Source organism: Aegilops tauschii, chromosome 7 (assembly GCF_002575655.3).
Source record: "Aegilops tauschii subsp. strangulata cultivar AL8/78 chromosome 7, Aet v6.0, whole genome shotgun sequence".
NCBI lineage: Eukaryota > Viridiplantae > Streptophyta > Magnoliopsida > Poales > Poaceae > Aegilops > Aegilops tauschii.
In genome coordinates this window covers 62,362,072-62,434,160 of record NC_053041.3, presented here as the reverse complement: position 1 = coordinate 62,434,160, position 72,089 = coordinate 62,362,072, and the positions used below count along the sequence as shown (strand labels likewise).

Below are 72,089 nucleotides of genomic sequence, written 5' to 3'. Positions count from 1 at the left end.
TGAATTGGTGATGGAGAAATCTGGAGTGAAAACAAGGTCTTCAGAGCAGACAATGCTACCTGCTGAAGCAGATATCTTGCTGGTTACAGATAGCTCTTCAGAGGAGGATTCAGTGGCAGATGACCAGTCCTATTATCCCCCTGAGGTGTATGCTCAAACTTGGCAGGGTTATATTACTCATATAATGCATATGTTGTATTGCAATGCTTAGTTTTTACATCATATACACAATATTGAATGCCATCTCCTTAGTTGACACATCATATATGCGATTGCCCTCTGCTCGCTTCCTTAGTATATAAATCATATATTTGAATTATGTCATGCCATGATGTTTACATAGACAGCATGTATCTGAATTATGGCATGCCAACCCATTTTCTAAAGACATAATATAGTTATATCATCTCATCATGTTTACATAGTCATCATATTTTAAATTATGTCATTCTATCCGTGAATTATATCATGCCATCATGTTTCCATCGACGGCATGTTTGTGATTTATGGCATGCCAACCACTTTAATAGACACATCGTATAGTTATATCATGTCGTCCTGTTTACATAGTCATCATATTTTGAAGTATGTCATTCTATCCTGTTTAGTTAGCCATCATACCTGTGAAATTGTGTCATGCTATCCTGTTTAATTAGCCATCATATATGTGAAATTATGTCCTGCTATTCTGTTTGCTTAGACAACATAAATGTGAATTATTTCATGCCATGTTTTCTTCCCTACTATCCATTGCACCTGTCTATCTTACAATGTATGTACATTCAATTACTTTTCTTGTTTATCAGCCATTTCAATTGGAGGGAGTGATGGCAGTATCTGTGGGAGTAAAAACACGGTCTTCAGAAAAGATCGTGCTACCTATCGATGCAGATAGAACCACGGTTGTACTTGCCCAAGAACCAGCCCCACCACACATAACCCACACTCATGCAGATTGTACCCCTACCCAGTTGGACAGAGAACCAGCTACACCCCTTCTAACCCCAACCCCAGCAGATAGACACCCAGTTCCCGTTGACACAGCACCGTCTCCACCACAGAGCACCCAAACACGAGCAGTTAGTAAGGCAATTGCAGTGCCCAAATCACGAGGACCACCACTCCGAACCCGAAGTCAACGCTTAAAGCAGAAGAAGAATTGTTCTCAGGTCAGGTTCCGTAGCTATGGTTCATACTACTTTGCTCTTGCATCACTGTATTTACTGATACCAACTAATTTCAAATTTGAAGGATGCAATTGAAACTCCAATGGCACAACAGGTATGTTTTAAACCTGTTTCTTCAACGTGTTTGGCTGTTTGCTGTTGTAACTTGCTCTATGTTGATTTCAGTTTCAATTGAATAAACAGTTATGTTCTCATGACATGCACATTACAAGTGTTGCTATTGCTGTGTAGTTTCCCACACTTATATTCTGTCTATGCTGCTTTGTCTTAAATAGATATGATTCGAACTATATCTATCTTGATTTGGCAACATAAACAAGAATGATATAGACCATACAGTGACCATACTACATAGATATATATTTGTTTCATGCTGTTATCCTGTCCACCTTACTACTGAACTGGTTTACCAAAATGAGTTTCATATACTACATTGTAAACCTGAGATGTGTTTGTTTGTTTCTCTTTTAGAACGCAGATAAAATATTGGAGAAGAGTACCCTGTTATGCAATGGTAAAGGAAGTAATGCAGATAAGGTTCAAGATAGTGAGACATCCCTGTTGGTCTCCAAGAAAGCTGATAAAAACTATATTGAAGACACTGAGACAACCCCAAAGTCATGTCTTGATGTAGTGTTCGAGTTACTGGCTACCACTGTTGGCACCAGCTCTTCGAACTCGTTGCCTGAATCAGTTCGGCTTCTTGAGTCTCAACTTCAAGTTGAAAGACATCGATTAGATGTTATGCGACAGGAAGCCGAAGGACTGAGGAAGTCCTTGCAGAATTCAGATGCATACTTTCTAGTGCAACAGCAAGCGCTGGAGGACTTAAGCGCCAAACAAGAGAAAGTTAATAAGCTTGCTAAGCATCTTGCCAGCATTATGGGTACCCAGGATATTGTTTCTTGAGCTCTTCTGAAGTGGTTTCAGTTCTGGACTTGTTTTGCTGCGGCGTTTATATGCTGTTGTGTTCCCTATATTTGCACTGGTGGCGAACTTTGATGCCCAGTGGATGTAATATGTGTAATAGTCGTGATAGCCTAGTGTAAGTTGCTTGCTTATTTATTTCCTTGTTGTCTTGTTTATTTGTTTGCTTGTAGTCAGTGCAGTTCTTTTTCTGCGGTTTGCTAGTGGCTGCAATAACCTATTTTTTAAAACTAGGCCACAATAACCATGGGCTAATATTTACTGTAGTGACACTGGGCCTCCTACGGGCCGTAGAAACAGTGGGCCTTCTACGGGCCGTAGAAACAATGGGCCTTCTACGGGCCGTAGAAACAATGGGCCTTCTACGGGCCGTATCATCAATGGGCCTTATACGGGCCGTATGATCGATTGGCCAAACATGGGCCAATAACAGGCCGCATTATGGCCGTAAACGGGCTAGAGTTGGAATCGTCCGTTCATGGGCCGACCATAATGGGCCATCGTTAATAGGCCGTATTTGATGAAGCTATGAAAACGGCCCAACGTATTAACGGACCACAAACGGGCCGACTGTAACCACGGGCTAAATTTGGCCCACAAGCAGAAAATGACAGTAACGGGTTGTAAGTAAACGAATGCTGGAAATGAGCCCAAGAATAAATGGGCTCTCAGAAGGCCGAAAGATAACATGGGCTGGAAACGGCCCAACGGAATAACGGGCCATTAATGGGTATAAAGTGATACACTGTTCATTACGGGCCAGTTTCACCACGGGCCGTTAATGGGTGTAAAGTGATACACTGTTCATTATGGGCCAGTTTCACCACGGGCCGTTAATAGGCCAAGAGTTACATAGGGCCTCATATGGGCCGAAAGACGTCATGGGCCATACATGGGCCAGAAGTGAAAACGGGCTGGAATCATATTGGGTGGCCCAGATGATGCTACTGGGCCTAATTCAGATAGGGCGTAACGGGCCTTGGGTTAGCGGGCTGTAAATGGGCTATATGCGAACAGGCCGTTAACAGGCTTTACATGGGCCGGCCCGCCACCTTTTGACCAAGTCAAACGGGCCGGCCTTTTCACAGGAATGGGCCTCTGTTGGGCCGTGCCACGTGTCGCCGTATCATAGGCGAATTCGGTCCAATGAGCGGATGACATCTGTCCCAACGGTGAGCCGACACGTGTTTCCTCCAGCCAATGATGATTTTACACGTGGAAAATCCCCATTGGTCGGGGCTGTTAACGGGTTATCGGATCCAAAACCCGACCCGATAGCTTAACGGCGTTCCGCTACGGTGGATGCCATGTGTCGATCACCCTTGACGAAAGCACTTCTGTGACGCGTGATTTATCGTCATGGAAGTGGACACTTCCGTGATGATAATTTTGGTAATGTCATGGAACACTTCTACGACAGCACAGGTATGACTATCTTGACTCTGTCATAAATTTGTCATGGATGTACATGCATGACAAAAAACGCGACCTACTGTGACAAACACGTATCATCACGGAAGTGTATTATTTTTTGTAGTGCTTCCCTTTACCCTTTTCTTGAAACTGGTGGTCTTGTTGACCATCAACACTTGATGCTTCTTCTTGATTTCTACCTCCGCAGCCTTTAGCATTGCAAAGAGCTCGGGAATTGTCTTATCCATCCCTTGCATGTTATAGTTCATCACGAAGCTCTTGTAGCTTGGTGGCAGTGATTGAAGAATTCTGTCAATGACACTATTCATCAGGAAGATTAACTCCCAGTTGAATCAAGTGATTGTTATACCTAGACATTTTGAGTATATGCTCACTGACAGAACTATTCTCCTCCATCTTGCAGCTATAGAACTTATTGGAGACTTCATATCTCTCAATCCGGGCATTTTCTTGAAATATTAACTTCAACTCCTGGAACATCTCATATGCTCCATGACGTTCGAAACGTCGCTGAAGTCCTGGTTCTAAGCCGTAAAGCATGGCACATTGAACTATCGAGTAGTCATCAGCTTTGCTCTGCCAGACGTTCATAACATCTGGTGTTGCTCCTGCTGCGGGTTTGGCACCTAGCGGTGCTTCCAGGACGTAATTCCTCTATGCAGCAATGAGGATAATCCTCAAGTTATAGACCCAGTCCGTGTAGTTGCTACCATCATCTTGCAACTTAGCTTTCTCTAGGAACACATTAAAATTCAATGGAACAACAACACAGGCCATCTATCTACAACAACATAGACATGCAAAATACTATCAGGTACTAAGTTCATGATAAATTAAAGTTCAGTTAATCATATTACTAAAGAACTCCCACTTAGATAGATATCCCTCTAATCATCTAAGTGATCACATGATCCATATCAACTAAACCATGTCTGATCATCACATGAGATGGAGTAGTTTTCAATGGTGAACATCACTATGTTTATCATATCTACTATATGATTCACGCTCGACCTTTCGGTCTCAGTGTTCAGAGGCCATATCTGCATATGCTAGGCTCGTCAAGTTTAAACCGAGTATTCTGCGTGTGCAAAACTGGCTTGCACCCGTTGTATGTGAACGTAGAGCTTATCACACCCGATCATCACGTGGTGTCTCGGCACGACGAACTTTTGCAACGGTGCATACTCAGGGAGAACACTTGTACCTTGAAATTTAGTGAGAGATCATCTTATAATGCTACCGTCGAACTAAGCAAAATAAGATGCATAAAGGATAAACCTCACATGCAATCAATATAAGTGATATGATATGGGCATCATCATCTTGTGCCTTTGATCTCCATCTCCAAAGCACCGTCATGATCACCATCGTCACCGGCTTGACACCTTGATCTCCATCAAAGCATCATTGTCGTCTCGCCAACTATTGCTTCTACGACTAGCGCTACCGCTTGGTGATAAAGTAAAACAATTACATGGCGATTGCATTTCATACAATAAAGTGACAACCATATGGCTCCTGCCAGTTGCTCATAACTTCGTTACAAAACATGACCATCTCATACAATAAATTTAGCATCATGTCTTGACCATATCACATCACAACATGCCCTGCAAAAACAAGTTAGACATCCTCTACATTGTTGTTGCAAGTTTTACGTGGCTGCTACGGGCTGAGCAAGAACCGTTCTTACCTACACATCAAAACCACAACGATTTTTCATCAAGTATGTGTTGTTTTAACCTTCAACAAGGACCGAGCGTAGCCATACTAGATTCAACTAAAGTTGGAGAAACTGACACCCGCCAGCCACCTGTGTGCGAAGCACGTCGGTAGAACCAGTCTCGCGTAAGCGTACGCGTAATGTCGGTCCGGGCCGCTTCATCCAACAATACCGCCGAATCAAAGTATGACATGCTGGTAAGCAGTATGACTATTATCGCCCACAACTCATTTGTGTTCTACTCGTGCATATTACATCTACGCATAAACCTGGCTTGGATGCCACTGTTGGGGAACGTAGTAATTTCAAAAAAATTCCTACGCACACGCAAGATCATTGTGATGCATAGCAACGAGAGGGGAGAGTGTTGTCTACGTACCCTCATAGACCGTAAGCGGAAACGTTATGACAACGCGGTTGATGTAGTCGTACGTTTTCACGATCGACCGATCCTAGCACCGAAAGTACGGCACCTCCGCGATCTGCACACGTTCGGCTCGGTGACGTCCCATGAACTCACGATCCAGCAGAGTGTCGAGGGAGAGCTTCATCAGCACGACGGCATGATGATGGTGATGATGAAGCTACCGGCGCAGGGCTTCGCCTAAGCACCGCAACGATATGACCGAGGTGGATTATGGTGGAGGGGGGCACCGCACACGGCTAAGAGATCAATGATCAAATTGTGTGTCTATGGGGTGCCCCCTCCCCCGTATATAAAGGAGTGGAGGAGTGGGAGAGGGCCGGCCTCCTAGGCGCGCCCAAGGGGGGAGTCCTACTCCCGGTGGGAGTAGGATTCCCCTTCCCTAGTTGGAGTAGGAGAGGGAAGGAAGGGGAGACGAAGAGAAGGAAAAGGGGGGCCGGCCCCCCTCCCAATTCGGATTGGGCTTGGGGTGGCCGCACCCCCACCTTGGCCGCCTCCTCCTCCTTTCCACTATGTCCCATTAAGGCCCATTGACTCCCCGCGGGGTTCCGGTAACCTCCCGGTACTCCGGTAAATGCCCGACTCATCCGGAACCATTCCGATATCCAAACATAGCCATCCAATATATCGATCTTTATGTCTCGACCATTTCGAGACTCCTCGTCATGTCCGTGATCATAGCCGGGACTCCGAACTACCTAAGGTACATCAAAACACATAAACTCATAATACCGATCGTCACCGAACGTTAAGCGTGCGGACCCTACGGGTTCGAGACTTATGTAGACATGACCGAGACACGTCTGGGCAATAACCAATAGCGGAACCTGGATGCTCATATTGGCTCCCACATATTCTACGAAGATCTTTATCGGTCAAACCGCATAACAACATACGTTGTTCGCTTTGTCATCGGTATGTTACTTGCCCGAGATTCGATCGTCGGTATCTCAATACCTAGTTCAATCTCGTTACCGGCAAGTTTCTTTACTCGTTCCGTAATGCATCATCCCGCAACTAACTCATTAGTCACATTGCTTGCAAGGCTTATAGTGATGTGCATTACCAAGAGGGCCCAGAGATACCTCTCCGACAATCGGAGTGACAAATCCTAGTCTTGATCTATGCCAACTCAACAAGTACCATCGGAGACACCTGAAGAGCACCTTTATAATCACCCAGTTACGTTGTGACGTTTGGTAGCACACAAAGTGTTCCTCCGGTATTCGGGAGTTGCATAATCTCATAGTCATAGGAACATGTATAAGTCATGAAGAAAGCAATAGCAATATACTAAACGATCAAGTGCTAAGCTAACAGAATTGGTCAAGTCAATCACATCATTCTCTAATGATGTGATCCCATTAATCAAATGACAACTCATGTCTATGGCTAGGAAACTTAACCATCTTTGATTTAACGAGCTAGTCAAGTAGAGGCATACTAGTGACATTCTGTTTGTCTATGTATTCACACATGTACTAAGTTTCCGGTTAGTACAATTCTAGCATGAATAATAAACATTTATCATGATATAAGGAAATATAAATAACAACTTTATTATTGCCTCTAGGGCATATTTCCTTCAGTCTTCCACTTGCACTAGAGTCAATAACCTAGATTACACAGTAATGATTCTAACACCCATGGAGTCTTGGTGCTGATCATGTTTTGCTCATGAGAGAGGCTTAGTCAACGGGTCTGCAACATTCAGATCCGTATGTATCTCGCAAATCTCTATGTCTCCCTCCTTGACTTGATCGCGGATGGAATTTAAGCGTCTCTTGATGTGCTTGGTTCTCTTGTGAAATCTGGATTCCTTTGCCAAGGCAATTGCACCAGTATTGTAACAAAAGATTTTCATTAGACCCGATGCACTAGGTATGACACCTAGATCGGATATGAACTCCTTCATCCAGACTCCTTCATTTGCTGCTTCCGAAGCAGCTATGTACTCCGCTTCACACGTAGATCCCGCCACGATGCTTTGCTTAGAACTGCACCAACTGACAGCTCCACCGTTCAATATAAACACGTATCCGGTTTGTGACTTAGAGTCATCCGGATCAGTGTCAAAGCTTGCATCGACGTAACCATTTACAACGGCTCTTTATCACCTCCATAAACGAGAAACATATCCTTAGTCCTTTTCAGGTATTTCAGGATGTTCTTGACCGTTGTCCAGTGATCCACTCCTAGATTACTTTGGTACCTCCCTGCTAAACTGATAGCAAGGCACAGATCAGGTCTGGTACACAGCATTGCATACATGATAGAGCCTATGGCTGAAGCATAGGGAACACCTTTCATTTTCTCTCTATCTTCTGCAGTGGTCGGGCATTGAGTCTGACTCAACTTCACACCTTGTAACACAGGCAAGAACCCTTTATTTGCTTGATCCATTTTGAACTTTTCAAAACTTCGTCAAGGTATGTGCTCTGTGAAAGTCCAATTAAGCGTCTTGATCTATCTCTATAGATCTTAATGCCCAATATATAAGCAGCTTCACCGAGGTCTTTCATTGAAAAACTCTTGTTCAAGTATCCTTTTATGCTATCCAGAAATTCTATATCATTTCCAATCAACAATATGGCATCCACATATAATATTAGAAATGCTACAGAGCTCCCACTCACTTTCTTGTAAATACAGGCTTCTCCAAAAGTCTGTATAAAACCATATGGTTTGATCACACTATCAAAATGTTTATTCCAACTCCAAGATGCTTGCACCAGTCCATAAATGGATCGCTGGAGCTTGCACACTTTGTTAGCATCCTTTGGATCGATAAAACCTTCAGGTTGCATCATATACAACTCTTCTTCCAGAAATCCATTCAGGAATGCAGTCTTTACATCCATTTGCCAAATTTCATAATCATAAAATGCAGAAATTGCTAACATGATTCAGACGGACTTAAGCATCGCTACGGGTGAGAAGGTCTCATCGTAGTCAACTCCTTGAACTTGTCGAAAACCTTTCGCAACAAGTCGAGCTTTGTAGACAGTAACATTACCGTCAGTGTCAGTCTTCTTCTTGAAGATCCATTTATTCTTGATGGCTTGCCGATCATCGGGCAAGTCAACCAAAGTCCACACTTTGTTCTCATACATGGACCCCATCTCAGATTTCATGGCCTCCAGCCATTTCGCGGAATCTGGGCTCATCATCGCTTCCTCATAGTTCGTAGGTTCGTCATGGTCAAGTAACATGACTTTCAGAACAGGATTACCGTACCACTCTTGTGCGGATCTTACTCTGGTTGACCTACGAGGTTCGGTAGAACTTGATCTGAAGTTACATGATCATCATCATTAGCTTCCTCACTAATTGGTGTAGGAGTGAGAGGAACAGATTTCTGTGATGAACTACTTTCCAATGAGGGAGAAGGTACAGTTATCTCATCAAGTTCTACTTTCCTCCCACTCACTTCTTTCGAGAGAAACTCGTTCTCAAGAAAGGATCCATTCTTAGCAACGAATGTCTTGCCTTCGGATCTGTGATAGAAGGTGTACCCAACAGTCTCCTTTGGGTATCCTATGAAGACACATTTCTGCGATTTGGGTTCGAGCTTATCAGGTTGAAGCTTTTTCACATAAACATCGCAGCCCCAAACTTTAAGAAACGACAACTTTGGTTTCTTATCAAACCACAGTTCATAAGGTGTCGTCTCAACGGATTTAGATGGTGCCCTATTTATCGTGAATGCAGCCGTCTCTAAAGCATAACCCCAAAATGATAGCGGTAAATCAGTAAGAGACATCATAGATCACACCATATCTAGTAAAGTACGATTACGACGTTCGGACACACCATTACGCTGTGGTGTTCCGGGTGGCGTGAGTTGCGAAACTATTCCGCATTGTTTTAAATGAAGACCAAACTCGTAACTCAAATATTCTCCTCCACGATCAGATCGTAGAAACTTTATTTTCTTGTTACAATTATTTTCCACTTCACTCTGAAATTCTTTGAACTTTTCAAATGTTTCAGACTTATGTTTCATCAAGTAGATATACCCATATCTGCTCAAATCATCTGTGAAGGTGAGAAAATAACGATACCCGCCGCGAGCCTCAACATTCATCGGACCACATACATCATTATGTATGATTTCCAACAAATCTGTTGCTCGCTCCATTGTTCCGGAGAACGGAGTTTTAGTCATCTTGCCCATGAGGCATGGTTCGCAAGTACCAAGTGATTCATAATCAAGTGATTCCAAAAGTCCATCGGAATGGAGTTTCTTCATGCGCTTTACACCAATATGACCCAAATGGCAGTGCCACAAATAAGTTGCACTATCATTATCAACTTTGCATCTTTTGGCTTCAATATTATGAATATGTGTGTCACTACTATCGAGATTCAATAAAAATAGACCACTCTTCAAGGGTGCATGACCATAAAAGTTATTACTCATATAAATAGAATAACCATTATTCTCTGATTTAAATGAATAACCGTCTCGCATCAAACAAGATCCAGATATAATGTTCATGCTTAACGCTGGCACCAAATAACAATTATTCAGGTCTAAAACTAATCCCGAAGGTAGATGTAGAGGTAGCGTGCCGACCGCGATCACATCGACTTTGGAACCATTTCCCACGCGCATCGTCACCTTGTCCTTAGCCAATCTTCGCTTAATCCATAGTCCCTGTTTCGAGTTGCAAATATTAGCAACAGAACCAGTATCAAATACCCAGGTGCTACTGCGAGCAGTAGTAAGGTACACATCAATAATATGTATATCACATATACCTTTGTTCACCTTGCCATCCTTCTTATCCGCCAAATACTTGGGGCAGTTCCGCTTCCAGTGACCAGTCCCTTTGTAGTAGAAGCACTCAGTCTCAGGCTTAGGTCCAGACTTGGGCTTCTTCACTTGAGCAGCAACTTGCTTGCCGTTCTTCTTGAAGTTACCCTTCTTCCCTTTACCCTTTTTCTTGAAACTGGTGGTCTTGTTGACCATCAACACTTGATGCTCCTTCTTGATTTCTACCTCCGCAGCCTTTAGCATTGCGAAGAGCTCGGGAATTGTCTTATCCATCCCTTGCATGTTATAGTTCATCACGAAGCTCTTGTAGCTTGGTGGCAGTGGTTGAAGAATTCTGTCAATGACACTATCATCAGGAAGATTAACTCCCAGTTGAATCAAGTGATTGTTATACCCAGACATTTTGAGTATATGCTCACTGACAGAACTATTCTCCTCCATCTTGCAGATGTAGGACTTATTGGAGACTTTATATCTCTCAATCCAGGCATTTGCTTGAAATATTAACTTCAACTCCTGGAACATCTCATATGCTCCATGACGGTCAAAACGTCGTTGAAGTCCCGGTTCTAAGCCGTAAAGCATGGCACACTGAACTATCGAGTAGTCATCAGCTTTGCTCTGCCAGACATTCATAACATCTGGCGTTGCTCCTGCAGCGGGTTTGGCACCTAGCGGTGCTTCCAGGACGTAATTCTTCTGTGCAGCAATGAGGATAATCCTCAAGTTACAGACCCAGTCCGTGTAGTTGCTACCATCATCTTTCAACTTAGCTTTCTCTAGGAACGCATTAAAATTCAATGGAACAACAGCACGGGCCATCTATCTACAACAACATAGACATGCAAAATACTATTAGGTACTAAGTTCATGATAAACTAGATGATGCCTCGCACGTTGTTGCGATTTTGCAGTATTTTAGTGAGATTTTGGTTATATGGAACATGAATATTTGAAATAATAGTTTTTAAATTATATAATAATTAAATCTAATACCATAATAGAATGAAATTTTAGATGCATGCATGTTTGCATGTTGAAGTGGATTTTTAATATGCATAGTTGCATGTTGAGGTGGGCCTTTCCTATGCAAGTTGAATGATGAGGTTAATACCGTAATAGAGTGAAATTTTACATGCATGCATGTTTGCATGTTGAAGTGGATTTTTAATATGCATAGTTGCATGTTGAGGTGGGCCTTTCCTATGCAAGTTGAATGATGAGGCGGCATGCTTGCATGTTGAGAGAAATATGTTAGTGGGGGCTAGCTATTTAGATATAGAAGATTAAAGTTCAATTAATCATATTACTAAAGAACTCCCACTTAGATAGATATCCCTCTAATCATCTAAGTGATCATGTGATCCATATCAACTAAACCATGTCCGATCATCACGTGAGATGGAGTAGTTTTCAATGGTGAACATCACTATGTTGATCATATCTACTATATGATTCACGCTCGACCTTTCGGTCTCAGTGTTCCGAGGCCATATCTGCATATGCTAAGCTCGTCAAGTTTAACCCGAGTATTCTGTGTGTGCAAAACTGGCTTGCACCCGTTGTATGTGAACCGTAGAGCTTATCACACCCGATCATCACGTGGTGTCTCGGCACGACGAACTTTCGCAACGGTGCATACTCAGGGAGAACACTTGTACCTTGAAATTTAGTGAGAGATCATCTTATAATGCTACCGTCGAACTAAGAAAAATAAGATGCATAAAGGATAAACATCACATGCAATCAATATAAGAGATATGATATGGCCATCATCATCTTGTGCCTTTGATCTCCATCTCCAAAGCATCGTCATGATCACCATCGTCACCGGCTTGACACCTTGATCTCCAGCGAAGCATCATTGTCGTCTTGCCAACTATTGCTTCTACGACTATCGCTACCGCTTGGTGATAAAGTAAAACAGTTACATGGCGATTGCATTTCATACAATAAAGCGACAACCATATGACTCCTGCCAGTTGCCGATAACTTCGTTACAAAAGATGACCATCTCATACAATAAAATTTAGCATCATGTCTTGACCATATCACATCACAACATGCCCTGCAAAAACAAGTTAGACGTCCTCTACTTTGTTGTTGCAAGTTTTACGTGGCTGCTACGGGCTGAGCAAGAACTGTTCTTACCTAGGCATCAAAACCACAACGATTTTTCGTCAAGTATGTGTTGTTTTAACCTTCAACAAGGACTGGGCCTAGCCACACTAGATTCAACTAAAGTTGGAGAAACTTACACCCGCCAGCTGTCGTGGTAACGATTTCGACAATAAGAGAGGGGTACGATAAAGGAGCATGATCTGTCGAGATGCATATGGGTGACACGATGGTTTTAGCGAGTTTGGGCCTCTCACAGTGGAGATAACAACCCTATGTCTCGTGCTCCGGAGAGGCTTTGTTTTATCTTAGTATGTATCCGGAGATTACAATGAGAGGAGAACGGATCCTCGTGGTCCTGAGACTAATGGTGAAAAAGAGAGAGAGATGGAAGAAAAAAGCCCCCCTAGTCTAGTGGTGGGGGTGGCTTATATAGAGTGCGCCACCCCCTCACCTCCTATGTTACAAAGTGGGGCATGAATGCCATAATGCCAGCCCACTATCAAGCCCTCACTATGAGAATGATGTCGACTGCTTTGCTGCCTGCTGGTCTTCATATATCCGAGTGAGTCGTATGGTCGAGTGGTGAACTGTCATCCGAGTGGATGGTATGCTGCTTGGTCGAGTGGATAGTATGCTGCTTGTCCGAGTGGATAATATGTCTCTATGAAATTTACCTGGACCCACATATTGTGTGGACCCCATGCTTCATGATATTTCGACCCGTCGTGGGCCTACCTGTTATGTGTATCCCCAACATTAGCCCCCGAATCGATTGCGATTTTGCAGAACGAATTTGTGTGAGACACAATTTGGTCCGAGTGATTACAGAAATACTCAGTACATGTCGTCGTGCTTTCAGACAACCAAGGTTTGATCAAAATCTCAATGGATTCCGGCACCGCGCTTCCCGACTGATCGGGGTAAGTGCCTGTGAGGAGCAACTTGGTGACATTCGTTCATCTCTCGGAAGAGGTTAACTCGTGATCTGAGTATGGGTGTGTCATTAAATCTATGCAACAGGATTGACACATGGACTGCTCTCTCAGAGAGATGCCATTCTTATCCTGGAGGAATGTCAATACGAGTCGGTTTTAGATCCACACTTGTGAGTTTCACGCTTTGAGTCCTAGAAGAAGGCTCAAAACAGGTCCACGGAGGAGCGTTAAACTCACCTTATAGGAATTTTTTTTGGTAGTCGACGGGATTCTTTAGAACTTGTTTGTTTGTTGTTCGTCACTCGGACTGGTCAGACCATACCGAGTGGAGATTACTCCAGTGGGGACACGCTGAGTGCACCCACTGGGTGTAGTCCCTGAGACCGCCGTCGACTGCGGGCAGTCGGCGGGGGTCTAAGAGAGAAAATCTTCTTAGCTAGTACTGATTGGACTTGTTCTTCTTCGACTCAAAGGTCGAGTGATCTGGAGCTTTGTTTGCGTCGAGTAAAATGTTTCTTTCTGAGTTCTCTTCCAGTGGGGGCACACTGAGTGCACCCACTGGGTGTAGTCCCCGAGCCTCTGTCGGACTAGATGAGTTTGGCAGAGGGTTTAAGTCTCCCGGTAAACCTCCATGCAATTGGCACGGTAAATATCTTTGTCTGGAATTGAATCAATCGGATGGATCTTCAAGCGGTTGGCATGGTAAATAAGCTCAGCTTGGAGCTGAGTCAGTCGGACTGATCTTCGTGCACTTGGCACTGTAAATGAATTCAATCTGGAACTGGATCAATCAAGTGATCTTTGTGCACTCGGCACGATGAATGAATTTGACCTTGAAACTGCCGACTGTAGAAAAAAGCTGGCCACTCCAGGGAGTAATCGTTCCAGTAGTACTTCTTATATTGACCGTTAGATTTTGCGTGAAAGGGGTATTTGTAAGAGTACATTGTATCCGTAGAGGAGCTTCATTTTTACCCTTTTGCATGAAAGGGGTATTTGTCCAAGTGGACGTGCTTCCCGACTGATCGGGGTATGTTGACTGCAAGGAAAAACTTGGTGGCACTTGTATGTCTCCCGGAGGAGATAGACTAGTGGTCTGACATGGACGTGCCATGAAACCCGAGTGACGAGGCTAGCGTGTGGGCTGACTCTCCAGAGAGAGGCCACTCATTATCCCGGGGGAAAACCAGCACATGCCATCTCTGAGTCCAAGTTTGTGAAACTGACGCCTTGGAACCTAGGATAGGGCCAAGTGTATCCGTAGAGGAGCGTTGTTTTCACCCTTTTGCAGTCCTGAAGATGACTTTAGGTAATGATTTGGGCGATCGTCCGAGTGGACAGTACTACCCTTATAGATTTTCGGCAGACCGAGCATGTATGGTCGAAAAGATATTCCTGATGTGATCAATGGGTTGATTGAATGGGCGTAACCCCTGAGGGCGGCATGGCCAACGGCTGTGCGTAGCCCCCGAGTGATGCTCGAAAGAGGTAAGCTTGCTATAGAGTGTGATATGAGGTTTGATCATATGAGTAACTTAGTCGTTCCCGTGTTGGGGGTGTAGAGGTAAAGACATGTCCAACTAATGGTGACGCGCGAGGCGGCCGAGGGGCGATGATGTGTACAACTGAGTGGCGCGGTGCGGGACAGCCGAGTGAGGATGCGCGAGGTGGCCGAGTGAAGGACTACGTGTCTAGCCAAGTACTGTTGCGCGGGGTGGTCGAGTGACTGATTGTGTGTCCAGCCAAGTGGCTGAGATGGTCTTCAAATGAGTTAGCCAGATGCTTTCGAAGCTAATGTAGCGACGAGGTCGGTGTAGTGTGGTTGCGACACAATAAGACCGGCGTGACAACTAAGTCTGAGTAGGAATGAACATGGCGTGAAGAGCGCCTGGGTGATTATAAAACTTGTCAAAGTGGCGGATCGAATGCACTTGTTGAAGTGAAGGATCTGACAGGTGATGAAGTAATCGACTACTCAGGAGAGTGTCATTCCAAACGAGATCCAGCTCCCGAGTGCGGCGTAGCCCCCGAGCGTACTACAGGCTTCGACAATGGACATGTCGGAATACGAGAAATATAGTTTTGAATGGATGATTTGCAATTCATCAAGTCGGGCTCGGGTAAAGATGAGGAGAAGCTTTCGAGTGATGCTCGAAAGAGGCAAACTCACAAAAGAGTGAAGTGTGAAATTTAATTACAAAAGGGACTTATCTGTCTCATGCCTGACGAGGTCTATATCATTGATACGATGAAGAGGATTCCACAGAGGGGTTGGCTGGATGTGTTTGAAGTCAACAGAGCGACAAGGTCGGTGTTGTGGTGCGCTAGGACCGGTACGGTGACCGAGTCCGAGCAGCGATGAAGTTGGCGCATAGGGCCGTCGAGTGATCACGCAACTTGTGTAAAAAATGGCACAAGCCAACGAAATAATTTCTCGAGGAAATTTGATGTGTGCTGAAATGATTTGTGTGAATAACACCCATAGACACCCGCTGGGAGTGCAAGGGGCTTGCTGGTTAACCAGCAAGAGTCTGAAAGAGCGAAGGATTCGTTCGAACTTGTCGAAGCGACGGATCCGACTGAGCTCATTGGAATACTGGCTCAAGTAAAATGGAAGTGTAGTGTTTCGACTTAGTTGCAGCCCCGGAGGACCAATGCAAACTCGAAATGAAGAACGACACATGGTGTTCGTGAATGATGTATGCGAAAAAATGGAAGCTGGACCCGTGATTCACATAACCAGTACTAAGCAAGTATGTGAAAATAAGCAGCCGAGCGTAGAGGTACACTCGGTGGCGTGGCCTCCGAGTGAACGTGATGTGTGAATTACGGGATACTCGGGAAGACGGAAATAACAGAATGTAAAATGACTTAGCTGTCTGAAGGCGCGCGAGTGGCCGAGTGGCGATGCGCGGGGCGTCCGAGTGGTGATGAGGTGACCAACCAAATGGCGACGCGCGGGGCGGCCGAGTGGTGATGAGGTGACCAACCGATGGCGACGCGCGGGGCGGCCGAGTGGTGATGAGGTGACCAACCGATGGCGACACGCGGGGCGGCCGGGTGGTGATGAGGTGACCAACCTATGGCGACGCGCGGGGCGGCCGAGTGGTGATGAGGTGACCAATCGATAGCGACGCGCGGGGCGGCCGAGTGGTGATGAGGTGACCAACCGATGGCGACGCGCGGGGCGGCCGGGTGGTGATGAGGTGACCAACCGATGGAGACGCGCGGGGCGGCCGGGTGGTGATGTGGTGACCAACCGATGGCGACGCGCGGGGCGGCCGAGTGGTTATGAGGTGACCAACCGACGGAGACGCGCGGGGCGGCCGATTGGTTATGAGGTGACCAACCGATGGCGACGCGCGGGGAGGCCGAGTGGTGATGAGGTGACCAACCGATGGCGACGCGCGGGGCGGCCGAGTGGTGATGAGGTGACCAACCGAGTGGCGACGCGCGGGGCGGCCGAGTGGTGATGAGGTGACCAACCAAGTGGCGACGCGCGGGGCAGCCGAGTGGTGATGAGGTGACCAACCAAGTGGCGACGCGCTGGGCGGCCGAGTGGTTATAAGGTGACCAACCAAGTGGCGACGCGCTGGGCGGCCGAGTGGTTACGAGGTGACCAACCAAGTGGCAACGCGCGGCCGAGTGGTTGTGAGGTGACCAACCGATGGCGACGCGCGGGGCGGCCGAGTGGTGATGAGGTGACCAACCGATGGCGACGCGCGGGGCGGCCGAGTGGTGATGAGGTGACCAACCGATGGCGACGCGCGGGGCGGCCGAGTGATGATGAGATGACCAACCGATGGGGACGCGCGGGGCGGCCGAGTGGTTATGAGGTGACCAACCGATGGCGACGCGCGGGGCGGCCGAGTGGTGATGAGGTGACCAACCGATGGCAACGCGCGAGGCGGCCGAGTGGTGATGAGGTGACCAACCGATGGCGACGCGCGGGGCGGCCGGGTGGTGATGAGATGACCAACCGATGGCGACGCGCGGGGCGACCGAGTGGTTATGAGGTGACCAACCGATGGTGACGCGCGGGGCGTTCGAGTGAAGCAGACGTGTCCCGCGCGGGGCGTCCCAGTGAAGTAGACGTGTCCCGCGGAGTGACGATGCGCGGGGCCTCCGAGTGAAACAGATGTGTCCCGCGGAGTGACGATGAGCGTGGCCTCCGAGTGAAGTAAAGGCGTCCCGTGGAGCGGCGGTGCGTGGTGCGTTCTAATGAAGTAGACATGTCCCGTGTGGAGTGGCCACGCGCGGGGCGTCCCAGTGAAGTAGACGCGTCCCGCGGAGTGACCAGGCGCGGGACCTCCGAGTGAAGTAGAGGCATCCCGCGGAGTGGCGACGTACGGGGCGTCCGAGTCGGGGAAGTTGATGATGACGCGAGCAGCTTTGTGACCGCGTGCAGGGCAGTCGAGTGCTGAGGACGTGCCCAGTCGAGTGATGGCGCACGGGCGGCCGAGTGCTTGATTGGGTTGGGTCCGAGTGAGCTAGTCTCATCCGAGTGTCCATACTGACTGGAGGGAGTTGGTGCCGAGTGGATGATGCAGGAGGGAATGTGCGCCCGTGCTCCAGTTGCGTCGGGTCTGTATCCGCCGCCGAGGGTGCTGCTGCAGGGTAGCTGTTTCCCAGGGGAGCAGCCGTCGTGTGCGAGAGCACCGTGTTGGGCCCATGTCTTCGTCGAGCAGCTGTTTGGAGAGAAGAGCCGCTGCGCACGGATGCCGAGTCGAGCGTGCCGAATGCAATTATTTTCCGAGTAAACCTGGTAGGCGATGGACTTGACGCCTTGACGTGAACGGGACCGTCGGCCGGCGCCGTAGAGCAGCTCGGGATGTTGATCTTGCAGATATCGCGGTCTTCGATGGCGCACTGGGCGTGGTGCATCACGTCGACGGACTTGGCAGCGCTAGCAGGCATGATGAACCTGACCATGGCGGCTCCGCCGGACAGATGTGCCGCATGTGGAGGCATGACCAGCTCCTTCCGAGTGAATCCTTTACTCGGACATTGAGGCAACAAATTAATGACAATTATGTGCGCTTTTGAAGATTGTTAACAGCAAATGGTATTACTAGCATGCAATTACGGCTGCACCGGACTGCACGCTTCGGTTTTGCATGCCACAAATTAAGCTCCCATTCAGCACTGGCTGCAGTTACGGCATGCATGCATCGGTTGCTGCGTTATGTGCGCAGTTAATGGCATGGAAGCCTAACCGATCCAGTGAACATGCAACAGAGAGGATTGAGGAAAATACTAGTACGCATGCATGGATGCTTCAGCGCTGGCCGGAGTTATATACGCAGTTAATGGCACGGGTGCCGAACCGATCCAGTGAGCTTGCAGTCGAGCGGATCGAGGAAAAAAATCAATGCATGCATGTATGCGTATGGATGACTATTAATTAGAGGACGAGAGAAAGATTACGACCTGGTACGGACGCCGGAGGAGAGCCCCGCTGCCAAGGGCGAGATCGACGCGAGCACTGGTGGCCGCGTTTCACTGCTTGGGGGAGCCGGAGCTGTGCACCGGCCGGAGCCGCTTTTCGATGCCTGCAGAGCTGGGCCGAGTGCCGGTAGCCGGGTCTTGTCCCCGAGGAGCCGGGTCGACCGCCGGTCGTCGTGCTTCGTCGGTCGAGGAACCAGGCCAAGCGTTAGCGGCTCTGCGTGTGTCAACGCTCGGCGACGGCGTTCGTAGATGAGGCCGAGGATGACGACGGGCGGACAGCAGCGCTTCATCATCCTCGAGCCGATTCACCAATCGGTTCAAAGGAGAACAAACAATCGTTAGATCAATTGTATGAGCTCGTGTGCATACAAGAAGAACAAACAATCGTTAGATCAATTGTTGATTTTAAGGAGACAAGATGAGATGAGCAACTGCCTGATTCTTTCGTATGATGAGGAGTTGTCCTCCTGTAGATCGTGTGATGGCCGGGACTCCAATGTCAATTTGTAGTGATGATTGTTTGATTTTGGGAGATCATCCCAAGAAAGCTTGGGTTTCCTGCTGAAATTAGTCTATTGCCGGCGATTGAATAAAAAACCATCTGCATCATGGCTCGACAGACGCCATGCCCCACGGTGGGCGCCAACTGTCGTGGTAACGATTTCGACAATAAGAGAAAAAAGCCCCCCTATTCTAGTGGTGGGGTTGGCTTATATAGAGTGCGTCACCCCCTCACCTCCTATGTTATAAAAGTGGGGCATGAATGCCATAATGCCAACTCACTATCAAGCCCTCACTATGAGAATGATGCCGACTGCTTTGCTGCCTGCTGGTCTTCACATATCCGAGTGAGTCGTACGGTCGAGTGGTGAACTGTCATCCGAGTGGATGGTATGCTGCTTGGTCGAGTGGATAGTATGCTGCTTGTCCGAGTGGATAATATGTCTCTATGAAATTTACCTAGACCCACATGTTGTGTGGACCCCATGCTTCATGATATTTCGACCCTTCGTGGGCCTACCTGTTATGTGTATCCCCAACACCAGCCACCTGTGTGCGAAGCATGTCGGTAGAACCAGTCTCGCGTAAGCGTACGCGTAATGTCGGTCCGGGTCGCTTCATCCAACAATACCGCCGAATCAAAGTATGACATGCTGGTAAGCAGTATGACTATTATCGCCCACAACTCATTTGTGTTCTACTCGTGCATATTACATCTACGCATAAACCTGGCTCGGATGCCACTGTTGGGGACCGTAGTAATTTAAAAAACAATCCTACGCACACGCAAGATCATGGTGATGCATAGCAACAAGAGGGGAGAGTGTTTTCTACGTACCCTCGTAGACCATAAGCGGAAGAGTTATGACAACGCGGTTGATGTAGTCGTATGTCTTCACGATCGACCGATCCTAGCACCGAAAGTACGGCACCTCCGCGATCTGCACACGATCGGCTCGGTGATGTCCCACGAACTCACGATCCAGCAAAGTGTCGAGGGAGAGCTTCGTCAGCACGACGGCGTGATGACGGTGATGATGAAGCTACCGGCGCAGGGCTTCGCCTAATCACCGCAACGATATGACCGAGGTGGATTATGGTGGAGGGGGGCACCGCACACGGCTAAGATATCAATGATCAACTTGTGTGTCTATGGGGTGCCCCCTCCCCCGTATATAAAGGAGTGGAGGAGGGGGAGAGGGCCGGCCTCCTAGGCGCGCCCAAGGGGGGAGTCCTACTCCCGGTGGGAGTAGGATTCCCCCTTCCCTAGTTGGAGTAGGAGAGGGAAGGAAAAGGGGGGGCCGGCCCCCCTCCCAATTCGGATTGGGCTTGGGCGGGCCGTGCCCCCACCTTGGCCGCCTCCTCCTCCTTTCCACTATGGCCCATTAAGGCCCATTGACTCCCCGCGGGGTTTCGGTAACCTCCCGGTACTCCGGTAAATGCCCGAACTCATCCGGAACCATTCCAATGATCAAACATAGCCATCCAATATATCGATCTTTATGTCTCGACCATTTCGAGACTCCTCGTCATGTCCGTGATCATATCCGGGACTCCGAACTACCTTCCGTACATCAAAACACATAAACTCATAATACCGATCGTCACCGAACATTAAGCGTGCGGACCCTACGGGTTCAAGAACTATGTAGACATGACCGAGACACGTCTCCGGTCAATAACCAATAGCGGAACCTGGATGCTCATATTGGCTCCCACATATTCTACGAAGATCTTTATCGGTCAAACCGCATAACAACATACGTTGTTCCCTTTGTCATCGGTGTTACTTGCCCGAGATTCGATCATCGGTATCTCAATACCTAGTTCAATCTTGTTACCGGCAAGTCTCTTTACTCATTCCGTAATGCATCATCCCACAACTAACTCATTAGTCACATTGCTTGCAAGGCTTATAGTGATGTGCATCACCGAGAGGGCCCAGAGATACCTCTCCGACAATCGGAGTGACAAATCATAATCTTGATCTATGCCAACTCAACAAGTACCATCGGAGACACTTGTAGAGCACCTTTATAATCACCCAGTTACGTTGTGACGTTTGGTAGCACACAAAGTGTTCCTACGGTATTTGGGAGTTGCATAATCTCATAGTCATAGGAACATGTATAAGTCATGAAGAAAGCAATAGCAATATACTAAACGATCAAGTGCTAAGCTAACGGTCAAGTCAATCACATCATTCTCTAATGATGTGATCCCGTTAATCAAATGACAACTCATGTCTATGGCTAGGAAACTTAACCATCTTTGATTCAACGAGCTAGTCAAGTAGAGGGATACTAGTGACATTCTGTTTGTCTATGTATTCACACATGTACTAAGTTTCCGGTTAATACAATTCTAGCATGAATAATAAACATTTATCATGATATAAGGAAATATAAATAACAACTTTATTATTGCCTCTAGGGCATATTTCCTTCAGTGCAGCTGCGGCGCCAGTAGGATTTCAAAGCCCAGCGCATGTAGCTGCTAGGATCGTGGAAAAGTGATTGCGAGAACACATGATTGACTTAGATTTGGTGGTGCTTCTCGAGTACCCGGTCTCGAGCTCTGGGGTGAAAACCCTAGGTTTGACCTAAGTTGGTTATACCAGGCAATGGCGATGTTTACTGCATAGTTACCTTGTTGAAGGCATTGCTCAGACTTGTTCTTCAAGATGAAAACCTAGATTCTGGCCTCTCGCGGTTGGATCCGGCGACGACGACGTTGGTGTGTCATTCCCTTCCTGAAGGCGTTACTGTTGAAGAACTTTTTTGTCCTTGTGGTGTCAAAAGATGGATGATGCGGATATGGTCATTGTTGTAGTTTGTCAATCGATGTTATGATCGCTTTGGCTTTTTTCGCTTAGGCATAGCTTTGGTCTTGTATGACTTTGCTATTTCTCAGCGTGTGTTTTTTTGTGTGCGTGTGTTTATGTTGGCTGTGTGCATCCTAACTATGCAGAGGCCGGGTGTGTGATCATCATGCTTTGTATCTACTCGATGCTTCATTTTGAGTTTATAAAATCCATCCTTTATCGAAAAAGTACATTGGGAAATATGGCACACCTAGAGATATTCCCTCTATAGCTAGAGAGCTGTTTTTCATTTTTATTTTATATTTTTTCTACATTACCAAAAAAATTGTTTCATGCATATACTGTACTTTACGCATTCCATGAGCTACAAAATCAAGTGAGAGAGCTGCTAAATGCAATATTACGAGAGCCTAGGGGACTGAATGTATAATTTGTCATCCAAGCCCACCTCATCATCTGTACCGTACGTGTATGAGAACCATCTGATGGCCCAAGTGCTAGATCGCATGATCGCATATGAAGCCCTGATCTCATTCTAGTCTTCCCCTAGTTTAGAGAGTGTTTAATAACACTTTATAGCTACTAGCAAAAGGGCCCGTGCGCCGTGCCTTGCCACGGGAGAAAAGAATACCACCGGCTCTTAATTTACAAAAAGTGGTCTATAATTTGAGTATCTGTAGCTACGGTCCAAACAAAGATGGTTTTTATCTACAAAAGCACAAGTTCAAGATCCACATCTCTTCTATTTAAACAAGGCTTGCATGTAGATTTAATACGTACAAAAAATGGGCAAGTGATCTTCAATCTCGTCTCCAATCCTGATTTTGCTAAGATGTTCATCCACAATCCGAATCAGTACCGATATGAAAGAAAGACGGATAATGCACTGTTGATTAAGATTGCACCCTAGATAGTATTTTCTTTTAATGGTTAACAGGTAAAAATAACATCATATTCAGATTCTATATATTTTTTAATCAAATTCCATATATAACATAATAAATTTGAAGTTACGGTTTAGAAGATATGAGTATTTTAAAAAACATTTGATATGTATTGCGGGTTTAATGTCAGAAACATCAGGGGTTTTTCTATAAAATAGCATAACGGACTAAGAATGCCTATTTAATTATGTTCCCATGCTCCTTGACTTTCCATCACTCGATTGCATTTAGATGTGTGTTATTGTGATGACCTTTTTGGAAATAATAATTATAGAATCACTAATTGGCAACATAATTAAGACAGTGAGAGTAACATGCATGGTAAAAATTATGTAGTGGATTAAATAGGAAAGAGAATGCCATGCATGGCAATGGTGCATATTTGAGAGATACTAATAGAAATAGGAGAGAGACAAATCAAAATTAATGTGTCATGATTTGTATAGGTATATGAAGATATTTTTGCATACATATATTAATAAAAGGTATGTTGTACTCATCTGTGGGATGTAGTTTTATTTTTTTTAAATTAGGTATACGATACATTGGGTATATGATACCATGAGTATGATACCTAGGACAAATCATGAGTATATAAATTCTGAATATAATATTGTGGGTATATCATATTTATTTTTGGTACGTCCTATTTATTATCATCTTGGGGTATATCATATTTATTTTGAGTATACAAATACCGAGTATGATACCTAGGACCAATTCTTGCGACATGCATGGCAAATTTATTTTGAGGTATCTCCATACTCATTATGTTTTTGGGTATATACATTGTGTCTCGTTGATAGGTATTTGATACCTCGGGCATGTGCCAATGATTTCGAGTACGTACACCATTTAGGTATATACATACCGGATATACGTACGTACTCATAATATGTCAAGGTATCCAGATACTCATGATGTTTGTGGGTACATTTTCTTAATACCTATATATATTAAAAAAACTCTACAAAACTACTGAAAATTATTGGCCATGCTTTTGAAAAATGTTAAATGTGTATAAAGAAAATATTTACCACGTATACAAAAAAGTATAAAAAACAATGTATGAAAAATACAGATCTTGTATTTTTTAAAAATCTTAACCAAGAATTCGGAAAAATGTTGAAGATGTATTTGAAAAATGTTAATCGAGCATTTGAAAAAAATGTTAAACATGTATAGAAAAAATGTTGACCATGTATTTGAAAAATGATGAAATTTTTTGATCATATATATAAATTTTTTAATCAATCATTTGAAAAAAATGTTGAAAACTATTTAAAAACTGTTAATCAAGCATTGGAAAAATGTTAAATGTGTATAGAAAAAATGATTACTGTGTATTAAGAAAGTGATATTTTTTTCATGTATATAAAAATTGTTAATCAAGCACCTTCAAAAAATGCTACATGTGTATAGAAAAAATATTTATCATGTATTAAAACATATGACGAATTTTTTTGATCATGTATTTAAAAATGTTAATCAAGCGTCTGAAGTTGAACAAGTATTTAAAAAATGTTAATCATGCATTAGACAAATGCTAAATGTGTTTAGAAAATATGTTGACCACTTGTGTAAAAAATGTAATATTGCATTTAAAAAATGTTAATCGGGCATTTGAAAAATGATAAATGTGCATAGAAAATAAGTTGACCATGTATTCGAAAATATTAATCTTGTATTTTTTTTAATGTTAATCAAGCATTTCAAACTTTTGAAAATTGTGTATAGGAAAAATGTTGACCATATATTAAAAATGTTAATCAAGCATTAAAAAATGATAAACGTGTATAGACAAAAATGTTGGCCATGTATTGAAAAAAGGATGATTTTTCTATCATGTATATAAAAATGTTAATCAAGCATTAGGAAAAAATTGTTTAACAAATATTTGATAAATGTTAATCAAGCATTTTTTCTAAATGTGTATAGAAAAAATATTTACCATGTATTAAGAAAATGATAACTTTTTGATCATGTATATAACAAATGTTAATCAAGCACCTTCGGAAAATGCTAAATATGTATAGAAAAAATGGTTATTGTGTATTATAAAATGATGAAATTTTTTGATCATGTATATCAAAATGTTAATAAAACATTTAAAAAAATGGTGAACAAGTATTTTAAAAATGTTAATTAAGCATTTGGAAAATGTTAAATGTGCATATAGAAATGTTGACCATGTATTAGAGAATGTTAATCTTGTATTTTAAAAATGTTAATCAAGCATTTGAAATTTTTGAAAATTGTATATACGAAAAAATGTTGACCATGTATTAAAAAGTGTTAATCTTGTATTTGAAAAATGTTACTCAAGCATCTAAAAGATTTGGCGTGAGGGAAATTTCCGCGCGACCGTTTCCGCTTCCCACCCCTTCGCCGCCATTGCCCCGCCTCCGCCTGCTCCGGTCCATCTTCCCCGGCCATTCTTCGCCGCCATGGAAGCCTCCCAGCCATCCCCCGTCACCGTGGATATCGCGCACGCGCAATCCCCTCCGGCAGATCTCGTCGCCGGCCATGTCGCCCCCGCCCGCCGCTCAAGGCGCCACCACGCTTGTCCTCAAGCGGCAAGGCAACATCGTCGTGTAGGGCAGAAATCCGGCTGGCCCAGCTGGGAAGGTACGTGCGCTCGGCGCCGCTGCGCGATCTGCCCGGCTGTCACCGGAGAAGAAGGGCAAGGTTTCGGGGTGAAGCGCAATAAGGCACCTACGAAAAGGCCGGCGACTTCATCCTCTCCCTCTGCCCCGGCAAGAGGTACCCCGACGATGCCCTTCAATGACACTGCTTCCACCACAAGCGAGTTGTTTGGCGAAATGGCTGGAAGGTATGCTTCTTCGATTTCCTCTACTTGCTTCGCTTTTCGCCATTGTGGTAGCTCGTGACTTGATGACACTCACTATAGCGCCGGTTCGAACGATGCCATTGGGCTGCTTGCTTGGAACAAGTTCGCAATGCACCTCCAAGTGGAACACTGGAATCCGACTATGTGAGTTCGTTTTCACGTCCCAAGTTGTGCAAATCATTTGTAGCATTTGAAGTGATTGCATGATTTGACATTGTTTTAATTGTGTAGGAAAAAATTGCCCAACAAAGATACAAAGACATGGAAGCTTCCGAAGGCAAATTATTTAAACTAGAGCATTGTTGGGAATTGCTAAAAGTGTGTGACAAGTGGAAGTTGATTGAGAAAGAGTCCCTACCGAAGAGAGGTTCACTTACGAACATGGATGATGATGAAGATGATGATGGCCCACGAAATTTGAACAAGCCCGATGGAGACAAGAGGACAAGGGAGAAGATCTAGAGGGAACACGAGGCATCGAGCTTGCGGGACAAGATATATGCCATGGTGCAATCAAATGAGTTGATGTTGGCGAAGACATTGGAGGCAAAGAAAGAGTTGGCCGAGAAGAAGGCACGAGAGAAGCAAGAGAAGTGGCAATTGCTCAAGGACGAGGGGTTGCGCAAGGCAGCCATTGAGGAGAGAAGAGTCTTTGTCGATGAGACCAAAGCCATGGCCAAGCTTCTTGCCGAGGAGAACATGATCATGACATTGAACTGCGATGACATGGACGACATCACCAAAGAATGGCATGATATAGCAAGGAGAGACATCTTGAAGAGGAGGATTCTAGCGGCGGCCGGTGGGTGTTTCGGTGCCGGTGATGTTTTCCCATCAGGAGTTGGAACTAGTGCCGCTGACGCTTTCAGTGCGCCCGGCGATGCTTTCGGTGCCGGAGTTGGAACAAGTGCCGGTGATAGACTCGGAGGCGGCGATGGCATCGATGGCGGTGGTGCAGAGTGAAGATCATGACGATGGGTGAAAAGCTACCAAGATGATGATGGACGTGGTCGTTGCTTTTGCATGAAGTCCTCTTGCGTTGTCATAGAAAACTATGCTTTTATTACGCGCGAACTATGTTTTATTCTTCGAATTTGGAGTCCATCGTCGGAATGCTGTCAATTTGGCTAATCTTGGGGTTTCAGTATGCGGGCCGACGCGGGATGCGACTGAGCAGACCCCACGTAGCCGACCCGTAAAACAACATATTGACCCCGCGTAGCCGACCCGTAAAACAACATATTGAATATGTCGTCTTACGGGTCGGCTACACGTGGTCTGCTCGGCCCCAGCCCGCGTCGGCCTACAAAACTTTTTTTCGCTAACTGTAAACGAATTTTGCGGGTCGGTGTTTTACGAGGACTGCTAGAGAAAATGTTGACCACGTATTAAAAAATTAGATTTGTCTTGCAAAAGTGTTAAACGTGTATTAGGAAAATGTTGTTGACATATACAAAAGATGTAGAATGAAAACCAAAAGAAACAAAGAAAACCAAAAAAGAAATAAAATAAACCAAAGAAAAAAATGAAAATAGAATAAAGAAAACTGAAAACCCTGGAGAAGAAAAAAGAAAGAAAGAAAAGAAAAAGATACAAAGATAAAAAAAAGTGATAAAATAGGCTTGACTCGCTTCAAGTAGGCCGCGCCCCGTTACTTAACACGGACAGTAGGGTGGGCGCGGTGGCTAGCAGCGCTCACTGTCTTCCTGGAGCTTCAGGGATTGATCCCTCGTGCTCTCGCTCTCATTTCCCTGAGAGCAACTAGTTAACGAGCGCTCCTTCGGGAGCCTCGCAACGATCAACGTTATTTGACGCGCTCTCAGCCATTCGCCACGTGTTGCGCTCTGGACGCTCCCTACGGATTTTTTATTTTTATTTTTCCGCTGCGTTTTCGGCTTTTTAAACGGTTTTTTTCGATGTTTTGGTTTTCCCCGGTCTTCCTTAGCTTTTCGATAAAAAAAATTCGAAAAAAAAATTCCCGTGAAAAAAACGCGTTTTTTTTCTTTCGCGAAAGTCACGGTTTTTCTTCCGCGAGAGGCACGGTTGTACTTTCGCGAGAGTCACGGCCGTGCCTCTCGGAAAGGGAAAAACAAAACGCGTTTTCTGTTTTTTTTTCTTTCGCGAGAGTCACGGTTTTGCTTCCGCGAGAGACACGGTTGTGCTTTCGCGAGAGTCACGGCCGTGCCTCTCAGAAAGGAAAAAACAAAACGCGTTTTCTGTTTTTTTCTTTCACGAGAGTCACGGTTTTGCTTCCGCGAGAGGCACGGTTATGCTTTCGCGAGAGTCACGGCCGTGCCTCTAGGAAAGGAAAAAATACGCGTTTTTTGTTTTTTTTCTTTCGCGAGAGTCACGGTTTTGCTTTCGCGAGAGGCACGGTTGTGCTTTCACGAGAGTCACGGCCGTGCCTCTCGGAAACGAAAAAAACGTGTTTTCTGTTTTTTCCCTTCCACGAGAGTCACGGTTTTGCTTCCGCGAGAGGCACGGTTGTGAATTCGCGAGAGGCACGGGCGTGCCTCTTTCGGAAAGGGCAAAAACCGTGCTCCCAGTTCGGTTTTTTTCGTGAAAAAAAAGTTCGTCAAAACCTATTAACATGGGATCTAGTTTTGAAGATCTCGACGCGAGGAATCCAATGGTGAAAACGGTTCGAGATTTGGACGCACGGTTTAAGAGATAAAACGTTTTGAATAAACGGATCTATGAAAAAGGGAAAACTCCCAGGTTGCGGCAAGTGGCGCGCTACATGTGCGCCACTTGTCGCGACCTGGGAAAGTGGAGTGTTCTTTGCAACGAGTACTCCTTAATTAGTGATTTCGCCTTTCCCTTCCTTTTTTGTTTAACCGTGCGCCAATGGGCCGGCCAGATTACCGTAGCCGCTTCAGCGAGATATCCTACCGTCTCGCTGAATGCGAGATATAGACGTCATGTTTCATCATCTTTTTTTAATGAGTTTACATCGAGATTCCGAGACCACCGAACGACCACTATTGCAGTCTAAACGAGTAGTTGATGCGATGTTGTCGGCGCTCCCCTACCGGAGGCGGCTTGATTTTATCGATGACAGCCGGGAAGTCGTCGTGCATGTGCCCCTAAGGACCAGTGCCCTAGAGCCACATTCGTCGATGTTGAACCCTTGCATAGATCTGAAGTATCTGACACCAAATCTCGTCACATGACAAGAAACCCTAACCCCAGTGTCCCAAGGAGACGTCAGGAATCTACGTCGGAGCTTCTAGCCGGACGAACTCGAGGAGGATCGAAGGGCAGACAAACTCAAAGAAGAAGCGCCATCATTCGCCCGAGCGTTGCACCTGTGAGGACTAAAAAAAACCTAACCTAAACTACTAACCGGAGCAGAGGCAACGGGATTCCCTTCCCGCCATTGGCCACCGGAGTGGCAGGCAGAGGGAAGGCGAATCCACGGGCTCGCCAGTGAAGCTTGGTGGGGAGAGTTTGCGCTAGCCGCCTAGGGTTAGGGGAGGAAAACGAGAGGCGTCCTTGATCTTCCTTTTGACCACAGTTGCAAACTACAATACGAGACTATTTCTACGTGTAGCCTGATAAAAGGATTAAATTTATCTTTTTGAAGGTGTATATCCTAATCTTTCCATCCCTTGGAATTACTCAATATATCTAATGCAATAAAAGAAAACAATTCGAAATAACATTTTTTTTAACATATCTCATAGTAAATGGACCTCACAAAAGGAGAGGTGTGGTTGAATATGAAATTTACTCACTCACATTTACTAGAAATAATAAAATCTCTTACATTTACTTTGTATATATCTTAAAAATTATACTCTTGAAATATACTCACTCACATTTACTGGAGTATATATAATAAAATTACTCACTCACATTTACTGGAGTATATATGATCTTGAAATATTAAAATTAAATGCGCAGCAAATTAAATGCAGATTTTCCTAGATATATAGCTCTTGTATCTTGGAACAAATCAAAAGTAAATGTCTTTACTTCTTAATTAGTACACTTAATTTCAAATATTGCATGAGTGACTGAACCTTGATCAGGAGCCTTTAAATATGGTGGGTTTCCCTTCCCCACCAACGCAAATCAAATTCACTTGTGAGCTTTAGTAGTGAAAAAAGCGGCAATGGCACTAGGTAGAAGCATGAGCAGCACTGGCGCCGTTGCTCTTGGGTTGGTGCTAACCCTGTGCTTGGCAACCAGTTGTTTTAGCAAGACGGAGTGGATAGTTGGAGGTTGGAAGGGATGGACCTTTGGTGTTCATGGCTGGGAGAAGAACAAGACCTTCTACCCTGGTGACGTGCTTGGTGAGTATGGTAGATAATCGTTAATTTTGATGCACATGAATGTTTGTTTCAAAGTATAAAATGTTATACAGTATTATATGTCTCACGTGATGGAAATAATTTGTATCACCATAGCATCTGGAGTCCTAGCCATGAGATATCGATCTTGTTCTAGATCATTGCGTAATTGAAATTTTAGTTACAGGAGAAATTGTTAGACGAACGATGCATTAGAGCACATGACACACTAATCAATAGGCCCTTGTTATAAGATCCATAAATTTGTTCTTTAATTAGTAGGCCCTGGTTGAATGCTAAGCAATAAGGAGTGTATATATGGAACTGACCGTGTTTCCATTGATGCAGTGTTCAAGTATAATCCGAAGATGCATAACGTGGTGATAGTGAATAAAGACGAGGAGTTCTTCTGCAGGGCTGGTGCTGTCGGGGACGATACATATACCTCTGGCTACGACAAGCTCGAGCTCAGTAGCCAAGGCCCCATGTACGCCATCAGCAGCAAACCTGGAGACTGTGAGGGCGGAATGAAGCTCGAAGTTCACATCACAACACATAGATGATCCATCTATAGACTGTCTACTTGATATGCATGTCTTTTTATTTTTATTATATTCCTCAAATAATGGAAGGAAATCCAAATTATGTGCATGCTCTTTGCCGATCCGTTGTAAGACATCTCTGAAAATGATGTAGACGGCACAACGGAGGTTGTGTGTGTATTTCTTGTTTTGGCAAGTGGGCAATTATTCCCAAAGCGTAATATATTTTCACCAAAATAATTGTGAATCCAGTAACCAAAGGCGAAGCCCGTTTTGCCCCGTTAAGGCCTTGTCCGGTTAAACCTCTCCTGAAGGGGATTCACAAAATTCGCAACAAAAAAAAACTCTCCTGGAGAGGATTGGAGAGGTTTGGAGGAGATTGAGTGAGATTTTGACTTGTATAGGATTTAATCCACCCTAATCCACTTCAATCCCCTTCAATTTTGTTGCAACCGAACAAGCCCTAAAAGAGTTAGAAGAGGTTGAAGGATGGTGCGATACAAATCTTTTAGCTTCTAGCACTGCTCCTTGTTAGCACCATAACGGGATTCCATCTGGCTGCCTCGGACTCGAAGAGAGCAAAATGCACGTACTCCCGGTGTTTCAAATTAATTGAAATTCTAGGTTTGTCGTAATCAAATTTACTTAAGTTTGACCAACACTAATGAAAAATCTGCTAAGAGTAAGATCTACAACACCAAATACACACATGATGACCCTTGCAAAAAACAGAACACATATGACGAGAAATTTCATAGTACTAATTTGTTGTTCTAGATGTTTCTACGGAATTGGTAAAACATATACAAGTTTGACTTAGGATAAACTCAAAATTATTTTGAAACGGAGGCCGTACATCATTGTTGATCGGACAAAGCCTTGGCTCAAATAGTGGTCTTCGTCACCGGTAAATTCATGAACTCTTCATCCAGTAAATTTCTACTTTTTTTTAACACAGTGCAGATGCAGACGCTCATATATACACGCATACGCTTATCTCTATGAACACATACACCCTATCTCTATGATCACCTTCAAGAGACTGGCCGTCATATCATCTTGGGATTGACAAAAGTCACCACAGACGCCTCATAGTCGACGAGAACATCTCCTCTCACTGAACGCACATCATCGGACACTATAGGATCGAGCATGTTGAGTGTTACGTTAGTCTCGTCATAGAGCCTGATTGATGGGGCCACTAGCAACCACAATGGCCCTACAGGATTCCATCACCTGCAGATAGACCAAGATGAGAACAATACTCTAATTTAGAGATGTTGAGGGAAGAGAAAGAAGATGGAGATTTGTATGTGAGTTTACACTTTTTTTTTGCGGGTGAAAAGAGGATTCTCATTACTCACGGAGGCTTTTCAGCCAGAGCCAAGTTTACAATAGACCATCAACCGCTAGCGGTGCGAGGGGTGCTCCTACCATACTTGGCAAGCTCATGACTAACTTTGTTTTGCGAACGACAACAAAGACTAAAAGAGACCTCCCTCCCCTCCATCGTTGCCAGTCTCCTGATTTCCTCAATGACGGTGCGATGAGCCGACCGGTCCTGCTCACGAGCTGTGATCATTGTCACCGCCTCCGCACAATCAAGCTCGACTTTAATGGGCGCGTCCGTACGGAAAAGAGCTAGTTCCAGGCCCTCCCGACACGCCGCTAGCTTTGCCGTGAGCGCATTATCGCATGCGCGAATTTCTCTACAAGCACTGAAAATGATCTTGCCCTCAGAATCTCGAAGGACCATGCCCCCTCCAGCCAATCCTGTCGCCGGTATGAAGCTACCATCTGTATTAAGTTTAGTATTGCCTAACTCTGGGGCAACCCATCCTCGCTCGTCCTTAAGAGGAGCCGGCTCTCTAGTGAGTATCGGTGGTGCATTGAGTATCATCTTTCCCTTGACCACATCTCCACTTGGGTGTTGCTGCACGCACAAGAGTGAATTGATGTATCCATGAAGGAATTGGCGAGAAGCTTCTGTGGGTGGTGGCTTCTTCTCATGCGTAATCTCATTCCGCACATGCCAAATCCTCCACATGATCATGATCACAATCATCCGTGTCGCCTCATCCAGTGGCTCCAGAAGTGTGAAGAGCCATTCCGGCCCAACATTATGGATGGCGTCGACACTCGGTATAGGCCAGTCCAAGGCCATAGCATGCCATAGTTCCTTAGCTAGTGGACACCTGCAGAACACATGGAACCCGTCCTCTCGTTCCACACCACAAAGGGGACAAATATCAGTAATCTCAAGGTGCCGAGAGAATTTGTTTGCCCAGGTAGCAAGTGAGTTTGTAACAATCCTCCATGCAAACACGCGTACCTTCGGGGGAGCAGGGCACCCTCATATGATCTTCCAGTTGGCGCGATGACCATCCGGTGCCCTGCTCATGGCTGTGGCCGATGGACGCTCGCGCTCGTCCATGGCAAAGCGATACACCCTCATATGATCTTCCAGATGGCGCGACAACCATCCGGTGCCCTGCTCATGGCTGTGGCCGATGGACGCTCGCGCTCGTCCATGGCAAAGCGATAGGCGGATCGAACAGTGAAGATACCGTTCTTCTCCGGAGCCCATGCGATGATGTCGTCGGTGAAACGAGATGAAGTGCGGATGCTGGCGATCGCGTCGACGTCTGCCGGAAGGAAGTATGCGCCAAGTCCCGTCCGGGCCAAGGAGCTCGGCCACCCGCCGGAGCCGACATGTGCCCTGCTGGGAGACAGGCTGGCGCGATGGCTCCCGGGGGACCCACCGATCCCGCCATATGCGGATGTTCTGGCCATCCCCTACCCGCCACACAATGCCCTTCTTTAGTAGCTCTAGTCCATATTGTATGGCCTGCCACGTAGAAGAAGCATTTCCGGAGAAGACTGTGTCCTCTAAGCGTCCATCTGGGTAGTACCTAGCTTTCAGCACCTGCGCACATAAACTGTTAGGCTTGATAAGCAGCCGCCACGCCTGGCGAGCAAGGAGAGCCTGGTTAAAAACACGGAAGTCTCTGAAGCCCAGGCCGCCCTTCGTTTTATGAGCTAAGATTTTTTGCCATGCCAACCAATGAGTTTTCCTCTTGCCTTCAGCGAAGCCCCACCAAAAGTTCCTCACCATTCTGTTCAGGTCATCACAGATAGACATAGGTAATTTGAAAACTCCCATGATATATGTGGGGATAGCTTGGGCAATGGCTTTTATCATTATTTCTTTCCCTGCAAGCGAGAGGGTGTCGCCCCAAGCAATGATCCTCTTCAGCAGACAAGACTGTAAATTCTGAAATTTTCCCTTAGACATACGTCCTTCCGGTGTAGGTAACCCCAGGTACTTTTCCTCAAAAGTTACTATTTCAATATGTAGGACATCACGCACCTTCTCTTGGTCCTCAATGGCACATGAATTTCCAAACAGAGAAGTATACTTGGCTGGGTTGATGCACTGGCCTGTAGCTTTTTCATACGTATTTAGCACCTCTTGTACTTTCCTAGCTTGCTCCTCTTTAGCCTTGAAGAAAAGCAAAGTGTCGTCTGCAAACAATAAATGAGAAACACCCGGAGCTCTGCGGCAGATTTTTAACGGAGTATAATCACCTTTGCGCTCTCCATCCTTCAACAAAGCGGAGAGACCATCAGCCACAAGCAGGAACAGAAACGGGGAGAGGGGATCACCTTGCCGTAGCCCGCGCGACGGTGTGAACGAATCCAAGAGGGTTCCATTAAATTTAACTGTGTATCTCACCGAGGTGACGCATGCCATAATCCAGTTCACCCACCGACGAGCAAAACCCATCTTTTGCATCATTCGCTCCAAGAAGATCCAATCGACCCTATCATGAGCTTTAGACAAATCCAGCTTATAAGCACAGAAGCTCTTATCAGGGTCCTTCTCTTGCTGAATATAGTGAATGCATTCAAACGCAATTAATGCATTATCTGTGATCATCCAGCCAGGAACAAATGCACTCTGTTCGGGGGAGATGATATAATCAAGGATAGGGCGCAAGCGATTTACCAGACATTTTGAGACCACCTTATAAATCACATTGCACAGACTGATAGGCCGAAACTCTGTCAGTTTCTCCGGGTTATCAACCTTGGGGATGAGAACTATGGCAGTGTCATTCACCCCTTTCGGCATTAGTCCCGTCCGGAAAAACTCTTTAACTCCTGCGATGACTTGGCCCTGCATCACAGCCCAGTTCCTCTGGAAGAAACGAGCGGGAAACCCGTCTGGTCCCGGAGCCTTCAAGGGTCCAATCTGGAACAAGGCGTCCGCAATTTCCTTGTCCGAGAAATCTACGCAGAGAGCATCATTCATGTGGTCAGTAACACGAGTATTAATGAGATCAATCACAGGGTCCGCACATAATGAGTTATCAGCTGAAAAGAGATCCGCAAAATATGAAGTAACCATAGCCGCCATAGCCTCATGATCCCTGTGAATGACACCTGCAGCATCCATTAATGATTTAATGCGATTTTTTCGGGCGCGCCAAACAGCTTTCCTATGGAAGAACTGTGTGTTCCTGTCGCCTTCCTTCAGCCATGCAACACGTGATCTTTGCATCCACAACATCTCCTCACGATACAAGAGTTCATTCATCTTGTCTGTTGCCTCTCTAATCTCCTTCCTATCTGCATTCATAGACATAAGCTCCTCTAGGCGAGAGCGAGACTTGTTAATTTCCTTGGTGACATTACCAAACTTTTTCCTACTCCAATCATGCAACTTCTTCATCAAGTTTCCCAACCCAGAAGCAATTTCACCAAGGTTAAGCATCGAACCCAATTCGGTCCAAGTGTTCATAATTACCTCCGGTAGCGTGGGATCCCTCTCCCACATAACCTCATACTGGCGGCACCTCCTCCCATGCTCCTGCCTCGGCTCCTCCCTAGAACAGCGGAGCAGGATAGGTAGATGATCTGAACTAGGAGCCACCAAGTGATCCACCTTTGCATGTGTAAACAGATCCCTCCAGGAGTTATTTGCCATGGCCCGGTCTAGGCGTACCTTGACATTTGCCCGCCCACCTCGCCGGTTATCATATGTATATGGGAGCCCTGCAAAACCAAGATCACCCAAGCCACATACTTCAAGCACATCACGGAAGTCGATCATCTGACCTGCCGATCTTGGTGTAGCAGAAAAGTGTTCGAAGCCCCACATGGCCTCGTTGAAATCGCCAACCACTGCCCATGGCATGTTGGCTTGTCGGTGCAGATCACGGAGGATGGACCACATGCGATGTCGGTCCTCCGTACGGGGCTCGCCGTAGACGCAAGTGAGCCTTCAGGGCGGCTCGCCCGCCACACTCGTCACATACGCATCGATATATCTTTCATTTATTGTTTTTACATCCACACACAATGCCTCATGCCAATACAAAGCAAGACCTCCACTAAGACCAACACTATCAGAAGCATCAAAACCCTTTAAACCTAAGCGAGCACGATACCTACTCATTTTATTCTTGGACTGTCGAGTTTCACAAAGAAAAACAATGCTAGGGAAGTGAGTCTGAACAAGACTCACAAGATCACGAACTGTCCGAGGGTTCCCCGCCCCTCGGCAGTTCCAACTTAAGACATTCATTGCTCCTGACGAGGCTCCGCCGGCCCCGTCAGTTTGTCGGCGGCCCCTGGGCCGACTGCCTCCTTGTCGCTTGACACCTCCAGCATGTCCTGGTCACGAACATCTCCAAGTACGTGAGACTGCTGCCCCTCCAGCATCTTCGTTGTTCTGCGCTTCCATATGATCAGGTCCTGCACGCGTGGGTTCATAGCCGTGGCTACTGCAGATCCCCTGATGGAGGGCTTCGGGCGGGCGGCGTCCGCAGAGGGAGCCCCATAATCTCCCCCACCAACCACCAGGTTCGCCGTAGTCGCTGGCATAGCTTTCCCCGCCCCATGCGTTGACGACCCCGCCCTTGTTGGGAATCGTAGCATAATTTTAAAATTTTCCTACGCTCACCAAGATGCATCTATGGAATATACTAGCAACGAGGGGAAAGGAGTGCATCTACATACCCTTGTAGATCGCGAGCGGAAGCGTTCCAATGAACGTGGATGACGGAGTCGTACTCGCCGTGATCCAAATCACCGATGACCGAGTGCCGAACGGACGGCACCTCCGCGTTCAACACACGTACGGTGCAGCGACGTCTCCTCCTTCTTGATCCAGCAAGGGGGAAGGAGAGGTTGATGGAGATCCAACAGCATGACGGCGTGGTGGTGGATGTAGCGGGTCTCCGGCAGGGCTTCGCCGAGCTTCTGCGAGAGAGAGAGAGGTGTTGCAGGGGAGGAGGGAGGCGCCCAAGGCTGTAGGTTGCTGCCCTCCCTCCCACCCCTTTATATAGGCCCCCTGGGGGGGCGCCGGCCCTGGAGATGGGATCTCAAGGGGGGGCGGCGGCCAAAAGGGGGGAAGGGGGTGCCTTGCCCCCCAAGGCAAGGGGAAAGCCCCCCCACCCTAGGGTTCCCAACCCTAGGCGCATGGGGGGAGGCCCAAGGGGGGCGCCCCAGCCCACTAAGGGCTGGTTCCCTTCCAATTTCAGCCCACGGGGCCCTCCGGGATAGGTGGCCCCACCCGGTGGATCCCCGGGACCCTTCCGGTGGTCCCGGTACAATACCGGTAACCCCCGAAACTTTCCCGGTGGCCGAAACTTGACTTCCTATATATAATTCTTCACCTCCGGACCATTCCGGAACCTCTCGTGACGTCCGGGATCTCATCCGGGACTCCGAACAACTTTCGGGTTTCCGCATACACATATCTCTACAACCCTAGCTTTACCGAACCTTAAGTGTGTAGACCCTACGGGTTCGGGAGACATGCTGACATGACCGAGACGCCTCTCCAGTCAATAACCAACAGCGGGATCTGGATACCCATGTTGGCTCCCACATGTTCCACGATGATCTCATCGGATGAACCACGGTGTCGAGGATTCAATCAATCCCGTATGCAATTCCCTTTGTCAATCGGTATGTTACTTGCCCGAGATTCGATCGTCGGTATCCCAATACCTTGTTCAATCTCGTTACCGGCAAGTCTCTTTACTCGTACCGCAATGCATGATCCCGTGACTAACGCCTTAGTCACATTGAGCTCATTATGATGATGCATTACCGAGTGGGCCCAGAGATACCTCTCCGTCACACAGAGTGACAAATCCCAGTCTCGATCCGTGCCAACCCAACAGACACTTTCGGAGATACCCGTAGTGCACCTTTATAGTCACCCAGTTACGTTGTGACGTTTGGCACACCCAAAGCACTCCTACGGTATCCGGGAGTTGCACGATCTCATGGTCTAAGGAAAAGATACTTGACATTGGAAAAGCTCTAGCAAACGAAACTACACGATCTTTTATGCTATGCTTAGGATTGGGTCTTGTCCATCACATCATTCTCCTGATGATGTGATCCCGTTATCAATGACATCCAATGTCCATAGTCAGGAAACCATGACTATCTGTTGATCAACGAGCTAGTCAACTAGAGGCTTACTAGGGACACGTTGTGGTCTATGTATTCACACATGTATTACGATTTCCGGACAATACAATTATAGCATGAATAATAGACAATTACCATGAACAAAGAAATATAATAATAACCATTTATTATTGCCTCTAGGGCATATTTCCAACAGTCTCCCACTTGCACTAGAGTCAATAATCTAGTTACATTGTGATGAATCGAACACCCATTGAGTCCTGGTGTTGATCATGTTTTGCTCTAGGGAGAGGTTTAGTCAACGGATCTGCTACATTCAGGTCCGTATGTACTTTACAAATATCTATGTCTCCATTTTGAACACTTTCACGAATGGAGTTGAAGCGACACTTGATATGCCTGGTCTTCCTGTGAAACCTGGGCTCCTTCGCAAGGGCAATGGCTCCAGTGTTGTCACAGAAGAGAGTCATCGGGCCCGACGCATTGGGAATCACCCCTAGGTCGGTAATGAACTCCTTCATCCAGACTGCTTCCTGTGCTGCCTCCGAGGCTGCCATGTACTCCGCTTCACATGTAGATCCCGCCACGACGCTTTGCTTGCAACTGCACCAGCTTACTGCTCCTCCATTCAAAATATACACGTATCCGGTTTGTGACTTCGAGTCATCCAGATCTGTGTCGAAGCTAGCGTCGACGTAACCCTTTACGACGAGCTCTTCGTCACCTCCATAAACGAGAAACATATCCTTAGTCCTTTTCAGGTACTTTAGGATATTCTTGACCGCTGCCCAGTGTTCCATGCCGGGATTACTTTGGTACCTTCCTACCAAACTTACGGCAAGGTTTACATCAGGTCTGGTACACAGCATGGCATACATAATAGACCCTATGGCCGAGGCATAGGGGATGACACTCATCTTTTCTATATCTTCTGCCGTGGTCGGGCATTGAGCCGTGCTCAATTGCACACCTTGCAATACAGGCAAGAACCCCTTCTTGGACTGATCCATACTGAACTTCTTCAATATCTTGTCAAGGTATGTACTTTGTGAAAGACCAATGAGGCGTCTTGATCTATCTCTATAGATCTTGATGCCTAATATATAAGCAGCTTCTCCAAGGTCCTTCATTGAAAAACACTTATTCAAATAGGCCTTTATACTTTCCAAGAATTCTATATCATTTCCCATCAATAGTATGTCATCCACATATAATATGAGAAATGCTACAGAGCTCCCACTCACTTTCTTGTAAACACAGGCTTCTCCATAAGTCTGTGTAAACCCAAACGCTTTGATCATCTCATCAAAGCGAATGTTCCAACTCCGAGATGCTTGCACCAGCCCATAGATTGAGCGCTGGAGCTTGCATACTTTGTTAGCATTCTTAGGATCGACAAAACCTTCCGGCTGCATCATATACAACTCTTCCTTAAGGAAGGCATTAAGGAATGCCGTTTTGACGTCCATCTGCCATATCTCATAATCATAGTATGCGGCAATTGCTAACATGATTCGGACGGACTTCAGATTCGCTACGGGTGAGAAAGTCTCATCGTAGTCAACCCCTTGAACTTGTCGATAACCCTTAGCGACAAGTCGAGCTTTGTAGATGGTCACATTACCATCTGCGTCCGTCTTCTTCTTAAAGATCCATTTGTTTTCTATGGCTCGCCGCTCATCGGGCAAGTCAGTCAAAGTCCATACTTTGTTTTCATACATGGATTCTATCTCGGATTTCATGGCTTCTAGCCATTTGTCGGAATCCGGGCCCGCCATCGCTTCTTCATAGTTCGAAGGTTCACCGTTGTCTAACAACATGGTTTCCAGGACAGGGTTGCCGTACCACTCTGGTGCGGAACGTGTCCTTGTGGACCTACGAAGTTCAGTAACTTGATCCGAAGCTTCATGATCATCATCATTAACTTCCTCCCCAATCGGTGTAGGCATCACAGGAACATTTTCCCGCGCTGTGCTACTTTCCGGTTCGGAAGGGGTGACTATCACCTCATCAAGTTCCACTTTCCTCCCACTCAATTCTTTCGAGAGAAACTCCTTCTCCAGAAAGGACCCGTTCTTGGCAACGAAGATCTTGCCTTTGGATCTGAGGTAGAAGGTATACCCAATAGTTTCCTTAGGGTATCCTATGAAGACGCATTTTTCCGACTTGGGTTCGAGCTTTTCAGGTTGAAGTTTCTTGACATAAGCATCGCATCCCCAAACTTTTAGAAACGACAGCTTAGGTTTCTTCCCAAACCATAATTCATACGGTGTCGTCTCAACGGATTTAGACGGAGCCCTATTTAAAGTGAATGCGGCAGTCTCTAAAGCATAGCCCCAAAATGAGAGCGGTAAATCGGTAAGAGACATCATAGATCGCACCATATCCAATAGAGTGCGATTACGACGTTCGGACACACCGTTTCTCTGAGGTGTTCCAGGCGGCGTGAGTTGTGAAACTATTCCACATTTCCTTAAGTGTGTACCAAATTCGTGACTTAAATATTCTCCACCACGATCTGATCGTAAGAATTTTATTTTCCTGTCACGTTGATTCTCAACTTCACTCTGAAATTCCTTGAACCTTTCAAAGGTTTCAGACTTGTGTTTCATTAGGTAGACATACCCATATCTACTTAAATCATCAGTGAGAGTGAGAACATAACGATATCCTCCGCGAGCCTCAACACTCATTGGACCGCACACATCGGTATGTATGATTTCCAACAAGTTGGTTGCTCGCTCCATTGTTCCCGAGAACGGAGTCTTGGTCATCTTACCCATGAGGCATGGTTCGCATGTGTCAAATGATTCGTAATCAAGAGACTCCAAAAGTCCATCTGAATGGAGTTTCTTCATGCGCTTGACACCAATGTGACCAAGGCGGCAGTGCCACAAGTATGTGGGACTATCGTTATCAACTTTACATCTTTTGGTATTCACACTATGAACATGTGTAACATCACGTTCGAGATTCATCAAGAACAAACCATTGACCAGCGGGGCATGACCATAAAACATATCTCTCAAATAAATAGAACAACCATTATTCTCGGATTTAAATGAGTAGCCATCTCGAATTAAACGAGATCCAGATACAATGTTCATGCTCAAAGCTGGCACTAACTAACAATTATTGAGGTTTAAAACTAATCCCGTGGGTAGATGCAGAGGTAGCGTGCCGACGGCGATCACATCGACCTTGGAACCATTCCCGACGCGCATCGTCACCTCGTCCTTCGCCAGTCTCCGTTTATTCTGTAGTTCCTGTTTCGAGTTACAAATATGAGCAACCGCATCGGTATAAAATACCCAGGAGCTACTACGAGTACTGGTAAGGTACACATCAATTACATGTATATCACATATACCTTTGGTGTTGCCGGCCTTCTTCTTGTCCGCTAAGTATTTGGGGCAGTTCCGCTTCCAGTGACCACTTCCCTTGCAATAAAAGCACTCGGTCTCGGGCTTGGGTCCATTCTTTGACTTCTTCCCGGTAACTGGTTTACCGGGCACGGCAACTCCCTTGCCGTCCTTCTTGAAGTTCTTCTTACCCTTGCCCTTCTTGAACTTAGTGGTTTTATTCACCATCAACACTTGATGTTCTTTTCTGATCTCTACCTCAGCTGATTTCAGCATTGAATATACCTCAGGAATGGTCTTTTCCATCCCTTGCATATTGTAGTTCATCACAAAGCTCTTGAAGCTTGGTGGAAGCGACTGAAGGATTCTGTCAATGACTGCGTCATCCGGGAGATTAACTCCCAGCTGAGTCAAGCGGTTGTGCAACCCAGACATTCTGAGTATGTGCTCACTAACAGAACTATTCTCCTCCATTTTACAGCTGAAGAACTTGTCGGAGACTTCATATCTCTCGACCCGGGCATGAGCTTGGAAAACCAACTTCAGCTCCTCGAACATCTCATATGCTCCATGTTTCTCAAAACGCTTTTGGAGACCCGGTTCTAAGCTGTAAAGCATGCCGCACTGAACGAGGGAGTAATCATCAGCACGCTGCTGCCAAGCGTTCATAACGTCTTGGTTCTGTGGGATTGGTGCATCACCTAGCGGTGCTTCTAAGACATAATCTTTTTTGGCTACTATGAGGATGATCCTCAGGTTCCGGACCCAGTCCGTATAGTTGCTGCCATCATCTTTCAGCTTGGTTTTCTCTAGGAACGCGTTGAAATTGAGGACAACGTTGGCCATTTGATCTACAATACATAGTGTAAAGATTTTAGACTAAGTTCATGATAATTAAGTTCATCTAATCAAATTATTTAATGAACTCCCACTCATATAGACATCCCTCTAGTCATCTAAGTGAAACATGATCCGAGTTTAACTAGGCCGTGTCCGATCATCACGTGAGACGGACTAGTCAAGATCGGTGAACATCTCCATGTTGATCGTATCTTCTATACGACTCATGCTCGACCTTTCGGTCCTCCGTGTTCCGAGGCCATGTCTGTACATGCTAGGCTCGTCAAGTCAACCTAAGTGTATTGCGTGTGTTCCGAGGCCATGTCTGTACATGCTAGGCTCGTCAACACCCGTTGTATTCGAACGTTAGAATCTATCACACCCGATCATCACGTGGTGCTTCGAAACAACGAACCTTCGCAACGGTGCACAGTTAGGGTGAACACTTTCTTGAAATTATTATAAGGGATCATCTTACTTACTACCGTCGTTCTAAGCAAATAAGACGCAAAAACATGATAAACATCACATGCAATCAAATAGTGACATGATATGGCCAATATCATTATGCTCCTTTGATCTCCATCTTCGGGGCACCATGATCATCTTCGTCACCGGCATGACACCATGATCTCCATCATCATGATCTCCATCATTGTGTCTTCATGAAGTCGTCACGCCAACGATTACTTCTACTTCTATGGCTAACGCGTTTAGCAACAAAGTAAAATAATTTATATGGCGTTATTCAATGACACGCAGGTCATACAAAATAATAAAGACAACTCCTATGGCTCCTGCCGGTTGTCATACTCATCGACATGCAAGTCGTGATTCCTATTACAAGAATATGATCAATCTCATACATCACATATATCATTCATCACATCTTCTCGCCATATCACATCACATAGCACTTGCTGCAAAAACAAGTTAGACGTCCTCTAATTGTTGTTGCAAGTTTTTACATGGTTTGTAGGTTTCTAGCAAGAACGTTTTCTTACCTACGTATGACCGCAACGTGATTTGCCAATTTCTATTTACCCTTCATAAGGACCCTTTTCATCGAATCCGTTCCGACTAAAGTAGGAGAGATAGACACCCGCTAGCCACCTTATGCAACTAGTGCATGTCAGTCGGTGGAACCTGTCTCACGTAAGCGTACGTGTAAGGTCGGTCCGGGGCGCTTCATCCTGCAATGCCGCCGAAACAAGAAAAGACTAGTAGCGGCAAGAAGAATTGGCAAACTCAACGCCCACAACTGCTTTGTGTTCTACTCGTGCATAGTAACTACGCATAGGCCTGGCTCATGATGCCACTGTTGGGAATCGTAGCATAATTTTAAAATTTTCCTACGCTCACCAAGATGCATCTATGGAGTATACTAGCAACGAGGGGAAAGGAGTGCATCTACATACCCTTGTAGATCGCGAGCGGAAGCGTTCCAATGAACGTGGATGACGGAGTCGTACTCGCCGTGATCCAAATCACCGATGACCGAGTGCCGAACGGACGGCACCTCCGCGTTCAACACACGTACGGTGAAGCGACGTCTCCTCCTTCTTGATCCAGCAAGGGGGAAGGAGAGGTTGATGGAGATCCAACAGCACGACGGCGTGGTGGTGGATGTAGCGGGTCTCCGGCAGGGCTTCGCCGAGCTTCTGCGAGAGAGAGAGAGAGGTGTTGCAGGGGAGGAGGGAGGCGCCCAAGGCTGTAGGTTGCTGCCCTCCCTCCCCCCCCCCTTTATATAGGCCCCCTGGGGGGGCGCCGGCCCTGGAGATGGGATCTCAAGGGGGGGCGGCGGCCAAAAGGGGGGAAGGGGGTGCCTTGCCCCCCAAGGCAAGGGGAAAGCCCCCCCACCCTAGGGTTCCCAACCCTAAGCGCATGGGGGGAGGCCCAAGGGGGGCGCCCCAGCCCACTAAGGGCTGGTTCCCTTCCACTTTCAGCCCACGGGGCCCTCCGGGATAGGTGGCCCCACCCGGTGGACCCCCGGGACCCTTCCGGTGGTCTCGGTACAATACCGGTAACCCCCGAAACTTTCCCGGTGGCCGAAACTTGACTTCCTATATATAATTCTTCACCTCCGGACCATTCCGGAACCTCTCGTGACGTCCGGGATCTCATCCGGGACTCCGAACAACTTTCGGGTTTCCGCATACACATATCTCTACAACCCTAGCGTCACCGAACCTTAAGTGTGTAGACCCTACGGGTTCGGGAGACATGCTGACATGACCGAGACGCCTCTCCGGTCAATAACCAACAGCGGGATCTGGATACCCATGTTGGCTCCCACATGTTCCACGATGATCTCATCGGATGAACCACGGTGTCGAGGATTCAATCAATCCCGTATGCAATTCCCTTTGTCAATCGGTATGTTACTTGCCCGAGATTCGATCGTCGGTATCCCAATACCTTGTTCAATCTCGTTACCGGCAAGTCTCTTTACTCGTACCGCAATGCATGATCCCGTGACTAACGCCTTAGTCACATTGAGCTCATTATGATGATGCATTACCGAGTGGGCCGGAGATACCTCTCCGTCACACGGAGTGACAAATCCCAGTCTCGATCCGTGCCAACCCAACAGACACTTTCGGAGATACCCGTAGTGCACCTTTATAGTCACCCAGTTACGTTGTGACGTTTGGCACACCCAAAGCACTCCTACGGTATCCGGGAGTTGCACGATCTCATGGTCTAAGGAAAAGATACTTGACATTGGAAAAGCTCTAGCAAACGAAACTACACGATCTTTTATGCTATGCTTAGGATTGGGTCTTGTCCATCACATCATTCTCCTGATGATGTGAACCCGTTATCAATGACATCCAATGTCCATAGTCAGGAAACCATGACTATCTGTTGATCAACGAGCTAGTCAACTAGAGGCTTACTAGGGACACGTTGTGGTCTATGTATTCACACATGTATTACGATTTCCGGACAATACAATTATAGCATGAATAATAGACAATTACCATGAACAAAGAAATATAATAATAACCATTTATTATTGCCTCTAGGGCATATTTCCAACAGCCCTCTCGCTGATGACTTGCTCAGGCGGTAGCGGTGTAGCAGCGCACGTAGATCGATCTGGTGGCTCCCTCGACTTCTGTCCTCGCAGCAACCCCGCCTTTGGTATTAAGGGAGTCCGATCCAGCTTTCCCTTGCAGAAGGGTTCGAGAAAATCTAGCCCCTCCAACGTGGGGAGTCAGGAAGCCCATTGGCACTTTCCATCTCGAACACGGCATGATCGACGACGACTATAAGCCCGCGCGATCGCAGGGCGGACGAAGCCGCTGCTGTTCCGGCATCCTGCGCGGGCAGGGGGGCGGAGGGAGGGCCACACTTGGCCGGAGCGACGTCCGGCGGCGGTGGCGGCGTGGGGATCGCCCCCTGATCGCCCGGGCTGGGAAGCCCTAGCGAAGCGTTATCCATCACGGGGACGACGACTATGACATTGGAGTATGTGAGTTTACATTTTATGGTTGTATGCATCGTCCTGATGCAGAGGCCGAGGATATCCTTCTTTTTGAAAAAGCGATTTTGTTGTACTTATTACTACATATAATTACGGCTAAACTGACAAAAGATTACGCCGGTGCAAGCCCTATTTTTCTCCAACATGTTTAGGTTGTCTTTTTATCTCTAAAATTAGTTTTGCCCAATTTAAGAGGCAAACCAGTACAATCCCTCGGCCACACAGCCTGAACGCCTAACCGGCCGTTTCCCCCCTTCCCAATTTGGAAACGGGAGGCTTTGCTCCCCGCGGGAAAGAGAGGACGCCTCCGACGAGCCGCAGCCTCTCTCGGGCGGAGGAGGAGGAGCTCGTCCACACCCCCGAGCAAGCCTCTCCTCGCCCCGCCGGGGACGACGATGGTAAGGTGGTCGCCGCCGCCGCCGCGGGACGTCGAGCTTTTCCCCTTCCCCTCTCTGGGCGGCCACGACCCCGTCTCGCTGTCCCTGTTCGTGGCGTGCGTCGCGGCCACCGTGGCGATCGCCTCGACCATGTGCTCGGCGTGCGGCCGCAAGCCCAAGGCGGTCAGCCAGGAGCCCGCCGCGGACGCCCAGGCCTCCGACGCCTCCGGGAGCCAGGGCGGCGCGGAAGGGGAGGAGGAGGTGGTGACGCTGCCGCCGCAGCTGGCCACGCACGGGCCGATCGAGCCGCCGCCGCTGCCCAAAACGACGTCGCGGCGGAAGCTGTCCGTGTCCATGTCCATGGGCGTGGGCAAGAGCATGTCCATGAACGTGGGCAAGAGCCTCGCCAACATCCCGGACAAGATGAAGCTGAGCAAGCTGGAGCCGCGCCACAAGGAAAAGGACGACCCCGAGGACACGCTGTGGAAGAAGTCCATCATCCTGGGCGGGAAGTGCAAGATCCCCGGGGAGAGGGACGCCGAGGCCGCCGACCCCGACGCGGCCGCCGACGCCGCGGACGAGATGACCGTCGGCGCCTTCCGCCGGTCCAGCTACTCCCGGCCCGTGTCCCGGTCCAACTCCTTCTCCGTCCACCAGCCCCTGCCCGAGCCTCCCCCAATGCAATCCTACTATAAATCGTGAGCAAGGAAGCTGCATGCAGTGCATACATACATACGTCGTGCGTAGGAGGAAGAAGCTGTCTGCTATGCTAGTGGTGATGAAGGGCTGCATCCATCGTGGGCGTACGTGCATTTGATCATCTTCTTGTTTTTGGCGGATTTCGAGATGAATGCATGGGTGATCGGTTGATCTTTCGAACAAGTGAGGGGGGGTGCGGATTGTGTTGGTGATAATTACATTACATATTCTATATTTTCTGGCTGCAAATGTTGATCATCCTAATAAACACAATAAGGGGTCTGCTTCAAGTTTACAACGCTCTCGTTGCTTCCACAGCTACTACTTGCTCCCTTTTCATGCAAGTACAATAAGGGGAAATTGCAAGGCTTCTTATTGGTCTATGATTTTTTTAATTGACGGGATTATTAAAACGTCACACAGGATTCGGCAACAACACGATGACAAGGCACAGAGAATGCACACTGTCACACGTGGGCCAACACAAAAGATTTAAAACAACGTCGTCTTCGATGGTGGCATGGCCTACACCCCCCTTAGAATCATGGCAAATTTGCACATTCCGAAACGATGCCACCAATGAAGAAATGAAGAATTGACACATCTATCGGGCGTTGCCTGAACTGCCATAAGCAGCTCATAGGTTTTACCGCAGATTTTTTTCTTTTAGGGGAAAAGCCAAGTTTTATTCAGCAAAAGCCACATGGTGTGGGATACAATTCAGGTTGTGGGATTGGCCAAACCAGACGTGGCGTCTCGAAGCCAAAAAAAGTGCCAACTTGGCTAACCTATGTGCTTCAAGATTGGAAGCACTACCTTCAAACTGAAAAATACAATGAAATAATAAACTAGCTCTAGTGTTGATCTCACTAATTATAGCTCCATAGTTCCCTCTACCTTTGCCTATGATGTCGGCAACAACTTGTTTTGAGTCCAACGAGACGACGAAGTGTTGTATGTGTAGGTCCTCCGCTAGTGCCAGCGCCTCCCGACACGCAATTGCCTCCATTATGGCTGGGTCATCTACTCCGGCGATGACAAGGGCAGAGCTCCCCAAGAAAGTGCCATCTGTATCTCTGCATACTGCTGCTGCGGCTCCTCCGTGCCCTGTCTTGATGCCGCATCGACGTGGATCTTCGCATGTCCCTGTGGTGGTGCTTTGGGTCGTCGATCAAGAACAGTATGAGCTTCGCCCCCAGCTTGGTTCAAGACTGGTTCGCCCTCTTGTACCATCTCAAGCTCAAGAATAAACCTGGCAATGAACGAATTAGTAGCTTGAGGGCTTTGAAACACTCCTTTGTGGATCGCCTTTCGCCGTGTTGACCAAATCGCCCACAGTGTTACCGCGATCTTAATAAATGTTGTATGTGAGCATGATTCCATGAGAGTGAAGAGCCAATTTTTTGCATCAGGTTCGGAAGTTGCAACCAACATCTGAGCTAGCTCCTCATCTACCAGTGCCCATGTGCACCATGCCACCGCAGATGTGGAGGACAATTTGGTCAGCAAATGTGGAGGACAATTTTTAACCCCCTCCACGGGCATGAACGCCTCACTCACCCCTGGCCCAACACAGCCCACACACATACAAACCTCTACCAAACGTATAACCATCCATTGTTGTCCTTCATCATGGGCACCCCTGTATCTCGCATTCCGCGAGACATAAGGAACCTTTGCTAAAGGGGAGGGCGAACTGGGTAGGCCCAACCACGCGAGAGGCTACAACTCGGTATTTTTTTTTTTTGTATGTTTTATGTCTTCGTTTTTTGCTTTAATTATTTTACTTTTGTTTATACTATAAATATTATATATATATATTATATAAACTCTACAAAAATATTGGAAAATTTTAAATATTGTATAGAGAAAATGTTTATCGCGTATACGAAAAGTGTATTAAAAAATGTGTATGAAAAAAATTGATCTTGTATTCTAAAAAATGTTAATCAAGCATATGAGAGAATGTTGAACATGTACTTGAAATTTTTTAGTCAAGCATTTGAAAAAATGTTAAACGTGTATAGAAAAAAAATGTTGACCTTTTATTAAAAATATGATGAAATTTTTTGATCACGTATATACAAATGTTGATTGAGAATTTGAAAACATTCTTGCAAAAGTATTATAAAAATGTTAATAAGGCATTTGAAAAATGTTAAATGTGTATAGAAAAAATGTTTACCATGTATTAAAAATGATAAATTTTTCTGATCATGTATATAAAAATGTTAATCAAGCATTTGAAACAAATTTGAAGAAGTATTTGGAAAAATGTTAAATGTGTATAGAAAAAATGTTTACCATGTATTAAAAATGGTGAAAAAAATTGATCATGTATATAAAAATGTTAATCAAGCATTTGAAAAAAATGTTGAACAAGTATTTGAAAATGTTAATCAAGCATTTCAAAAATGTTAATCTAGCAGTAATGCCTTGGGGTAAGTATGATTCCTACATTAGATGAACTCATGAGAGATCCAAATGATTGAGGAGAATTTGTGCACCATCTTAAGAAAGAGGCATATGTTCTGAGTTTGCAAATTAAGCACCCCTAATCCACTTTGATCACTTAGTTTGCAAACTAACTCCCAGGTAGCAAGTGGTGGATTTTTCTTCTCCAAATCTTTGCCTCTCCAAAAGCGGTGTCTCCTATACTTGTCAATTTGTTCAATAATACCTTTGTATAGAAGCATGCAACTCATGAGAAATGTGGGCAAAGAGGAAAGCACAACATTAACAATTAGTAGTCTGCCATCATAGCTCAGGTATTGTGAGCAATTTAGTCTTTTTTGAATTCTCTCGATAACATGCATGAAAATTTCCATCTTTGGTTTATTACAGCTGTGGGGAACTCCAACTAAGTAAAAGGGAAGGTCCAATGCTTGCATTCCAAAATGTGGGACAAAGCATGCATGTCATTTTCAGGAATATTAATGGGAAGCATGTTGGATTTTTGGTAGTTGACTTCTAGTCGATGCTTTAGAAAAGAGAATCATGAGTCCCTTTAGTTGATAGAGTTGTGTTGGGTATGCCTGCATGATGATGGTATCATCAACATATTGCAGCACAGGGAAGTCAAGGCGTGCAATAGAGGTAATTGGGGCTTTCAAAATATCTTTTTGCATTGCATTATTCAAGATTGTCTAGAGAAAGTCTGCATGTAAGACAAAAAATAGAGGAGAAAGAAGGACCCCGGCCTCACTCCTTTTTTACAACCAAACTGCTTGCCTGGGATACTATTGTTTTCTTACACTTACTTAGTAATTTCCTTTTTTTCATCCATGAAACACCGGAAGGTGTCAAACAATACCTATTAAGATTGATTGCCTTTTTGTCACTGGTTGTGCATGATTACAAAACTTATAAGATTGATAAAACTTTTTCGGATTTGATAGGGTGGCCTCACATGACATGTCAATGTGGCACAAAATTGAGATGCCACATGGTTGCCTGTAACTCCCTGATCAAACCCACTGGTTCATGGCCGTTGCGCCTGGGATCTAGACTGGTCCCACATACAAACGCTAGGCTTTCCTACGCACTGTGTCCTCACTCATGCACACCTAGGATCAACTTCTCACTCGGTCACCCATCCTCGAATTGAGAAGGTGCACCTTGTTTGTATGAGTGGTCTATCCTTCAGGATGTCACATACACACCCCTCAAAGCAGTCAACGTCCCCGTCGGCCTAGCAGGAACGTTCTCTCTTGGCACAGTTATGTGAGCGTTGGTGCCACCATCCACACATGCCCCATGTATGCATCATCGACCCGCACACACCCGTGTAACCGCGAGGGCCGACGTTGATACCAATTGCAACGCCCTGGTCAAATCCATCGATTCCTGGCCGTTGCGCTTGCGATCTAGACTGGCCCCGCACTTTGTCCTCACTCATGCGCAACCGGAATCAACTTATCACTCGGTCAAGGGTTAAATGTGGATATAAGTTTTAAAATTTAGATTGTGTCTCCTTTGATACATAGTGGCAACTCAAGGGTTAAATGTGGATATAAGTTTTAAAATTTAGTAAATGGTAGGTTCGATTCGAGAGAGAAAATGGTAAGACAAAGGGTAAAGGGTTGGGGATGAAATTTGTATTCCTTCGAAAACTATACTCACGAAAAGGAACACTAAATTCTTATGCAATGTGCATTCTATTTCTTCTATACATGTTTTGGTAATAATTGGAATCAAGATATTTTTCTCAGATAGAAGTCTTGCCTCGAAGAATACTTAAACCCAATAAAGGCATATTATGATTTTTTTTTTCTTAAATGAGGCGGAAGACATGCCTGTTTCATCAATTAAGAAAGGAGTAAGAATTGTCTAAAATTGTTAAAAAAATGGGGAAAAACAACCCCACACACATTACAAGGAACATGGGCATCATCGGCCAACCTGGCCAGCATGGACGCCACAAAGCTGTTGAGAACAATAACATTCGTCGAGGGTGGCCGCAAGTGTCATTCATAACCGATCGCCTCGTCAAGCAGGCGGCCCGGGATGGACAAGACATAAGACTACCGATCATGTCATAGACACCATGCGATCTTGAGTGCGACGAATGATGACGATCCATTGGGTCGGGTCGGGTTTGTCCACACATACGTTTTCATTTGGCGGCGAACATACCCATGGTTTCTGTTTGATCGAAGACGTATGGGTTTTCTATACCACTTACAAGCCAAGTCAATTCTATTCTGCATTTTTTGACAAACCACTCCTCCATTATTCATTCGCAAGAACCGTTGCATCATTTACAAATATGGACACCACCGCATTTGGGGCAGGATCCATCCAAAGACTAGGAGGAGAAAATCTAGCTATCATAGCTAGTAAAAACCGGCGGTTCGTAAAAATGGACAAGATGTAATGTAAACCATTTTTTAATAAATGTAAAACATTTTGAACAACCCAAAAGTTTGCAAGGGGGGAGGAGGATACAAATTTGTAAATTCAGTCACAAGAAGCGAGCAAATAGTGAAAGCACCCCTCGAGTCCGGCATTTCGGAGGCCACCCCCACCCGATCCCGACGACCATCCATCCATCCACCCCCCATGGACCACGCCCCGCGCCACGGCGTCCCGCCGTCCTCCTCCTCCTCCTCCTCCTCCGGCGCGGCCGCCGCGGCGCCGCCGGCGACCTCGCCGGAGTTCTCGCTGCCGCCAAGCCGCCTCCCGCTGGAGGACATCCTCTTCTGCGTCGACGTGGACGCCGAGGCGCGCTCCGAGATGAAGGTCGCCGCCGCGTCCGCGTCCCCCGCCTCCTCCGGCTCCACCGGCTCCCCCGGCCCCGGCGCGCTCATGGATCCGGCGGCGCCCCCCCGCCCCGCGCGCCCGGCGGTCAGGCGGATGGACGCCGTCAAGCAGGCGCTGATGCTCTTCCTCCACAGCAAGCTCACCATGTGCCCCGACCACCGCTTCGCCTTCGCCTCCCTCCGCGACACCGTCTCCTTGGTAGCACTCTACCGCCCTCCTTGTCTCCTCACTCTCTCGGTCAGATAACCAGACGAGGAGTGCTTCAGTACACGCCCCCTAATTTCTAGGGTTAACGGTTTCAGTTCATGTGTGCGAATTTTTGCCACTCACTGAAGATCTTGTTGCTTAATGATTTACGATGTTGCCCATTTGAATGCCGAATCCGAATACACCAAGAAATGGACATGAGAACTGAGTACTTGCCCAAATTTTCCCCAACTGAACAAGAATTAAGTGTTGTCCCCACAGAATTTCCCCTATTGATTAACCGATGCTAGTTTCCTGATATTCTTTAGATTGCCTTTAGTGCTGTGGATTAATGAATTCCAGAAGTTGTTTCTGCAATGTGGTAATGAACTGAGGGATTGCCTTTAGTTATTCTGAAGTTAAGTGTTAAGTTTGTAGTTTGATTTGAGCTTTGTGGGTTACTCTCATATATTGCTTCTACAATGTGATGGTGAACTGGGGATTGACTTGTTTTATTCTGAATTTAAGATAAGCAAAGAATTCACCAGTGATGCTGCTTCTTCAATTGAGACAATCCGGTCCCTGGCTGCTACTGAAACGAGATATGCAGTGGCTGATCTCACTCATCTCTTCAAGATAGCGTACGAGGAAGGGAAAAGGGCAGAAACGCAAGGGCGACTACTTAGAGTGGTAAGCTTGCTGCAAGTTGCTCTAATTGCTGGTAACATTTTCTGTCTTGCTAGCAATGGTAACTAGCCCACCACCAGGCAGAAATGGCATTGTTTCTAAGCATGTGGGAAGCCAGTAATTGACATATCTTTGTGGCAATGTTTTTTCTAAACAATGCTGTGTAATAATGTGTTTCGACACAAGGGCATGTAAGTCCCGGGCAGGCTGGCGTTGGTCATCCACAATTCCACATCACCACTTGTCATCTAATGTCCTGGCATAGCATAAAACATCAATCATAAACTGCTTAATAAGTAGTTCTGATATCCCCAAGATGAAATAGTTAACAGGTTGATAACCATTATGGGACCCTGCGTGTACAAAGTGTAGGATACCCACTTGTACTTCTTATCAAAGGTACTAGGGTCATCTGTTGATTGTTGTATGCCCACACCAATCTTCCTTTTGGATAACAATGTGTCCAGTGCTTTGTGCACTATTTGAGATCATTTGCACTGTATTTCTGCATCACCTAGCCTACCATCTACCTATTTTGGATGGAGAATGTTCTGATAGCATTCAGAAGTTTCTTTTGTAGAAAGCTCACTGCGTTTTGTGTTATGTATAAAATGCGGTGCAATTCTAAACTGAAAAGGCACTGTAGGTTGGTGTCAACAGAGGGTTGACAAAACTTATAAAATGTATAAGTTTAACAATCCAATTCTAAACTGCTTTTGGTGGAGAACGTTTTGATATCATTTTAGAAATTCCTTTTTTAGAAGGCTTACTGCATCTCATGATATATGTATAAAATGCAAGTGCGATTCTAAACTGGAATGGCCCGGCAGGTTGATGTGCACAGGAGGTTAACAATACATATAAGATGTGTCCTATATAGTACAGTACTGCTTTGTGTGTGTCTGCTGTTGTTATTTGTGGATTGCGACTTGGTTTTGATTTCCATGAGAACTGATTGTTCCAGGTACTCATCTACTGCCGGTCCTCAACCAAGCCCCACCATCAGTGGCCCGTAAAGCCAAAGAACTTCACCATGGACATAGTCTATCTGCACGACAAGCCTACTGCTGATAACTGCCCACAAAACGTGTATGACGCGCTGGTTGATGCCCTTGAGCATGTCAGCCAGTACGAGGGCTACATTCTCGAGAGCGGCCAAGGGCTTGCTCGGGTCCTGTTCCGCCAGATATGCATCATCTTATCGCACCCGTTGCTACGCTGCATGCAGGATGACCTTGATATACCCAAGCAAGTTGTTAAGAAAATTCTGGCCATTGAAGGTGTGCAGAGTGAAGATGGCGCTCCGGTCTCCAGCAGCCAGTAGTGAGTCACCCTAGTTCAATGGTATGTGTCCATGAAGCCTGTTCTGTGTGTTGTAAAGGGCCAAGCAGATAATACTTTTACTGCTGTGGAGAGCTTGGGTTGGCATTGAACTTGTATAAATTGCTCCTTTATTCGCGTCATTTCAAGTCACTGCAATCTACCTTGCATTTCCACACGAACTTGCTGAAGGAGGTTAAGATAGTTTTCCGGGTGTCGTGAACCGGTGACGAATCTGATACCAGCATTTTGTGCTGGTTTCCGTATTGTGGAAGGGGTTTCTTTTGCACAGATAAATGTCATGCATCTAGTTAGGTAGATACAGTACCTTACATGAATTTAACCTGTTTTTCCTCTGGTTATATACATTCAGAAGATCTGAAATGTTAAATGGATAGTTCACAGAAATCTCAAATTCTTCATCGTTGTGGACGACATTTGTGACCAAAAAGGGAAGCAATCTATTACAAGACACCACTCTGGGGCAAAGAAAAATTTAAAAGCTGGTTTTGATTGTGTTTTTTGTCCTTCGAATCGATCCATAATTTCTCACTTCCTTTTCCTGTCTCTGGCCGCCATTTCCGACTGCTCGAGCTAATGTTGCCGGTGACGGTCCGGACACGATGAGCGTCCCTCCTAGCCGGTGTTTGCCGCCGGCGATCCATTGACGGTGTTTATCAAGAGCAGCAGGGCATCCACGAGAACATGCCGCCCTTCGGCGCTTCCGGCTCCGCTTCCGGTTTGCTGCTTGCCTTCTCCGGCGCCGTCGTCTCTGCTGCCGGCTCCCCCGACTCTGCCGTTCTCGGCGTCGGCGGCATGTCGATAGATTGCCGAGCTTTCTTGGAGCTGTACCTCCTGTCCTCCATCAGACTGCACATATGATCGAGCAAGCGTTGTGCTTGTGCATTAGCTCGGAATTTTACCGAACGAACGTGCATGTAATGCGAAAGAACAAAGAAGTGACCAAAGACGTGGCGTACTTGGGGAAGGCGAAGGAGTAGCTCGGGGCGGCGTCGCCGAGCTCCGGGACGGCGTTGAACTGCCGCGGCGTGGACGTGGCGGAGGGGCGGGCGACGTCGGCGGAGCTGTCGCGGGGCGGCGTGGCGATGTCCATGAGCTCCGGGTGCGAGAGGAAGTAGCCGGTGAAGTCGCAGGAGGGCGCGACCTGGAGCCCGAACACCGACTCGGTGGACATCATGCTCCAGTCCCTGCCGGTCTCCGACGTGTCCCGCTCGAACACGGACGCCGGGATCCGGCCGTCGCCGAGCATCCCCTCCCCGCCGAGCACCACGGACGGCTGCCGGTCCATCTGCTGCGGCAGCGGCGGCATGTCATCGTAGGCGAACGAGTCGGTCGCGGCGTAGCGGTACGCCGGAGCCGCCGCCGTGGCCTCACCGCTACCCTCCTTGCCCTGCAGCTCGCCGGCGCCGCCTTCCCGGAGTCCCAACGCCATGCTCGCTCGCCGCTAGCTAGCTTCTCCAAGAACGGAGGCGAATGCGCACCGACGGCCGGGGCTGGGACCGCGGCCGTCGGACCTTGAGAGATGCTAGGCCGATGGATGGCCTCCCTCGGCGTGGGCGGAGCGTGCAATGTGCAATGTGACCGTCGCCGCCGTGCGTGGCGCCGTTCGATCTCGGGATGGGTGGATAGCGGCGATGGGCAGCGCCCCCTCCGTTTCGGGTTAATGGTGTTGTGGGTCGGAGGAGGCGGTCGATCAATGGCGATGGTGGCGGGGGTTTTGTGGGATGGAAGGAACCGTCGGCTGCGCCGCGAGCGGGACGTAAAATAGAAGATGAGTTGGTGGTCGCTAAGTTTGGGTAGGCTTGGCGCCAAATTTGGAGCAGGGCTTAATAAGGGCTGCTTCGTGTCATCAACTGGCGACGACGATGCACACTCCGGCAGCTGTTGGCTGTTGCAACTGCGGCCGGGTAGGATATACCGGCTTGGTTTTTATTTTCTTTCCTTTTTTGCGTCTGATTTCATACCAGTCCGTCTATCTCTTTTATTATCAAAGACCAGATTGGCTCGTTCCGCACGTAAGTACCCCCTTTTCGGCTGAGTAGGATTCGACAATTGCTGAGTTGGATTCGACAATGGGCCTGAGTTAGTGATTCGACAATTTAATTACATACCGGCTTGTTTCGATTAAAAAGAACAAGTGATACAACCCAAAACCACACGTGCAGGCAGTTGCAGCCACTCGCAATAAGCACATTCGCGCGCCACAGTTAAAGTAATAAATAGAGCACTCCGCCCAAGTCCCGTTGGTGGTAACTAGTAGGGGCGCGTCCTACTTGAGACGATTCCAGCCGGTTTTCTTTGTTTTTTCTTCTTATTTTCGTTTTCTTTTCTTTTATTTTCTTTTTTCTTCTTGCTTTTTTATTCTTTTTTGCATTTTGTTTCTTTTTCAATTTTATTTGTTCTTTTGGTTTTTATTGCATTTTTTGTCAACAACATTTTTCTAATACACGTCTAACATTTTTCCAATACAAATTACAAATTTTTGTAATGCATTGTCAATATTTTCTCTATGCACATTTCAAACATTTTTCAAATGCTTGATTAACCTTTTTTAAATACAAGATTACTATTTTTTGAATACAAGGTCAACATTTTTTCTATAAACACTTTTAAACTTTTCCAAATGCTTGATTACCATTTTTTAAATACAAGATTAACATTTTATAATACATGGTCAACATTTTTCTATGCACGTTAACAATTTTTCAAATGCTTAATTAATATTTTTAAATTAAATATTAATATTTTTCGAACATATGGTCAACATTTTTCTAAACACATTTAACATTTTTTTAAATGCTTGATTAAATTTTTTGAAATACTTGCTCAACATTGTTTTTCAAGTTTTTGAGTAAATTTTTATATACATGATAAAAATTTCCTATCATTTTTCCATACATGGACAACATTTTTCTATGCACATTTAACGTTTTTAAGTAGCATGATTAACATTTTTTAAATACTTGTTCAACATTTCTTCAAATGCTTGATTAACATTCTTATATATATGATCAAATGTTTTCATCATTTTTAACATAGTCAACATTTTTCCTATATACATTTAACCTTTTCCAAATGCTTGATTAACATTTTTCGAACACTTGTTCAACATTTTTTGAAATGCTTGATTAACATTTTTTTAAATACATATTTTCTTTTCTATACACTTTTGGTATACATGATAAAAAATTTCTTTATAAACATTTAACATTTTTCAAACGCTTGGTCAATATTTTTCAAATGTATGATGTAGAGTGATTTTTGTATATATTTATTTTGAATACTTGAAGTGTAAAAAAAAGCAAAAAAAATGAAACAAAAAACGTGAAAAAGAACAAAACAAACGATGAGGATCATTTTTTTGAATCAGCGAACACTTTTTATTATTTTTGAACAGTAGTCGGGTTGAGAAGGACCGAGGAGCAACTTCACTGATTATGCAAAGATTAAAGCTCTCACAAGGACCCTTGAAGAAAGGAAACAACTCAGTGTAGGAACTTTACATAAAATACCCCAGGCACAAGCTGCAATTTGCAGTGCGATCCTTCGCCTAGAATTTGACACCAAGCCGAACTCCACTTCGCCGGGGCCGCAACCACTTGGAAGTGGACTCCACCATCGCTCCTCCGCCAAGCACATGTCATATGAAGGAGAGATGGAAGCTGAGTCAAGGTCGATGTGCCTCTCTTTTGGCTTCATTGTGGGAGGAATGTGGCCGCCCTTCGACCACAAAGGTGAACAATGGATTGGTCGAGGCCATCGCATAGTCACCAACGCTCGAAACCGTCGGAGGGCGCCGTAACTTCACCGCAGTGCATCGTTGAGGAATGGATCAAGAACGGAGCAGCTGCGCGCGCTCCAGATCCGTCGCCAGAATCCATCTCCAATACAACGGCTATTCCGAAATGAACTCTCCCACTAGTCCATTTTCACCACCATGACAACAGAAAAAAACCCCAGAGGAAAATCACTTTGAGCATCGCCAAATCTGGAGGAAAGTCACAGTGACCAATGCATGGACAGGTAGGTGACAATGCATCGACAAATGAGAGAAATCACATTCAGATCACGTTGCCAACAAAACCGCCATCCAACGCAGCCACAAATTTACTAGAAGGCGCCACCATGCATTGAAGCCCACAACCACAACTACGCAATAACAGTCCTTGTGTGAAGAGGTCCCATGCCAACATATTGTCCAATGTCGAGCGCCTTTGCCTAACCCACATGAAGTGACACATACCTGACACTGTGACTACACTATAGTTATACTATAGGACCACATGTTTCAAGTTGAGTGGAACTAGTGGGAGTCAAAATCAATGCAAGGAAAAAACTTACGATCTTTTGTGTAATACTAATTATTATTGGACCCTGATAAGTGTGCCACACATGTGGCACGAACACATGGCACACCGAATATTTTTTTATGGTAACTTTAATTGTCAAGCATGACAACTTTCTTTTTGGATGACAAGTTTCAGTTTCTTCGGGGTTTGTTTTTCTTTTCGGATGTCAACTTTAGTTGTAAAAAAGTCGGTGTCATAGTGCTTCATGCCATACGTCTGCCACTTATCATTTTAGGTTATTATTTATGATTGTAGCAATCCGCTTATGGAAGTGGCCATGTTTTTTTTCCTTAGCTTTTTTTATGTACACATGATGTATGTTCCATTGGAATATTGAATGGTGTTCATAGTTGAATGGTATGGTGTGTATTCTCTAAGAGGAAATATAATATGCATCGTCATAGCACACCCCACGCCACTCACGGACCCTCTTAACAATGGGTAGACCGATGTTTAGGCCAGGTTCAAGCCTCACTTTTCACAGTCCAGAGCCCGATATAAAGAAAGACAGTTAGACATGCTATGTTGGGATAATATATAAAATATATGCAAGATGCAGCGTTACTTAATTGCAAATATATTTTATTTATCATTTTCAAATGAGAAAATGGGCATTTACCTGTCTTTAGGGGTAAACGGGCATTTATACGGGCCATGGACCGGACAGAGTGGGTCCCAGCTTTGCATTTTGAGCAAGTGCCGGACCGAAACCCGGCCCGCCCCGGCCCGTGAACAGCCAATCGTTTCTTGGTTGCTCAAAAAGAAAATCACGAGTTTCTTAAAGAAAAAACCAGCCAATCACGTCACACCAACCTCCATCCCACGGACCCGTTCCCCACGATCCGCGTGCTCAGCCCGGAAACCCATCCCATCCGTCCATTCTCTACCCATCCAACGATCCAAACCTTATCTGCCTCCTCCAGCCTCCCATCACCACCCCGACGCCGCGCGGCTTCTCGCCCCGAAAATTCCCGATCCCCGCCCACCACTCTCTCCTATTTAAGCCCCGCCGCCCCCTCCGTCCCATTCCACCCAAACTCAAATCCCTCGCCGGCGAAGCACCCACACCCAAACCCCTCCGGCTCCAATGGCCCGCACGAAGCAGACGGCGCGCAAGTCCACCGGCGGCAAGGCGCCGAGGAAGCAGCTGGCGACCAAGGCGGCGCGCAAGTCGGCCCCGGCCACCGGCGGCGTGAAGAAGCCCCACCGCTTCCGCCCGGGGACCGTGGCGCTCCGGGAGATCCGCAAGTACCAGAAGAGCACGGAGCTGCTCATCCGCAAGCTCCCCTTCCAGCGCCTCGTCAGGGAGATCGCGCAGGACTTCAAGACCGACCTCAGGTTCCAGAGCTCCGCCGTGTCCGCGCTGCAGGAGGCCGCCGAGGCGTATTTGGTGGGGCTGTTCGAGGACACCAACCTGTGCGCCATCCACGCCAAGCGCGTCACCATCATGCCCAAGGACATCCAGCTCGCCCGCCGCATCCGCGGGGAGCGCGCCTAGGTTTTCGGTCGCCGCCGGTCAAGCTACTGGGTTGTAGCGCTTCCTGTCTGGTGTCTTCTGTTCGGTGGTGTTGATATGATGTGTCGTCTTGTCCCATTCCCATGTAGCATGATGCTGAAATGAAATGGCAGTGAAAAGTTCAGTTAACGTCTCGTGTTAATTTTGTCCTCTGTTTGCTGCTTGATTGCTTTGTGATTTTGCTATGGCGTTTTAGTCGGATGTAGCGTGGTGCGTGTTGCTGCAGTGATGGGGTTTGGGTCACAGCATTTTGTGATTTTGCCATGTGATTCAGTAATTTTGCATGTTGTTTGTACAGGGATATGATGAACTCCTCATTTGGGCTTTTGGCTCTGTTGGAACTTGGAAGTGAATCTGAAGTTTGTGTGGACAGAGGTTTGTTCTCTGTATACTGACTCAATATTTGTGAACAAAATCTGAACAACTTGTATGTAAGCTTACAAAATAATTGGTGCTTGCATTGCAATTGACATGTCAAATGTGCTGTGTTATCTTGCATAGCTACATTTACCGAGTTGTGTTTCTTTCATTGATTTCTTACAGGTTTAACATGCACAATGCAAGCTCAGGTGGTGTGGTATCTGGGCCTGGAATTGAAAATTCATCAGGAAAGATCATCTGTGTGCGGCCCCATAGCTATTTTATCAGGTAAATTTAGAACACCTTGCAAACAGCACTTACTAGGCAATTTGCAAGACCAATTGACTGTGTCCATCCTCTATCTGTGAGGAGTCAAGGACAGGAGAGATTCCAGGCAAGGAAGAGGAGAGGAAAGGGGTTCCTGCTCTGCTGAAACCATCACCGGGCAAATGTGGCACTGAGAAGGAGCATATTTCGTCAGATTTCACCAAGGTAAAGGCATCTTCTCTGATACATACGAGCTTTGTCTTTCATGCTGTCTGCTGTGCGAAAGGCTTTTTTGTGCTAGCAGTAGATATACGGTATCCTTAAAAAAATGATATATTATGTGGACAATCATCCCCTTTCAGTTCAGGCATCTACGAGATTCAGAAACCATTGCCTCTTCATGGCTTTACTAACAGTGTATGGATTTCGGTCTCAGCATTATCCATCTTTCCCTTGCTATATTTGCACTGATGGCTTACAGGTTGTATGACTTATTAGTGAGCTGTCACAGCTTATTGTGCTGATCCTACAAGAGAGCAATAGCGAACTGATTTAGCTTATTGGAGGTCAACGTATCACCCACCCATATGCACCTAAAAAGAGCCGGCGAGTGGATGGCAGGACCCGGCCAATCCTAAGGGAGGGGTCGTCTAGGAAGTACCGGCCGCAGCATAATCAAGCTAAGCTCATAATGGAAATTCTAACCGGATTTTCATCATTGACCCCCAATTGTTCTCCCACAGAACAGTACTCTTAACAGAATTTCAACTGAATAGCCAAGCTACTGTCAAAGCTGTGGACACCACATTAGACTCTCGCTACTTGTCATTCTGGACATCAGGGGCCATGTTACAGTTAGTCGAGCCAGTTTCATTCTAGACAAGCAAAGCTAAGAAAAACAGAAAAATAACAACAACAATACAAATGAAAACAGAGCATTCAGCTCTGCATGGACCAGTCAATTCCATGGGGACGATTGCATCAGATTCCATGTAAACAGGCGTAATTCCTTTCTAATCTGAACACACATGTACTGTCAAATCTTTTCTTTAGGGGAGTAAAATGGCAAATCTACCTCCTTCAAGTTTGATGAATTCTGATAAATAGTTCGGCCCATGCACACTTCACTGCGCAGTGCTGTACACGAATGGCAACACTGATCTGCACAACAAGACTGTGGCAGACTGGATATCACCACGCGGGACAGCAGCACTAGTACCAGGACTTGCCTGATATAGATCTTCCAAGCTAGCCAGTTCTATCTGAGAGGAATATGGAGTCTTAGAAATGGTCACCTTACACATGTCTATGCGGATCTTTAGAGAATTATCTACCAAATCTGCATGCACCCAGTTCCATCGCCCAACAGAGACAACCACCCAATGTTGCTTCTCAGTACCTTGCACCAGTACTGGGAATTTGGATGAGCATTCAGCACCCCTATAGGGGTTTTTTAGGCCTTCTTTTCTTCTCCTTCCTTTTTTAATGCATTACATTTAATTTATTTAAGGATCCAAACCTTTCTAAAGAAAATCTAGAAAAAAATCCTAGGTGTTATGAAAGATATTTCACACCACCATGAATTTTACCAGATTTGTCTATGTAGTTTTTGACAGCTATTTAATTTCAAATTCAATTTTGCCCCCAATTCAGGTTTGAACTGCAAGTAGGTGAAATATGATTATAATGAATTTTACTGGGGATATAATATAACATACTTGCCTCAGATATCTTTTTCATGAATTTTAACTACAGGAATCATCGCCAACAACATATTTTGCAGTTCTTCCAATTTTTGAATTTGAACATTTAGCACTTGCTTCAAATACTAAAACTAGTCAATGACATCTGAGAATTTTCAGAGGGGTTGTTTATGACATGCAGGGCCTAGGGAAGTACCACAGCAACTTTTGGATGACATTTTCTTCACAACATTTATTTGAGGGCAGATTTAAACATTTTGCAAGGTTTTGACCTAAAGGGGCTTTAACCATGCAACTGTATGATGATGCCATGAAATGAGATGCATTAAATTACTTGATCACAAGTTACCAACAACAAGGTTTTACAAGCTGGGTCGTTACAGCTAATATCGGCAAATCTACTTCCTTCACTTTTTATGAACTCTGGTGGATAGTCCAGCCCGCGCACATTGCAATCAGCAGTGTAGCACAAGAGTTGGAATGGCAACACTGACATGCACAGTAGAACACTGACATGACTCACTACTGTCATTCTACACATCAAGGGCCACGTTACAGTTATTGGAGCTAGTTTAAGCAAGACAAGAAAAACAACAATAATACAACTTAAAACAGAGCATTCAGCTCTACACGAAGCAGTCAATTCCATGGGGACGGGTGCATCAGATTCCATGTAAACAGGCATAGTTCCTGTCTAATCTTCACATCCCTATATCGGCAGACCTTTTCTTGACGGGAGCATATGGGCAAAGGCTACTTCCTCAAATTTTATAACTCTGCTGAATAGTCCGGCCCACGCACATTGCAATCAGCAGCGTAGTTCAAGAGTTCGAATGGCAACATTGACCTGCACAACAGAGCTTTTGCAAACCGGTTATCACCAAGTGGACTTGCCTGATACAGATCCTCCAACCTAGCCAGTTCTGTCTGAAAGATAAATGGATTCCTACAAATGGTCACCTTACAGACGCCTGCGTAGATTGGTAGCAAATTCTCTGCCAAATCCATAATGTACCCAATTCCATCACCCAACAGAAATAATCCCCCTATATTGCTCCTCAGCACCTTGCTCCAGAACCGGGGATTCGGATGAGCTTTCAGCACACCGCCGATGATTTTCGCTCCGAAGAAGGACCCATTTAGCTTCCTCGCAATCACCTTACCTGCTGCTAGCATCCTTGGGTCCTCCTCGACATCTCTGCCAGCAAACGCGTGCGCCTTGAAGAAGAACCAGTACTCCTGGTGCGGCATAACCTTTAGACTGATCGGCTGCACTGTTCCCATGCTCGCAGCGACAGCCCTGCTGTTTGTGGTGATTATGATACTGCTTCCATGTTTGCCATGTCTTAAGATCGGCAGTAACTCTTCTAGCATCTGCTTCTTGCCCGTGTCAACATCTTCAAATACCATCAAGAACCTCTTGGTGAGGCATTTCTCCTTAAGTACATGTAGTGACTCGATGAATTTTCGCGCATCTCTAACTGCGTGTTTGGATCCTAGAACAAACGGTGCCTCATCCTGAGCCATTGCTCTGGTGTATGAGAAATTGGAATACACAATTATTGGAAAGTGGTTGCGCACCCTCTCATCATCGCAGACATGCTGCGCGAGGGTGGTCTTACCGACTCCCATGCCGCCCACAATCGGGAGCACACCCAGTTTTCCTCTGGTTGACGGACCACCATCGTGGAGTAGGAAGTTGATGATCCTCTCTTTCTCGACATGTCGACCGAACATCTGCCCCTCGACGAAGATATTAGTAGCCAAAGGACGTTGGATCGGCTGACAGTTCTGTAGGAGCATCAGGAACTCCTTGAGATCACCGGATACGGTTTCCAAGATCTCTACCACTCGATCTATCGCCTCAGGAACACCAACATCATGGCCAGACAGTAATCTCTTCATGGCACAGGCTGCTACGCGCACGCGCTTTGCAGGATTAAACAAGGAGAAAGAGAAAGGTTGTGCAACTACCTTGTCAGCATGCTCATCTTCAAGCTCCTGCTCTCTGCATCCGACCGTGTCGAGCAAGTAGCGGCCCTGGTACACTGTGTCGTTGAGCTCCGAAAGCCACTCGAGGGTGCCGTAGTTTGTGATCTGCCTCCCTTTGGCCTCCTCTACTGCACTATAAACTTTGACGAGCATATGGCAAATCTTGCGTAGTTTGGCTTCGGTGCACTGTTGGCCCTTGAACTGGCCGGCAAGAAGAGATATCATCCTGCCAACCATGTCTCCGACAACCGCCGAGAAGATGACCTCCGCCATGATAAATTCCTCTAGCAACTTTGTGATGTTCGCAAGTTTCCTGGTACCCCAGCCTTTCTATCAATTCCAAGTTTCTGAATGAAACCATAAGTCAAGGTGAGCACCAATGGTTTGTGTGGAGACATTTAAATATTAGCATGAGAGCGACATGGAAGACTTCAGTGCTTTGACTCCATATTGCACTGCAAGTCTATAACACGTGTTTTCCTTCTATGAAAGAAACTGTCGTTGTAGATTGCACGACAAGTTATTGTGGTTATATTTTAAGTATTGCAGGGACATGGCAGAGCAAAAAGCAACAGACTAATTTTCTGTTGGCCATTACTTATTGGTTGTACAGTACTCCCTCTGTAAACTTTTATAAGATCTTTTGATCTAAAAGATATTATAAAAGTTTACAAGGGGAATACTAAATATGAAAATATATTCTGAGTTTGTCTGATGACTAATGCGGTGAATGCCTAGCCCTTGTCTTAGACCATCAACATCTCTAGAAGCCAAGGAGGGACTGCAGTGCAGTTGCCATAGCCTAATCACTGGTGCTTGCAGTGCAGTTGACCTGACAATTGTGTGGTCATCTTCCATAGGCACATTTGCAGAATTGTGTTTCCATGCGATTTCTTACATGTTTAACACGTAGAGTACAATTCAGGCTCAGGTGGCGTGGCATCTTGTCTTCTGAAGTATCTGAAATTGAAAATCCATCAGTGAAGACCGTCTGTGTGCTGCTGCACAAGTGTTCTTATTTCAGGTAAATTTAGGACACCCTCATCCTTGACAATTTGCAAGACCAATTGACAGTCCATCTTCTGCCTGTGGGAAGCGAGAACGGGAGGAGCTTCCAGGCAGGAAGAGGAGGAGATGAGAGGGGTTCCTGCTCTGCTGAAACCATCGCCGGGCGAATGCAGCAGCGAGCAGGAGCATATTTCCTCAGATATCACCAAGGTGAATGCCTCTTCTCTGATACATATGAGCTTTGCCTCCATGCCTTGTCTGATGCCCCACAAGTGTTTCTATTTATCTTTCTGATAAAGGCAACAATTGTTTCTATGCACAAGCAGTTGTATTATGGAGATATACGGTGTACATTCATCTCTTTTTGCAACAATTGCAACTATGGAAGTTTTCAGAAACCTTTTCTTGTCCATAACTTCACTGCAAGTGGATGGTTTTGGGTCCCGGGTATGGTATTGGCTAGTCTAATCAACAGGAAGTTGAATATACTTTTCTCAGTGTTATCCATCTTTCCCTTGCCATATTTTTGCGACAATGGCTTATAGGCTGGTATGACTTGTTAGTGATGACATATTCTGCTAGTGCTGATACAGCTTATTGTGCTGACCCTATAAATGGTTGACCGATTTAGCTTCAACCAACTTTCTTTGTTGATTTTGAAATGTCTGTACATCTCGTCAAATGTTTGAAAATTAAAGACCAATGCCCAAACACTTCTAGAACGACCACTTCTCCAGAGCTGCCCGGGTCAACCTAACCCCAAACCATATGTGCCTATAATACTCGGTGAGTGGATGGCAGGATCCGGCCAATCCTGAGAGAAGGTCGTCTAGAAAGTACCAGAAACAACATAATCAATCTACCGGCAAAGCTCATAATGGAACTTCTAACCCGATTTTCATGACTAGTTCCCAAGTGTTCTCCCGCAGAACACTACTCTGGATAATCAAGCTACTGTCACAGCTCTGGGAACCGCATAAGAGACTCACTACTTTTCATTCCACACATCAAGGGCTAGGTTACAGTTATCCAAGCTAGCTTTATGAATATACCGGGTAAGCAACACAAGCAAGCTAAGAATACAGAAATAAACAAGAACCAGAGTGCAACTCAAAACACAACTTGTCAATTCCATGTAAATAGGCATATTTCCTGTCTGATCTTCACACACATATATTACTAATTTTAGGAAATCTTTTCTTGATGGGAGTAAGAGTAAGATGGGCTAATCTACTTCTTTCAAGTTTGATGAACTCCGGTGAATAGTTCCGCCCGCGGACACTGCAATGAGCAGTGTAGTACAATAATTGGAAGGGCAACACTGACCTGCACAACAAGACTCTTGCAAACCCGTTATCACCACGCGATGCAACAACACCAGCACTAGGACTTGCCTGATATACCAACCTAGCCAGCTCCGTCTGAGAGGGATATGGACTCTTAGAAATGGTCACCTTACACATGTCTGCGCCGATCGGTAGCAAATTCTCTGTCAAATCTGCAATGTACTCAATTCCATCGCCCAACAGAGATAAACCCCCTATATTGCTTCTCACCACCCTGCGCCAGAACTGAGGATTCGGATGAGCCTTCAGCACCCCGCCGATGATTTTCGCTCCGAAGAAGGATCCATTTAGCTTCCTTGCAATCGCTTTGCCTTCTGCTAGCATCCTTGGGTCCTCCTCGACATCTCTGCCGGCAAACGCGTGCGCTTTGAAGAAGAACCAATACTCCTGGTGTGGCATAACCTTCAGACTGATTGGCTGCACCGTTCCCATGCTCGCCGCAATGGCCCTGCTGTTTGTGGTGATTATGATCCTGCTTCCATGTTTTCCATGTCTTAAGATCAACAGTATCTCTTCTAGCAACTGCTTCTTGTCCGCGTCAACATCTTCAAATACCATCAAGAACCTCTTGGTGAAGTATTTCTGCTTGAGTACATGCAGTGACTCGATGAATTCTTTAGCATCTCTAACTGTGTGTCTGGATCCTAGAACAAGCGCTGCCTCACCCCTTGACATTGCCCTCGTGTATGAGAGATTGGAATATAAGATTATTGGAAAGTGGCCGCGCACCCTCTCATCATCGCAGACATGCTGCGCAAGGGTGGTCTTCCCGACTCCTATGTCGCCGACGATGGGAAGCACACCCACTTTTTCTCCAGTTGACGGACCACCATCGTGCAACAGGAAGTTGATGATCCTCTGTTTCTCGACATGTCGGCCAAACATCTGCCCCTCGACAAAGATATTAGTAGCCAAAGGACGATGGATGGGCTGGCAGTTGCGTAGGAGCATCATGAACTCCTTGAGATCACTAGATACGGTTTCCAAGATCTCTACCACTCTATCCATGTCCTCACCAACACCAACATCATGGCGAGACAATAGGCTCTTCACGGCACACGCCGCTACGCGCACACGCTTTGCAGGATTAAGCAAGGATAAAGAGAAAGGCTGTCCCACTACCTTGTCAGCATGCTCATCTTCAAGCTCCTGATCTCTGCACCGAACCGTGTCGAGCAAGTAGCGGCCCTGGTACACACCGTCGTTGAGCTCCGAGAGCCACTCGAGGGTGCCACAGTTTGTGATCTGCCTCCCTTTGGCCTCCTCTACCGCACTGTGAACCTTGACAAGCATATGGCAAATCCTCCGTAGCTTGGCGTCGGTGCACCCTTGGCCTTTGAACCGGCCAGCGAGAAGAGATATCACCCTACCGACCATGTCCCCGACAACCGCCGAGATGATGAGCTCCGCCATGATAAAATCCTCTTGCTTCTGTTTGGATGTGATATCAATTCTATGGTTCTGAATGAAGTCAGAAGTCAGGGTGAGCTTCAATGGTCTGTGTGGTGGAGATATACAAGCAGTAGCATGAGAGCGACACCAAAGACTTCAGTGCTGTGAGTCCATATTACACTCTGCAAGTCTACAACCCGTGTTTTGCCTCTATGAAAGGGGCTGTTGATTGAGATTGCACGACCAGTTAATGTGGTTATATTTTTAACTTTTAAGTATCACGCAGCAGAACAAGGAATTAACAGGAACAAATTTTCCTTTTGCCATCACTCATTGGTTGTACAGTACTATATAGAAAAGTTATTTTTTGAATGGTCAGAAAAGTATATTCTGAGTTTGTCTGATGACTAGTGCAGTAAATGGTCGATTATTATCCTTACAGGTTCCAAAAATGAAGGGTTTTTGTGTTGGGAGCTAGTCCTTCCCTTGGAGCTGTGGGAAACGTCGTACCCTAGACCCTAGCTCTGGGCGACGCCTGCGTGTTAAATAGCCAGGGGCGCGACTCCCTGGATAGCGTACAAGAGGTTGAGGTTACAATCTTGGGAGAGAGGGAAGAGATATCTAGTTACATAAGATAATAGAGAATATAAACTACCTATCTCTATCCCTATCTCTAGTCTTCTGGTACAAGGAAAGGAGGCCGGCTAGGCCGGGTAACACGATGCATATGTGTGTCGTTTGACACCCTCCCTTAATCACAACTTGGTCAAGTTGAGATTACGCTTGAATTCCTCAAGACTCCTTGTAGGTAATGCTTTTGTGAATCCATCTGCAACCTGATCACGTGAATGCACAAAACGAATCTCCAATTGCTTATTAGCTACCCTTACTCGAACAAAGTGGAAATCAATCTCAATGTGTTTTGTGCTGGCATGAAAAACTGGATTAGCAGATAGGTAAGTAGCACCAAGATTATCACACCATAGACATGGAATTCGAGTGTGCTTCACACCAAGCTCTTTCAACATGGACTGAACCCATATAATCTTTGCTGTGGCATTGACTAGTGCTTTATACTCAGCTTCTGTACTTGATCGTGACACTGTGGCTTGTTTCTTTGCACACCAAGATATTAAATTCGGACCAAAGAATATTGCAAAACCACCAGTGGAGCGTCTGTCATCTGGACATTCTGCCCAGTCAGAATCAGAAAAAGCACTAACAAGAGTTGAAGAGGACTTGCTGAAAGTAAGACCAAGGTTCATAGTATCTTTTACATATCTCACTGTGCGTTTTGCAGCAGTCCAATGAGTTGTGGTGGGAGCATGAAGAAACTAACATACTTTGTTAACAGCAAAAGAAATGTGAGGCCTTGTTAAAGTTAAGTACTAAAGAGCTCCCACTAAACTTCTGTATCTGGTACTGTCTTCCTGACTCAAGGGTTTTCCCTCAGTAAGTGACAGTTTTTCTGTGCTAGATAGTGGTGTTGGTGAAGGCTTACATCCTTGCAATCCAACTCTCCTTACCAGATCAGTGGCATACTTTTCCTGAGAGAGATGCAGAGTGTCTCCATGTCTTTTTACTTCAATTCCCAGAAAGAAGTGTAGATCTCCCAGGTCCTTAAGGGCAAACTCAGCACTCAAATTCTTTAGTAGACCTGGCACAGCTTTATTGGATGAACTTGTGACAATGATATCATCAACGTAAAATAAGAACAAATATGGAGGTATTTGACTTATTGTAAATGAACAAGGATGTGTCAGATTTTGAAGGAAGAAAACCAAGTGCTTGAAGTTTCTGACTCGGTCGTGAGTACCACGCCTTGGGAGCCTGTTTCAGTCCATACAGAGCTTTGTCAAGTTTGCATACATAGGTTGGTTTGCTTTTACTTTCAAACCCAGGAGGTTGCTTAATATATACTTCCTCTTCCAGAACATCATGAAGGAACGCGTTCTGTACATCTAGCTGTCTAAGGCACCATCCCCTGAAAACAGCAATAGACAATACAAGGCGAATAGTGGCGGCTTTAACAACGGGAGTAAAGGTGTCCTCATAGTCTATACCGTATCGCTGTTTAAAGCCCTTTGCAACAAGTCTGGCCTTGTAGCGATCTATGGATCCATCAGATTTTCTCTTTATCCTGAAAACCCATTTGCAATCAATCAAACTTTTACCTCGCCGTGGGGGAACCAAATGCCATGTTTGATTTTTGTGGAGTGCCATGTATTCTTCTTCCATGGCCTTCTTCCACCGTGTGTCGCTGCGTGCCTCCTCAGGAGTGCTAGGTTCACCTGCCGAACATGCCAAACCAAACTTCACAACTTGTTTATAATTAACAGGTTTAGTTACCCCTTTTTGTAGGCGTGTACGCGGGACAGAAGCTGTAGGGGGCGCAGAAGATACTGCTGCCACGTGAGAAGGAGGCGATCCCGAGGCGGATCCTGTCGGCATTGCTGTAGCACCCTGGGACGGATCGACGGGATCTTCTATGGCTCCTGACGCCACCGGTTCAGTTGCATGCGGCACAGAAGATCCTGTGCCAGGGTGCCCATCATGCCGCGATGATTGGCTGGGCCCAGGCGAATCAGCGCCGGACCGCGAGCCAGGGGACAAAGCAGGATCCACGCCGGGATCCGTGCCTGTCTCGCGCCCGTGTGGTGGAGGGCTTGGCTGTTGCCGCCACCGCATGTAGTGGCAGGGCCCGCTTGAGGCCCAGCGACTCCCAGCGGGCGACTCCCAGCGGGCCTGGTGTCCGCGCCGGATTGGTGCGGGCTGGAGGCCGCTCCTGAGCCGATGGAGAGGCGCCGCGTGCCGCATGCAGGTTCGCTGACGCCACGCCTGGCGGGCGACACGGGTTCCAGCGCCTCGCCGTCCTGTCGCTCCACCGATCCCGAGGAGGATCGACTGCGGGATTCCTGCGCTGCCGATCCCGAGGAGGATTTGTCCCCCGGTGCTGGACACATAAAATGTAACACGTTTGAGGCGCTTTCTTCACCATTTTTTTCACCGTTTTCTGCTGCATCATCACAAAGCTCATGCTCACAGTTATGAGAGTTAGTCAACAATTGATCACCAGAATTATTTCCCCCTAGATCAAGGCCGGTGAGACTTTGTGGTAAGAGGAGAATTTCTTGGCGAAGAAGTGCACCGGCGTTGGGATGAAGCTTAGAGAATGGAAATTGTGTTTCATCAAAGACAACATCGTGGGAAATATACACACGACCAGTAGGGATGTCAAGGCACTTAACACCTTTATGTTGATTGCTGTAACCAAGGAACACGCATTGCTTAGATCGAAACATAAGCTTGCGATTGTTGTAGGGACGAAGATGGGGCCAGCATGCACACCCACAGACACGAAGTGTTGTGTAGTCTGGTTTTGTGTGAAGGAGTCTTTCCATGGGAGTTTCATTGTTTATGACACGACTAGGCAACATGTTGATGATGTGTACTGCAACAAGAAATGCCCCATCCCAGAATTTGAGAGGCATGGAGGCACCAGCTAGAAGTGCTAGGCCAAC

The 72,089-nt window shown here is 46.2% G+C and overlaps 4 protein-coding genes, 1 long non-coding RNA gene and 1 other non-coding gene across 6 annotated transcripts; 4 read left to right on the top strand and 2 right to left on the bottom strand.

The window, feature by feature from the left end:
• Positions 1-30,150: 30,150 nt before the first annotated feature.
• On the top strand, positions 30,151-31,179 carry LOC109761748 (uncharacterized). The gene is made up of 2 exons (XR_012188768.1): positions 30,151-30,400; positions 30,746-31,179. It is a non-coding gene; the product is annotated as an uncharacterized lncRNA (long non-coding RNA).
• Positions 31,180-46,478: 15,299 nt separating this feature from the next.
• Positions 46,479-47,434, top strand: LOC109761747 (uncharacterized). Its single transcript, XM_020320571.3, has one exon. The coding sequence runs from the start codon at positions 46,479-46,481 to the stop codon at positions 47,160-47,162; it is 684 nt and encodes a 227-aa protein (XP_020176160.1). The 3' UTR covers positions 47,163-47,434.
• A 4,705-nt stretch (positions 47,435-52,139) lies between these two features.
• LOC109761757 (uncharacterized) lies at positions 52,140-54,821 on the top strand. The gene is made up of 3 exons (XR_005763917.3): positions 52,140-52,619; positions 53,136-53,297; positions 54,259-54,821. It is a non-coding gene; the product is annotated as an uncharacterized protein (transcript).
• Positions 54,822-54,943: 122 nt separating this feature from the next.
• On the bottom strand, positions 54,944-56,288 carry LOC109761743 (uncharacterized). The gene is made up of 2 exons (XM_020320568.3): positions 55,595-56,288; positions 54,944-55,484 (listed from the first exon to the last, which is right to left on the bottom strand). Exons 1-2 carry the CDS (start codon positions 56,065-56,067, stop codon positions 55,292-55,294), a joined length of 666 nt encoding a protein of 221 aa, XP_020176157.1. The 5' UTR covers positions 56,068-56,288; the 3' UTR covers positions 54,944-55,291.
• A 3,641-nt stretch (positions 56,289-59,929) lies between these two features.
• LOC109761753 (histone H3.2) lies at positions 59,930-60,629 on the top strand. Its single transcript, XM_020320576.4, has one exon. It carries the CDS (start codon positions 60,072-60,074, stop codon positions 60,480-60,482), a length of 411 nt encoding a protein of 136 aa, XP_020176165.1. The 5' UTR covers positions 59,930-60,071; the 3' UTR covers positions 60,483-60,629.
• Positions 60,630-63,087: 2,458 nt separating this feature from the next.
• On the bottom strand, positions 63,088-69,833 carry LOC109761756 (uncharacterized). Its single transcript, XM_073503670.1, has 4 exons — positions 69,328-69,833; positions 67,153-68,722; positions 63,602-65,113; positions 63,088-63,524 (listed from the first exon to the last, which is right to left on the bottom strand). Exons 1-4 carry the CDS (start codon positions 69,831-69,833, stop codon positions 63,156-63,158), a joined length of 3,957 nt encoding a protein of 1,318 aa, XP_073359771.1. The 3' UTR covers positions 63,088-63,155.
• Between the last annotated feature and the right edge of the window lie 2,256 nt (positions 69,834-72,089).

Excerpts from the sequence above, each read along its gene's own strand:
- LOC109761747 (XM_020320571.3), top strand. The coding sequence starts at position 46,479 with ATGGTAAGGTGGTCGCCGCCGCCGCCGCGGGACGTCGAGCTTTTCCCC.
- LOC109761743 (XM_020320568.3), bottom strand. The coding sequence starts at position 56,067 with ATGGCGTTGGGACTCCGGGAAGGCGGCGCCGGCGAGCTGCAGGGCAAG. Across the intron at positions 55,485-55,594 it reads TACTCCTTCGCCTTCCCCAA|TCTGATGGAGGACAGGAGGT; the intron begins GTACGCCACGTC and ends TCATATGTGCAG.
- LOC109761753 (XM_020320576.4), top strand. The coding sequence starts at position 60,072 with ATGGCCCGCACGAAGCAGACGGCGCGCAAGTCCACCGGCGGCAAGGCG.
- LOC109761756 (XM_073503670.1), bottom strand. The coding sequence starts at position 69,833 with ATGAACCTTGGTCTTACTTTCAGCAAGTCCTCTTCAACTCTTGTTAGT. Across the intron at positions 68,723-69,327 it reads AATCTCAACTTGACCAAGTT|TCTTTGGTGTCGCTCTCATG; the intron begins GTGATTAAGGGA and ends ACAGCACTGAAG. Across the intron at positions 65,114-67,152 it reads GAGTCTTGTTGTGCAGGTCA|TTGCTAGAGGAATTTATCAT; the intron begins GTGTTGCCCTTC and ends AACATCACAAAG.